Consider the following 72,089-nt stretch of genomic DNA (forward strand, 5'->3'; position numbering starts at 1 on the left):
CATACATTAAAAGAATTTCTGAATATCAAAATAATCCAACTAACCTTTATAATATTTCTCTTTATATAAACCTTCATTGAATTTCGATGATATTCTCCAAAGCGAATAAACCAAATTGTTTCAGCCTTTCTCAAAATTAGCAACCAACAATTGGATTGAGTTACCAGTCCCATAAAAAATATAAAGCTAGGTAAACAATAACATAATATAAAATATCTATTAAATGTCAACCAGAAAAATAAATATTTAAAATCACGCATCAACAATATACGCCTCTAATTATAAATATGCAATTAATAGACAACAAAATAATAAACACAAATGAGTAAGTAATTAAATGAACAGTTAGGTAATACAATTGAGAATATTAGATTCAACATATGCATTAACAAATAAATAAATAAATGCTACTAATCATAATAAACCTAAAGAAATGATGCTAAACTTCAACCTTTAGGAGCCTCGAGCACTCCTTCCTAAAGACCATACCAGACACACTAAACATGTCCAGATCACTTCTACCTGAAAGCACCAGATTGTGTGTTCTCATCATCCGAACAAGACGCGAGGACTCGCGAGCTGCCGTCCGCACACGGAACAGGTTAATCAGTAGTCTACTCCTAAACCTTTCGCGCGTTTTTTAAGATCGAACGACGTCGTCCACCCGCCCACACACGATACCTTCAAAAATCAAAAACACCTTTTCCACTACAGCCCTCCTAAGACTTAGATTCTCAACTCTAAATAACCTTAATAGGTCATAGTAGGGAATTAAGTACGTATAAAAATTAAAACACTTCAACTACAGGTTTAAAAAAATCTGTTCTGTACTCTTTATATGCGTCTTTATAAATGGCATAAGTTGGATTCTATATGATACACGCCGTCTCCAACCTCGACCTGACCAATGCCTTATACAGTGTAACAAACTATGTTTTAATTTGAAAATTTACCCCTTGCCTGATTATAAAACCCAACATTCGCCTAGCAAAGGAAATGCAATTTCCTACATGGTCACCGAATGACCAGCTACAATCGGTATAAACACCCAAATACTTGATTGATTCCACCTTAGAAATTAAGTTCCCGATAAAATAATAACTGTCTTAATTTATATTTGTTACGTGCTAAATAAAAATTACATGACATTTTAGAATACAAAATATTTCATTTTATTATTTCTCACCACTGGAAAAATCAAAATCTCGTTGCAACTCATTGGCATCTCATTGAGAATTTCAGGTCACCTGAGAATAAAATCGGTTTAGCTCATACGACCTAGTCACAAATATTATTTATGAGTATCGTAAGAAGACATGGTGCTTTTATTTGATTCTTGAGGCTCCCTAGACTGTACAGTAAAAGGTATTTGACACGCAAACTTTAAAAACATGTTTTGTTTTTTATTTATTAGATAGACTTATTATTATTAGACTTACACAATGTTATCAAACCATTATATACTCCATAGTAATGCGTTTTGTTTAATAAAATTAAACGATCGACCTTCTCAAAGGCCTTGGACACTTTAAAAAAGACAACATCCGTCTGAGTTATATGTTTTGCAGACGAGATAAGTGTATTTAAAGTTCGGCCCGGAATAAACTCATGTTGATTATGCGTAATGTGGTTTTAAAAATATTGAAATAATGGATTTAGAATAAAAATTTCAAAATCTTCCGCTGGATTAGAAAGTACAGCAAAAGGCCTGTGGGAGCCTACCAGTTTGGAGTACCTTAAGTGAAAAAAATCGTAGCTTTATTCATTAATTTTGGCTTTGCAACATTGATTAAATAGTAATTACAATGATTTAGATGTTTTAAATTCGTCACTGGCATGATCTGGAGTGAAATTTTAATATTAACATTTTAATTGCTATCTTCATTAAACTACTGACCAAGCACTCTATACTTAAAAGTTTATTGTTAACAGATATTCCAGCCGTTATATTTGTAACTTTAGTTAAAATTGTCAACAGCTGTAAGGTATTACTTATTCCAATTCCAAAATAATCAATTTAACTTCACTCATATTTCTCTTCATATAATCTTTCTTTCAATTAAAATCATTATATAAAAAAAAGAATTATTCGAATTATTTCAGCCTTTCTCAAGATTAGCAACACCTAATAGTGATTAATTTTTAATACATAATTAAGTCTCATGACATGATACACATAAAATTGGGCCTTTTATAAGGTCACATACATCTATTAATGATATATGTATCGAATGGTTTAAGTTACTCTACTATAATGCGTATTGATGATAGCAGATCATACAACGATCAATAGTCATAGTCCGATATGAATAAGAGAATTATCATGGTAAAAAAACCTATTCTATTATATGGTTGATTTGTCTTCTTTAATATTGCTTTCAAACAACATCCAATAAAAATCTTTGTAATTACAGGACTGTTTTAATTCTACAATGTACGTGACGAGTTTTTGGTCTCTCTGAAACAGCATCAGTTTTCTTATAAGGATCAATGTATACGAATTACTATGGTAGAAATCTTCAGGTGTTAATACCATTAACCATTTAGAAAACATTAAATCTTTTTCTTTATTTCTGGAATCACAGTCATATTGTATAAATTATAGCCTCGGTTAGCTAATTTAAGGAACATATTAAATACTTATTTTTTATTACGAATAATATAAAATATGTTTTGTTGAAATCCTAGAAAAAACATAAAAAAGATTAAACTGATATTTAATGTTTGTATATATATTTTTTTTAATTACTCAGAGTAAAAGTTTTTTAGCATTTAAGTATTAAAACGGTTTGTTACATACTAGTGCTATAGAATATCTAGTTTAGAAAAATTACAACAACGTCAATATAAATACGACAATAACTTGTGTTATGGGAGGTTTATGCGATATCCGTAAAACTATTACACTTATTCATATCTACGTAAAGTAACAACATTCAATTGATCACTGGCTTTTCGTAAAACCAATAAAAGTTTTATAGCTACATTATTTACGTTTAATATATCTTTGTAGGAACAACAAACTAAAATAGCGATGATCAAAAGGTTTATACAATTTCATTGATGTGCTTATCACACTAATGACGAGTTTTAATTTTACCGATCAACGCATCCAGGTCTCAAATAATTGATATGCATCTTATGCGAACTTGTTAATACCATGAGTACTGTAATCTATAATTCTAATACTCGTACACGGTAACCTAACTTTCCATAAAGATTACAACTAATTATTAATAACAAATTATTAACAAATAAAAAAAAATAGTGTGTATTGTAACAACTTATCAGTAGTTATTATGATTAAAATACTATTATTATTACAGTTATTATTATTACTAGCTATAATGCTTGTCACCATTGTTCATATCCCATATGTTTGTGCGTTATTGTTTTTGTCTATTATAGTACTATGTTTGCTGTTGCAATATTAAAAATAAAGATAAATATCAGAATTAAATGATTTTATATTCTAATTGGATAGATAATTAATCATTTGGAGAGAGAGAGAGAGAGAGAGAGAGAGAGAGAGAGATACTTTGATACTTTCTTTATTTACCCTGCCCCGGTTTGGACCAGAGGTCCACTCTTACACCGGGACAGGCTCAAATTTGTACAATTACATTGTTTTTTTACAGAGTTGTGGCACACAATTTTATACTAACACACATGAAACATTGACTATTATTTAAATCATAATAATCTTACTTAACTTTATCTACATTTTAATTGAATTGTTAATTATAATATATTATTTGACTAAAATTATTTTACTTTTTAATTTTTGGTCGATTTAGAAAACACTAGCTACAATTATTTTTACGGAAAAAGTTTACACAATTTATATTAATCTATTTAATTTATTTACTAAAACTTTATTTAAAAATGCGCAAATGTTTCTACTTTTTCTATTGCACACATAAAAACACATTTTTACTGTTTTAAATATAATAAACTATTACTTAATCAAATTAACAACAACAAACATAAGAGGAGTTACTCTAGACAATTAATATAAATCTATATGATTTTAATCAGTTTATCCTACAATGCTTAAATTTTCAACTTTAGACTACCTTTTAAAGCTAACAAATCGATTCTCAAATAAAACGTGTATTACAATAAAATCATACATCACAAGATAAGAATTAATTTTCCTGCTTACGGATGACGTACATTAACACATTACTCATATCTTTTTACTAACTTGTCCTTCAATAATTTTTTTAAAGTTTGTTCTGAGGGAACATTTTTTATATTATTGTCTAAAACACTCATTAGTCTAATAGATTTTACATGAAAAGAATTTGTATAAATCACCGTTCTGTGAATAGGAAAGAGCAAAGTTGTGCTTCCAAAACGAGTGTTTCTTTGATGAACATTATACATACTAACGTAACGCTCAAACAGATAATCCGGTATTTCATATTTCAATATCTTAAATAACATTGTTAACACAGAATATTCTAATCTTTCTCTAATTTTTAACCATCTTAAATTCAAATAATAAATAGTTACATGATCGTCAAGTTTTAGGTTATACATATATCTTATACACGCATTCTGTGCTACCTGTAATTTATTCATTAGTGAGTTATTTAAATCACAATATGCTGCTTGAGCGTAATCAAAAAATGGGAACACCAATGTCTGAATCATTAGTTTCTTTACATGTTCTGATGGTTTAAAACTAAGTCTTTTAAACTGGTATAAACATTGATAAACTTTCTTAACTATACTATCCACCTGCTCGGCCCAAGATAAAGTGTTTGACATATTAAGACCTAAATTTACAAAACTATTTTCATATTTCAGTACTGTTCCTTCAATCACGATCGGTAATACATTTTCATAATCTATATTTACTAAGGTTCGGGAGGTTCCCAATATCATAGACTTACATTTTAAAGCATTCAAATTTAACCCATGACTTTTACACCAGCTAGAAATATTACATAAATCGGAGTTCATTGCATCAACAGCTTCATTTACCTTATTTATATTACAACTTATGTACAGCTGCATATCATCAGCATAACACATAAATTTGCTAAACATAATAATTTCATATATTCTATTTATATAAAGTGAGAAAAGTAAGGCTGACAATGTTGATCCCTGGGGAACTCCTACAGGATTAATCTTCCAATTGGATAACATTCCACCACTAGTTTTTACTCGTTGATTTCTATTCAATAGATATGATCTGAACCATTGAACTACATTGTCACTAATATTATAAGACTCCAAAACTGCTAATAACAACTCATGATTTACACAGTCGTAAGCACGACTGAAATCTAGAAGTGTTAAGACTACTATTTCCCTTTTATTCATTGACAACCTTATATCGTCCGTAATCCTAATCAGAGCCGTCTGAGTACTATACATTGGTCTATATCCAGATTGGTATTTACATAAAATATTACACTCATTAACATATATAGATAATTGTTGATACACCAACTTATCCATTATTTTACCCAAAACACACAATATATTAATAGGTCTATAATCTTTAGTTTCTATAGGACTCTTAACTTTAGGTAACGGAAGAATTAATGCATTTTTCCATTGACTTGGATAGCTACTATATAACAAAGAAAAATTAAAAACGTGTAACAACACATCTCGTATTTCATGAAAAATCAATCTAATAAACTTTATATGTACATCGTCATTACCCACAGCGTTAGATGATATATCCATAATTGCTTTGTAAACAGCTTCAACAGTTATTTGCGTGAAGTTAAAATTATTTGCTTCCAAACATCTTTTATTTTTATAATATTCAATCAAATCCCTGTCTATTTCATTATTTATGCCACAGAAATAATCATTGAGACAATCCAACTGAACAACCGGATCACCTAGCTGTTTCGATTGTTTACCAGCTCCCTGATCTCTAATGAGTTTCCACATATCTCGAATTGATCTCTCCTCACTTAAATAATTTTTAAAATATTTATTCCTCTCGTCCCTAATAATTCTCTTAACTCTATTTCTCATTAACCTATATTCTTCCCATATTTCTCTATCTTTGGATCTAACGTAACATTTATACAACTTATCTCTATCTACAATTAATTTTTTGATATCTTCATTGACCCACGGACATACATTTCTTTTATTACTTACATTTCTTAGATGAATATATTTTTTATACAGACTTGAAAATGTCTCTGACAGAACTTTTACCTTATCATCAATAGTATTACAGGTATACAAATTATCCCATAATAACCCAACACACTCCTGTTTAAGTTCATCAACCTGGACATTCCTAAAATCTCTGACTACACTTATATTTTTATTTACATACAATTTAGTTTTTAAATTTATCTCTGTATAAATGAAATCATGATAAGAAAGCCCAGATATAGAAATCTGCCCATAATCGTTCACTCTACTCAAATCGTTTGTAAACATGATATCTAGCCAAGTTTCAGATTCTGGTCTGTGGTATGTTGGGTTTAATGGTAATATAGACATATTCAAATTTTTAACAGTATCCAATAAATACGTTTTTTCGAAAAACACACGATCAGTACTTAAATTTATGTTAAAGTCTCCTATTACTAAGACATATTTATACACTGGAACTAAATTGGCTAAAACATCGAAAAATTCTGAAATATACCCTAGTTTAGGAGGTCGATATACTGCACACAACAATAACTTCCAATTACAATGCGATAGTTCAATGATTAAGAATTCAGGTTTCATACAATACATTGCCTGTGAAGATGCTATCACCCTATAACTGAAACACTTCCTCAAATAGACGGCTAAACCCCCTCCCTCCTTCCCCTCCCTATCATGGCGTATCAATTCATAGTTATCCACAAGATATGGAGTAGAAGGTATAATAGGCTTTAAAAATGTTTCAGATAACACAATAACATCAAAAACATTTTCGTTAAACAGACTAAAGACAGTTTCTCTTCTGACCATCAAATTCTCTACATTGGTATGACCAATCTTTAAGCAATTTTTAGACTTTATAAATTTATCTTTCAATGAAACAAATGGTCCCTGATTATTTACACTAACGCTCATTAAAATTTATTTGTAATTGAGAATACATTAAAATATAGATCCCTTTGTAAAATCCTAAATAAAAAAACCCCAGAAAAATAAACACATTAAAACAAACACATTTGAAACTGTTAATACCAACTGAAAGATCCTCAAATAGATCAGATAACACTGTAAACAAACTATAGCAAATACACATTTTTATCGTGTAACAAATCAATACATTGTAGCGTAATAATTTTCACAACTTACTTAACACTTCCATTGAGTCAATCACCACAAAGCGATCTCCAGGATTCTTGCGCATGAAGATCCTTCCATTTCTGACCCAAAGATACGTGTACTGTTTCTCCCGCTTGACCTCTCGCGCTTTGTTGAGTAGCTTCCTGTTCGCCTGGGTGAGACTGTTGTTGACATAAATCGGATTTGACCGTCCCTCCATGAACCCGATGTCCCTGGTATTGAGATTTCTCTTATCTTTCCTCTTCTGTATAAATTGTTCAAGGTCGAAACAATTTATACGGACGAAACGGACCACGATGCCTCCCGGCCTCCCATCTGCACCCGCTGCCGTCCTGTAGCGGTAACAGTTATCTATCATATTTACTTGAAATTCAAATCCGATTGCAAGAGAGAGAGAGAGAGAGAGAGAGAGAGAGAGAGAGAGAGAGAGAGAGAGAGAGAGAGAGAGAGAGAGAGAGAGAGAGAGAGAGAGAGAGAGAGAGAGAGAGAGAGAGAGAGACTTTGATACTTTGATACTTTCTTTATTTATCCTGCCATGGTTTAGACCAATGGTCCACTCCACCACCATGACAGGCAACACATATTCATATGTAATACAATGTTTGAGCAGTAGCCTGATTTTACAAATTACATTTTTTTATATCTATTATCTTATTCTATTTTATTATGTGTTATAAAACTCTTTTTCTACAACTATATTCTTATTTAAATCATATATATATATATATATATATATATATATATATACATATATATATTTAATTTTATCACTTAAATATACCCTACTTACAGTTAAGTTCTATATTTTACTATTTACCTTATATGTTTATTCAATACAAACATAATTTTTTTTCTTTTTTTTGTATGGTCTCAATTCTAAATTCCTATACATATAGGAAAAATTAATCTTACACAAGAAAGAATAATTTACACAGTATTGATGTACTATGAACTTATAATTCATATCTTTCTAAAAGTTTCATTTTGTATTTTCTTAACAAAGCTGCATTGCTTTCCCTATCACTTTCCCGCAGTTCTCTTTCTAGTACATTCAATAATCTAATAGATGTCACTAAGAAGGACTTACTGTAGCTAACAGTTCTATGAATCGGAATTTGTAAAGTTATTCCTGAAAAACAAGTATTTCTAACATGTACATCAGTCATTCTTTTGTATCTTTCAAACAAATACACTGGTTGTTCATTTTTAATCTATTTACATCTGCATTTTTAAAATATCTAATAACTTTCATGACCCTATTAGTACTATTTTTAACTCTAAGACATAGCTCTGTGTATATTAAATCATGATAAGATATACCAGCTATAGATATTTGTCCGTACACATTTACTTTGTTCACGTCATTACAAATCAATAAGTCCAATAAGGTATCAGATGTAGGTAAATGGTATGTTGGTTGTAATGGTAGAATAGTAAAATTAAAATTCTCAACTAAATTAATAAATTGCGTTTTATCTGGAAAAACTCTGTCTGTACTTAAGTCTATATTAAAATCTCCTATAAGTAATACATCTGAATAAGTAAGCAATAAATCCCCAATTATGTCAAAACAGTCCGATATATAACCTGCTTTCGGTGGTCTGTAAAAGGCACACAACAATAACTTCCATCCCAAAGCTACTTCTAAAATAATAAATTCAGGTTCTTACAGTACAAGGATTGTGATGAAACTAATACTTTATAATTAAAACATTTCTTAATATATATTCCAATTCCTCCACCCTCCTTACCCTCTCAGTCATGTCTTATGAAGTTAAAACCATCAATACTAAAAGGACTAGAAGCCAAAATGGGTTTCAGGAATGTTTCCGTAACCACAACTATATCAAAAACATTATCCTCAAATAAACTAAAAAAGGACTTTTCTATTATTTCACAGAAGAAAACTCACAATTATCCAATAATTAGTGTATTTTTCACGAGGCCTTTCGACATCGAAGATGCCATCATCAGGTGTGAATCAACAATCAACAATTCCAATAAGAAGAGCTCCTCCTCCTTCATTAAAAAAGGACTCTTTGTGCGTTCTCAGGGTTTCTACGTTGACATGAGCTACTTTCAAAAAACCTTTATTCTTATTACTAAATTTAGATTTTAAACTATTAATCTTTTCTCTATTATGCAGTAATAATCCACAATCACTCGCAATATATTATTATATGGAAGAAAGACATCAATATTTTAGCACATAATATTGTCAAAAAAACACCATACTTACAACATGAAATTAAAACTAAGAAACAACTGATAAACTTATCATACCGAAGATAAACAAAACACAAAACTGAACTGTAAGACAAACACCATCATTTCAACTTTTCAAGGTCCTCTTCTCGCTTCACCTCAATTGCCGGATCTCCTTGATTTTTACGTAGGAAGATGCGTCCTCCGCTGACCCATACGAAAGTGTACTGTTTCTCACTGCGACACAGCCGCGCAGCTCGCAGCAACCTCCTCTTAGCCGGCGTCAGACTGTGGTTGATATAAATCACAGAAGAATTCCCCAGTAGAAAGCCAGTGTCCCTGGTGTTCAAGTTCCTCTTATCTCTTCTTTTTTGTATAAACATTTGAATATCAATATTTCGCACAAAGCGAACTACTATACTCCCTGGGTTTTCAGATGCTCCAAATCTCGTTCTTATTCGATAACATTTGTCAACCATATTTTGATCAAAGGGGAAACTGATAGCCATAGACACCTTTTCAACCATTTCCATCACATTTTCTTTCTCCACAAATGGTATACCCTGAATTTCAACGGTATTTTCCCTTAAAGCCTGTTCAAGAATGTCCATTTTAAAAGTCAAATCCGATACAATTTTCTTGAGATTTACATTTTCCTGTCTTATGAAGTCAATGTCCTTAGATAATTCAGTAATTGATTTAACCGCATCATCAATTTTTCGACCATTTTCAACAATCCAATCCGCATATTTTTCCATAGAATCCTTAAAATCAGCGTTTGTCTTTTTGACCTCGTTTCTGAATGAAACTATCTCATTCATTATTAAAGACAGTGATACGATATCACCAGATAAGGCCTGCCCCGCAGTTGAAAATAGCTTATCAGATATCGTTTCCTGCATTCCTGGGATATCCTGAGCACACGGCTGACATTGCCAGGTTGCTTTAACTTTACCATATTCTTCCCTTGATTTAAATTCAGTTATGCATTTCAAATGAAACGATAAAATTCATTACATTTAACACACACACATTTATACGCATTGTGTGAAAATCCTTTGTTACAAGTCTGGCAACTTAATTTCTTATTAGTCCATGTAGAGCTTGTGTCCGAATCAGTTTCTGAACCGCCTTTAACACTTTTGCTTTGAATCTTAGTACTTACAGATTTAACACCTACAGATCTAATAGGAGTATCGTCATCTTTCAACTGTTTTTTTAAATTGCACGAAACACATTTCCATCCAGAATTGGTATTCAATATATACTCATAGTCTTCGTCAGTAATTAGAAATTCCTTACCACTTTGTAAACAGCTTAGATGAAAAACAAGTGAACATTCAGTACACTTAAGTTTTTTTCTCGTCTTTGTCAATAACACTATTACACTGATAACACTTCATAATGACTGAATACAGTATAGAACAAGGCACAGAGCGAGAGAGAGAGAGAGAGAGAGAGAGAGAGAGAGAGACCAATTTTTTTATTTTACCTGCCCTGGTTTAGACCAAAGGTCCACTCTTCCACCGGGACAGGCACCAAAACATTACAACACAGAACATAGGTCGTGGTCTTACAAACTTTGACCTTACAAACATGATTTATACATTGTACAAGGAATACATTGTTAATTATAACGCAATACAAGTGTCCATGCTTTTACAATTGTGTGATTTTTCTACTGTAATTTTGGTGTGTTTAAAAGCTTTTTTTCCTCACTCTTAGAAGGATGAAAAATATATAATAAATTTCTTTGAAAAGTAGCTATTCAATTTTTACGAGTTATTATACAAATATGTACTAAGGATTCCATTAAAATTAGCTATTGAATATTACGAGTTATTATAAAAATATGTACTAAGGATTCAATTAAAAGTAGCTATTCAATATTACAAGTTATTATACAAATATGTACTAAGGATTCCATTAAAAGTAGCTATTCAATATTACAAGTTATTATAAAAATATGTACTAAGGATTCAATTAAAAGTAGCTATTCAATATTACAAGTTATTATACAAATATGTACTAAGGATTCCATTAAAATCTCACATAAACTTAGAAATACTTCAATTGGAGTAAAATTCATCAGTGCAATTTTTATAAAAAGCTTTCCTTTAATATATATTAAAGGTATTATACCTGGATACATTATACTATAAAAACACAAGAAATGCACCATCACTTTCTGTAACAAAAATCCTCAGTAAGAAGAACTTTTAACAAGATCGTTAAATATAAGGATCTGTAAGTACATTTCTACCTGTTAAAGTATATTTCAAGTTTAAATGACACTTTAGATAATTTACTTACCAAAATCTTCAGCTGCTAGCTAAAACAAAGGAGTTTTCGTTCTTTATTTCAATGAGTTACTCAAAATTAATATAAGTAAACCAATTTGTGCAACATTTCCTCTGCAGTGTTTTATTAGACCAAACTGCTCCCATAAATCTCAAATGAGCAGAAAACGTTTAAAAGATCTTTTTAATCGTGTGAAGGGTGGAATTTTTTATCTTAGTTTTTTTTCTTAATATCATTATATTTCTGACATCAAAATTGATAAAGATTACATACTGGAAAGCAGTTCATATAAACTAATAGCAATAGTTATTTTTGCCTAATTTAACAATTATTAAAAATTTTATTTTTACCTGTTGTTTTATTTAATACTGCTTTGTAGTATACATATTGTGTGATTTGTGTTATAAAAAGAACTTCTCTCTTATCGGTATGAATTTAAGAACGTTATTATCATCAGGCCACAGGGATGGACAGATTTCATAAATTTACATTGTGCTGGAAGTATATGTAACTGCCGTCTCCCGGGAAGTGGCCAGTGGCTCTGTGAAAATCGTGGAACAATCGTTGTATCCTGCACTTTACTTTCCCCCATCTTCCATTCGTTGCAAAATAGTATAAATATGTAACATCATTAATTGGAAGTTTGTTTAAGAAAAGATTTTTTCATGATATTTGCAATGGTTAGGTGATAGTTTAATCAGAACACTACGTTTCGAGATCGACTATCTGATCTTTTCCTCAGGTGGGTCATTAATCGAACACATAACTACAAACTAGATTAAAATAAGCAAATCATACTAAAGCGCTGGCATACGCATAAATCAGAATAAAAGCGACAATAAAAATAACATTTTGTGTTGTAACTCCGTAGATAAAAGCAAAGCAGTCAATATTAAAACCAATCTAAAGAATATATTTTATAACAGTCTGCACTGAACGACCACTGAAAATTGACTTCTACCTAAACAGATACCTACTAGCACTTGTCTCACTATGATTACTATGTGGTGTTATCAAGGTAGAAAGGTATAATATACAAGCAAAAACATCAGATGGTACGGTGAACTGACCATAATTATGTCTTGGCGGAATATAAAACAGCCTCATCATTCAGCCAACTTCAACACTTTATACCAATCTAAATCTCGCACTACTTGGTGTTATCAAAGTAAAAAGGACTAACGTACAAGCACTAACATCAGATTCTACGGTGAACTGACCATAATTATGTCTTGGCGGAATATAAAACAGCCTCATCATTCAGCCAACTTCAACACTTTATACCAATCTAAATCTCGCACTACTTGGTGTTATCAAAGTAAAAAGGACTAACGTACAAGCACTAACATCAGATTCTACGGTGAACTGACCATAATTATGTCTTGGCGGAATATAAAACAGTCTCATCATTCAGCCAACTTCAACACTTTATACCAATCTAAATCTCGCACTACTTGATGTTATCAAAGTAAAAAGGACTAACGTACAAGCACTAACATCAGATTCTACGGTGAACTGACCATAATTATGTCTTGGCGGAATATAAAACAGCCTCATCATTCAGCCAACTTCAACACTTTATACCAATCTAAATCTCGCACTACTTGGTGTTATCAAAGTAAAAAGGACTAACGTACAAGCACTAACATCAGATTCTACGGTGAACTGACCATAATTATGTCTTGGCGGAATATAAAACAGTCTCATCATTCAGCCAACTTCAACACTTTATACCAATCTAAATCTCGCACTACTTGGTGTTATCAAAGTAAAAAGGGCTAACGTACAAGCACTAACATCAGATTCTACGGTGAACTGACCATATGTCTTGGCGGAATATAAAACAGTCTCATCATTCAGCCAAATGCAACAGTTCATACCAATCTAAATGTCTCACTATGCGGTGATATCAAAGTAGAAAGGGCTAAAATAAGACCACTAATATCAGATTCTGCGGTTAACTGACCATATGTCTTGGCGGAATATAAAACAGCCTCACCATTCAGCTAAATCCAACAGTTTATACCATATCTACAGTACATGCCTCACTATGTGGTGTTATTGAATTTCAAGTGAAAAATAAAACACAAGCACATAAATAAGCTTCTTCTTTGAACTGACCATCCGTTTTGGCGGAATTTAAAACAGCCTCATCATTCAGCCTAATTTAACAGTTTTATACCAATCTAAATATCTCACTATGTGGTGTTATTGATAACAATTGAGGGATAAAACCAACGTATTATAGTTCGTTAAATAAAACACAATCACTGTGATTTATCCAACACAGTATGGATACATCAGCTGCTGCGTTGAGCTGACCATCGGTCTTGGAGGAATATAACACAACATCATTATTCAGCCAAATCCAATCGGTTATACCAAAACTACACGTCTCACTATGTGGTGTTATTAAAGTAGCAAGTGATGGATAAAACACAAGCACACACATTAGCTGCTGCGTTGAGCTGACCATCCGTCTTGGCGGAATATAAAACATACTCATCATTCAGCCAAATCCAACAGTTTATACCAATCTAAATATCTCACTATGCGATGTTATTGAAGTAGCAAGTGAGGGATAAAACATAAGCACATACATCAGCTGCTGCGTTAAACTGACCATCCTTCTTGGTAGATTATAATTATCATTACCATTCAGCCAAATTCAACAGGTTATACCAAATCTACATGTCTCACTATGTGGCAGTCGCGTAGTGAGGATTTTGGCGCCATGGAGCGACTCAGTCCCTGGCGCCCCTCCCCCAACTTTTTTACCTACATGATCAATCAGTGCCGACAGTTCACCTCACTACCGTAACAAACGTTTCTTGGCCATAATTTATCAGCAATGTAAGGCGTCTTTGACCAAACATCATGTTTTTTATAATAACTTACAGTCTACTATTCTGTATAAAGTTTTGTTACTTGTAAGAGACCTAGTTTACGTGTATAGCAATATGTATTTAAATCTCAATTCAATTCCATAGGGTTTGGAATGAAAGTACAAATTTCAATATATTTAATAAATATGTATTGAAAACCCTAGTTTAAATTTGAGTACATTATCTAAAACGTGAACATAGTAGTTAAGTAGTTACAAAACCAACTCGCATATTACTATCTTAACTAATCTTCTTTCGTGACTTCATGCTAGCAAACTGTGTTATTGTGTCGTCCAAGTTGATGTGCCTGGCTCTGCTGCGCTCTATAAATATGGTTGCTAAGGCACTCAGACGTTCTTGGGACATGGTGCTGCGAAGATAGTTCTTTATCAGTTTAAGTTTTGAAAATGATCTCTCTGCACTTGCAGTTGTAACAGGTAGTGTCAAAAAAATCAAAGAAGCATTCACAACATCTGGAAAGCTGGAACCAACTTGAGCACGCACTATTAAAGTATCTGCAAGATCCCTTATACTTTTGTGTTTTTCCACGTGACTTAAAAAAAAACAAGTTTTTAGCCTTACAAGCTGTGGACCTAAGTTAAGGGAGACGTCATATTGGTAGTTTAATATCAAAATTTTGCTTGATTCTAAGATTTCTTCATCACTTGCTCCAACTAAAAAAAAGAAGGCTTCAGACATTGGAAACTACTAGTAATGTGAGTAATAGCCTCAAAACGCTCTGTCAGCTGTGTTGTGATTATGTCAAGGCTACGGTTGAACACCTCAACCCGAAAAACGTTTCTCATTGTCTTTAATAGGGTCATCAACTTGCACTTCATCAAACATTATTGCCTTCTTTTTTGTTCTTGAGTCAGTGAAATGTGGTACAACTTTCCATTGCAAACATAGCTTAGTTGCATCTGCTTTAACTGTTTGCCACTCATTCCTAAGTTTGTTAATTTTTGTTTTGAGATTTAAGAGCATTTTGTTCCAAGTCTTCCAGCGTGTTCCAGCCGCCCACCTGTCACCCCCGCCCTGGAGCGGTTGCTCCACTCGCTCCTCTGTCGCTACGCCACTGCTATGTGGTGTTATTGATGTAGCAAGTGAACACTCCTCAGCAAAATTTAAAAGAGATTTTAAAATCGTAAACATTAAAATGCTCAACAGATTCCTCCTAAGAAAATTTTGGTAATTTGTGGATGCTTTGAAAACGTAGAGGAAGCGTTCACTGCATTCAATGACTGCTTTAATTACTACTTAAATATCACTTGACCATATAGAATGATAAAGGAGCGATCTCATGAAAAGATTGATACCTGGATTACTCAGGATATTCTCTACTTAAGAGAAAGGCTTAAATTTTACCATTCAATTGATTTAAAATCTAACTACGAAAATTGCAAACATTTTTGAGGAACATTTAAACAAAATTATCGCAAGGAAATAAAAGCCGCTAAAGCATGGGATGTAGAACAAAATTTGGAAAACACAGAAAACTTTTCAAAAAGTGCGTGAAATAATAAAAAGCGTTATATCACAAACAAACTACTCAAAACAGTAAAATTCGAAACTAAAAATTGACGGTAAATTAACAGACGACCCCTTTATAGTAACTATATTCAATGATTTTTTCTCGACTGTGGCTGTACCAAGCACATCTTTCAGTTGTGACAGCCCTATCGAAAATTTTGTAGTGAGACCGGTCTCTTCCATGGTTCTGTTTCCTGTGGGGGAGGTGGAGGTGGCAGTCGTCTTGAGAGACCTCAAGCCGAAGAAGTCCAGCGACATCAACAGAATGTGAGTGTGGCTGATCAAGCGTTGCTTCAAGCACATCTTGACACCACTTACTAAATTGATAAATCTGTCCTTCGCCCAAGGCGTTTTACCTTCAGCTTTGAAGATTGCAAGAGTGGTTCCGATATTTAAAAAGGATGATCCTTGTATCGCAATTAATTATCGTCCTGTTTCCATTCTTCCAGTCATGAGCAAAATTTTCGAAAACGTTTTCGTTAGAAGGCTTGATGGTTTTCTTGAACGGTTTGAAATTCTTAACCCTGACCTGTACGGATTCAGGAAAAACAAATTGACTATTGATCCTTTAACAAAACTCATTGACTGTGTGTTTGTGTTTTTGGTGGCTTAGAGAGGCGAGAACAAGTACTCAGCATATTTCTCGACCTTTCAAAGGCCATTGATTGAGTGCATCATGAGACACTGTTACATCAGTTGTGGACATATGGTGTTCGAGGTCAGCCGCATAAATGGCTTTCGTCATACCTCAGTGTCAGCGAGCAGTGTGTGCAGATTGCGAACACCCTGTCAGACAAGGTAAAACTGCAGTACGGTGTTCCCCAGGGTTCAATTTTGGAACTTTTTTCTCATTTACGTCAACAGATTGAATTCATCAATTCAGAATGGAGAGGTGATTCAATATGCGGACGATACGACTCTCTGCATCAGATCAAATACAAAACAAGATCTTGAGATCAAAGCCTTTATTGAACTAAACGTATGCATTGAGCACTTTTCAAATATAAATCTGAAAACTAACTATGCCAAAACTATCGTAATCAAATTTTGTCTCCGACAAGAAGAAGAATAAAGACCAATTGTGATATCGGATGAAGCTATCATAGATGATGCCGAATCCACTAAGTTTCTGGGGATGTACCTGGACCGGGGACTGACCTGGAGCGATCACATTTATTTGCTCAAATGTTGCCTCAGGCAATTATTTATGACGCAATCTAGCAAAATTATGCTCTTTGCATGTACTAAAACAGCCTACTTTGGTATAGTACTTCCACATTTGACCTACGGTTTGAGACTATGGGGCAGCTGTTCTAAATACACATTTGATTATCTGAGTATTTAGAACACAAAAGAAGGCTGTTAGAATAATTTCTAAATTAAAATCTAGAGAGTCGTGTAAAATTGCCTTCCCATGATTGGATTGAGTGAACTGCTCCATAGCTTGGATTTTTTACCTTACTCAGCCTCTATATTCTCGATGTCACCCTGTACTACCGATTCAAATGTGAACTCGGTGTGTGTGTTGTCGTGGTTGGTTCACGGACTTACACCAACCAGTAAGAGACCAGAGGCAGGAACAACTTCAGAACTGAACAGCATAGAACGGTTATATTCGAACACTTGCCATCGTAAGTGGGTGTAAAGATAATCAATAAGTTCCATGGAGATCTCAAACGAATTAATAAACCCTAAAAATTCAAATCTCGATTAAGACACTTTTTGTTGTCAAAAGCATTTTACTCCGTTAATGGGTTTACGATTTGCCGCTGGGATGAAAATTAGCACTTTATTATTATTCTATTTCTTCTTTTCTGATATCCAAACACATGCAAAATACAATATATTGTTAGGTTCACATATTATTATATGGAATTGACTGTGCCTATGATAACAAAAGATGGGGTTAGTTTAAAGATTCTTTAATCAATATTATGATAGATGACGCTTGCATTACAATTTTGTTAATTGTTTGACTGAAATAAAGAATTATTATTATTATTGTTAGAGGCAAATAATTATTGTGTGAACTCGTAGTTAAATTTCTACAATATTACTCCAGTCATTCAATATTTGGAATTATGACTTATTCTCGATTCGAATACAATAAATAAGAATAAATAATCTAGATTGCTTTGCATTATAAACCTTTTTACAGAAAGTAGTTTAGTTTGGTAGAAATAGTTGCATAACCACCCTGAGGCGGCTCCAGGAATTTGATATGTATATATATATATATATATATATACATATTATGTTAGTTTGCTTATTTAAACGCTTATGTGACAGATACGGCCAAATACCAAATAATTGAATCGGAAAAGTAAGCGCTCTAAACACACACACACACACACACACACACACACACACACACACACACACACACACACACACACACACACACACACACACACACACACACACACACACACACATATACATACAAATAATTTAATGGCCGGGAGTTCAGGGGTTGGAAAAATGTGTAAGGTTTGTAATCCAAATGGCGAGTTTAGGGCCTTCCTGAGGTAAAATTTAGATTTCTGATGTTTTTGAAAAATAGCTATAATTGTAAACATTTTTTAAAAACGAGGATTTGTTCATTAGTTTTATATTATTCATATTAGTATTTTCTACGTCGTATTCTCAATGTGGTAGTACTACTTGGATCAAAAGAAAAACATATCACTAAACAAGTATAAGTAAAAATAACAATTGTACTACCTAGGTAGGAAGAAAATACTTCCCTTGTCGCTTGATACACAGCTTTTAAAAAAAGTAACAACAGAAATGAATTCAGTTTTTGTTTTTATTTGACTCCCTTGTATTTGAAAACTCACCTTTTGTTACATTGGTGTGGTACATGTAAGTGTTTATTACCGGTTACTATCTTCTTCTTGAAAGAAAATATTTCCAGCGGTAAAACACGTGACGATTGAAAAGAATAAATAACTTCAAGGAGCCCAATCGTTTCATCGATGCGACGCTGCGAATATTTTTCACAACATCTACAAGGACCAAGGTCAGCCTGTATGCTTGGCAATGGATGTATTGGCATTGGTTTTTGGTTAGCTGTCGAATCAGAGCTTGTAGGCCAATAAATTCACCAGACATGAAACTGGCTCCATCAAATGATTGGTTAACATAGTTTTCAATGTTAAGTTGCAAATGTATTAAAAACTCTCTAATTTTGATAGCCAAGTACAGTGCATTTAGTTCTAGCACTTGAACAAACCTAATAAATCGTTCTTTTACTTTAGAATCGTGAATAGTATATATCCAATAGACACTAGTCTGCTCGCAGTGACCCTCATCACGAGCCTAATCAATTAATTATTATACTGTAATCATTGCTACCTACTTTTATTTCAGAAATAATTTGATCAGTAAATTACAGTAGCCTGCATAATATCATTTTGTATCATTTGTGATGTATATGTTGAATTTATGGCCAACTTTTAAAATTTTTGTCTGAGGTTACATTTCCAATGCAGAGAAGGCTTAGCCGTTCTTTGAAATTGCCTTTGTTTAGTTTGTTAAAATACCTTTGTTAAATATTTTAGTTGTATTATTACTTTCGAAATCAGCTTCTCTGTCTGACTCACTAGAGTCACTATTTTCTGTAAAATTTGTGTAATATTTTAGCTTAGTTCGCGGTGCCCACGCAATGCAATGTTTAAATTCTGCAAAATATAATTCTTCTAATAACTGACTGAAGGGCGTCTCTATTTTTTGTATTTCTTTGGCAAGTTCATAGTTAATTTTATAGTTACCACACCAGTATTTTTGGAAGATTTCCATCCATGGTGTTTAGATAAACATGCTTTGTGGACATTGGAACTTTAATGTCTTATCACCACACTTCCTAAATGTTTCAAATCATTGCAACCAGTTTTACCTAACACATCTTCAAATAATTGTCCCTGTTTAGGAAAATGTCTACAGACAAAGAAAAAAACCGAATCATTTTGCAATTGAATATTCTACCCAAGGTCATCTTTCGTACCACGACCTCTAAAATGATCTTTGTTTCCAACTAATGTTGCGGCGTGGAACTTTACTACTGGGCTGTTTGGGCCCATTGTCACAACTTAAACTTCAATCAAGAAAGGCTACATGACTATTTACCATTTGGGTTTTAGAGGTACAAGGCAGATCCAATTTTATTTTTTTACTCTTTTGTTGCTCAAATTTTTCAGAAATGCTACTGAGTTTAGGCCTGCCGTCGTCATATTATATGTCTGTTTGAACTGATTTATTATAGAGGATTTTTTCTTTTACGCAAATATTTGTCCATATTAATTGGGTGTGGTACATAAATAAATAAATTCTACAATTCTGACGTCCTAAAAGTGTCCACTATTCAATATTACTAGTTGTAAGTTCTCAGTGACTTTCATTTTATATTATTTGTAATTTACACTCTTTGTTGCAATAACACTTTTAAGTGTAGTTTATCCTTAGCCACAATGAAAACTTAGCAGTTCACAAGATGCTTATAACATAAAATAAATGGTTAACCTGCATAGATTATAACTTTTTTCTTGAGTTGCTCTGAATATAAACAAAACAAAACAAGTTTTTCGGGAATAATTATTGTTGATTACGTCATGTTCTTAAAAATCTGGTTGGACACGGGCCCATCTGACCCACCCGCTAAAGCCACCACTGTAACCACCCTAATATGTTCTCTTGTGAGAAATTGAGCCCAGTTATCGAAGAGCAGAATTATTCCTCACTCTTTCTAAATGTTCTAAAGAAACATTTTTCGGACGAAATGCATCATTCGATTTAGTTATTAAAAAGTATTTATAATATATATATATATATATATATATATATATATATATATATATATATATATATATATATATAGGAGAGTCCGCTGGTATCGGACATACGGTGGTATCGGACAGTTTGTGATTCTCATAATTGCCGCGTGAGTTCAGCACTTGTCAATAGTGTTGTGCATTCCTCTAGAGGAGGAACCAGTCTGCTCGCCATCTGGCTTGGTCTTGGATGGTTTCTGTTCGGTGTCTGTGAGTTATTTCATTTTAAGTGTAAGTGAGGTCAGTGGGCGCTGTATCGAGTTAACTTTACACATCTGTACCACTTACGAATGTAAGTATATCTTCTATCACATATATTAATTACAACTATTGTCTATTACTTATTCAAACTACAAGTAGCTTAAAGATCTATTTTAAGCAAGGTTAGGTATATCGTCGTTTTTTGTAACCATGCCATTCTGGTGGTATCGGACACACTATATTCCGGTGGTATCGGACACTAAAACGTTTTCTTGATAATGCCAATACATCTTATGTATCATTTCACAGGTGCAATGGGGAAGATACGGGGTAAGTGGACTGAAGAAAGCATGAAAGCTGCTGTGCAGAGCGTGTTAAAGGGAGAAAAATCAATTAGAGAGTCTAGTCAAAGATACTGTGTTCCCAAAAGTTCTTTGTCAGATAGACTCAAAAACTTAAAACGTGGACAGGAAGCCGTACTAAAACCTAATACAGATAATAAAGGTAATTTTCAGCGTACTTTTAATGAAGAACAAGAGCGTATGTTGTATGAACATTGTAAAAAATTAGATGCCCAGCTCATGCCACTTAACAGAACTGAATTTATGAAACTTGCGTATCAGTTTGCCGAAGTTTTAAAAGTCAAGCATCGTTTCAACAAATCTACAAAAATGGCAGGGAAAGCATTTTATTACGATTTTATGACTAAATATGAAGAGTTAAGCTTAAGAACAGCTCAATCTACAAGCTTACAACGTGCTGCAGGTTTTAACAAGGAACAAGTGTCAAGATTTTTTGACAAGCTAACTGAATTGATGACTAAATATACTTTCCCACCATCCAGAATATTTAACGCCGACGAAACTGGCATTTCTGTTGTACATACAAACAGGCTTAAAGTTATTTCGTCTAAAGGAAAAAAACAAGTAGGTAAATTGACAACTGCGGAAAGAGGTCGGAATGTCACAATATTACTGTGTATCAATGCAGCTGGCGATCAATTTATTCCCCCATTATTTGTATTGCCAAGACAAAGAATTGATGTTGAGCTTAAGAAGGATGCTCCACTAGGTAGTATTTTTGATGGACAACCAAATGGCTGGTTAACTAAGGATGGGTTCTTGAAATGGTTAACCTTATTTCAGGAACGAGTCAAATCAGATGAGAAAAGTCCTGTCCTGTTAATTGTAGATGGCCATGGTAGCCACAAAGATTTAGATGTCATTGTATTTGCTAAAGAACATCATATTCACATGATTAGCCTTCCTCCACACACATCACACAAACTGCAACCGTTAGACAGGGCCATCATGAAGCCTTTCAAAAATGCATATAACGAAGTATGTTCTTTGTGGATGAGAAGGTATCCTTTGATGAAAATAGCTCTCAAAGACATTGCTGGCTTAGTAAATGAAGCGTTCTTGAAAATATGCCGAATGGAACTGGCAAAATCAGGGTTTGCCTGTACAGGAATAAGTCCATTAAACCCTAACATATTTACCGATCTGGATTTTCAGGCTTCATTGTTCTCTCAGATGGATACGGATAGCCAACCAGAGAATGCTTCCGGACCAGAAACATCAAAATCCTTGTGCCAACCCGAACAGTCTAGTTTTCTAGATTTAAGTGTTCCTGGCACATCAGCCAAGTCACCCAATGTCTTGGAAGCTATCTCACCTCTCCCCAGCAGCTCAAATTCAAAGTTTAAGATTAGAAAAGGAAGAGCTGAAAAAAGTGAAATTCTTACCTCAACACCTTACAAGTCTCAAATTGAAACACGCCGAGCATTAGTCGAAGAAAAAAGATGCAAGCAGAAGAGAGGAAAAGGAAAAGGGAAGAAAAAATTATTTTAAACGATAAAAACAAAAAAGGAAAACGACTACTGATCGGAAGAAATATTGTAAAGAAAGGTAGAGTTCTTGAAGAAACGCCAAAAGTTGTGTCAACCAAGCGAACTTTAAATTTTGATGGGGTCTCTAGGAACGAAAACAGAAACAGTGACACAAACTGCATTATTTGTGGTGAAAATTTCAATGAAGACTGGATTCAGTGCAGTACTTGCAAAGGATGGGCTCACGAAAACTGCGCTGATCTTGAGGGAAGTGACCTATTTTACATATGTGACACATGTAAGAATAAGAAATGAACATTCATTATTCTGTTTACTCTTTTGTTAGCCAAAATTAGGCAGTCTAATTTCTGTAATTTTTCTTAATTTTCATACAAGATACAGATTATGTAATAAAATGTGTTTAAAAAATTATTTCATGTGTGCATTCTTAAAGAATCCTCGTCCGATACCACCAGACAACCAATGTCCGATACCACCAGACGCATTTTAAATCATAGGAAATACAAGATCTATGAAAATGAATTGCCAGTTTTATATTTATTGTCTTGGTAAAAATCCCGTTATGTGTTATTTAAGTAACAAGTAAAAGTTTTATAAAACATTAAAAAAAAAGTAGATAACATAAATATTAAGTTATTAATTTTTAAAAACGCTAAGGTGGCCGATACCAGCGGACTCTCCCCTATATATATATAGGTGGACGGGCAGATATTTCGAGCGCCTCATATGTATTTCGTTACCAAAGGTGAAGCGAAATAATTCCCAAAAAAAAAACGCTTATGACAACATTTCTACTATACAGAGTTTTACGTGACATTCAAAAACATTCAAAGTACAAACTATTTCTCTAAAAATATCTTCTACAGTACTTCCGTCTCCTTATAAGTTTGTGGTTTTATTTCAAATCTCAGGAGATGGAAAACCTTTGATTGCAGAATTGTTATTTCGTTTACTTATTTTTCTTCGTAAGTCTTGCCGTACAAATTACAATAAAGGGAATAATGAAACTAATTCTAAGTGGCTAGGGAATAGCAACTAGAAACTTACAAGACACATCTATCTTAAGGCATAAACGATATTACCTTTGGTATCGTTCATTTACACTGTATAAATTGTAGCTACTGGAAAATACATTTATCCAACCGTTTGTATTTACATTTAAGATAATTTTTACACGATTTATGTTTATTTCAGTACTGAAGCTGATTAGCTTAGACAATAAACAATAAGAATCTATAAAAACGTTCAACCATACTTTTAGTATTGGTGTTGAAAATTTCTTGTATATTTTATGTTATATTTCTACAAATGAATACAGAAATTGTCGATACTGAAAACTCTGTTGATGTTTCAATTACATATTTTTTGTTGATTGTTTCTCTCAAAATGGTTATAAAAATAATTTATAATAAATTTTTAAAACTATAAACACTAAAAAAGTTATGGAAATGAACAAAGTATAACTTGTCCAGGTAATTAAAGGAATTCCTAAAACGTGTGATATCTATGGCAAATGAGAGTTCCCAATGAAGGAAATTTATGTGATCCTAATCAATAAAAATAGGAACACGCAGAACTCTTGGAAGTTATCGCAATAACTACATAACATACGTGCAGAGGTTTTCTATATGATAGGCAAGACTTAAAATGCAAAAATCACTTCTTCTTCCAATGTTTCTTACTGGCAAACAAATGCTTCATAAACGGGTTGCATTTAATGTTGTAAACAATTTGACATTTTACATATAAAACTCTCTAATTTGTATAGCCAAGTTCTGTGCATTTACTTCGAGCACAGTTCGCAACGGTATTCTTGTATTATAACATTTTATTATACCTCGTGAAACAATTTTCTTATTAAAAAGACAAAATATCAAAACAGTACTCAAGTCGGCAGAAAATTTGTCACAGAATAGAAAGGAAATGTTTACACTATGTCAGGCTAAAGATAAGAAGTTCTGTAGTTTTATCTTAGTGTAGTACGTTATGGAAATATCAAGTCTACTCCAGTTAGTGAACATATTTGGCAGACGAAAAATACACAAAAATCGATTACAGTTCAACAGTGTTACAAAAGTAAAAAAACAATAAAAAGTATATAAACCTAAATCAATTACACAAATACTATACTTTTAACCAAGTTTAGTAGGAGGATCTTAGAAATAGAAGAGAAAGAAATAAAATATAACTATAAAATTTAAAAAGTGGCTTCCCCTAATAAAAAGGCACATTTATTGCTGTTGATTCATATTACTCGTAAATGAATCACAATAATATTCAACCTCCTTCATTCATTAATTGTAATAGTTACAGAGGAGATAAACTACGTATGGCAATGAAGGGTACTAAGATCCGAGAGTTATTTATATTAAAACGAATATTTTGACTAGTTTATAACACTTAAAAATAGAACATACAACTCAATCAAAAAAATGTGAGATACCTCGATTAGTGGTGCTTTAGGTTAGCTTTAACTTTTTTGTATTAACTGAAGAATAAGAAAACATTCACTCGCTTTTTCATAATTTAAATGGATTGATACATTGAGGCTGCTAAACTTTTAAAGAATCCAGAAAAAAGTATACTTGTCTTGCACGTAACTTTACCTGTTTACTTTTTATTAAATTCCTGAAAATTAAAATTTAATTATTTGCTATGTTGCAAGAGGATATTTATATTTTACGTATAATTTTGTTAATTCACTTTTTATTTCTGCTCGTTTTACATAGTATAGCCTACGTACTGGGCTTGAAGAAACTTTGATAAATATTGCTTTATTACAAAAAAGAGTTATTAATCTTATATAAAAACTAGCTAACCCGCCAAACATTTTTTTGCCATATAAACTCTTATTAGTTTGTGCAAATGCGGTGTATGAGTGGTAGAAGCACGGAGCGCTGTAAACTATGACGGAATATACATTTATATTTTCTCATTTAATATAATTATTCTGTACAGATAATTATCGTATATGATACATATGATAATATTACTAATTACAACACCAATCCCTTAACGTAATGGATTCTATAATATTTTTTGCTGGCCAATCCTTAGCTAATGCAAACAAACTGAATAGTTTGCCCACTCGAGAGCATGCCACATATGATTGCCCGTGTAAAAAGCAATACTTCTACACGGATGCTTTTCTAGAACCTACGGTGCAAACCTGTATGAAGAATTCTGGTTCGTATGAATTATATTTCGAACGCTAATGTTGAGTTCCCTTCTTCCCAAGATTAAGAAAAAATTTTTAACTCAATTATTTATGGCCATTGTAATTTACTTTGATATTAGTGTTCTATTCCATTGCTGATTTTGCCTCTCTTCTAATAAAACAAAATATGTACATACACAGTTATGATAATCCCACTTTTATAAAAGAAAAATACTTTAGGTTTAATTACAGTTTACAGTTACAGTAAATAACAGTTTCTAAATGCAAAGTAAATTTCAGATTACATTGTAGCTTATACATGCACTTCTAGCAGTTACCCGCTCTTTTGCACGCAATTTAGTAGGCATTGCATGCGTATGACCATTAATTTTTTGAGTGAATTTTATTTCTGACTCCAATGTTAAGTTTGCCTTGTTATTACGTCAAGAAAATGTGTTAAAAGTTTATATTTATAGCTACTCTAATTTATTTCGTTAGATAGTAACATCATCTTTTAGATCTAATACCTAATATTTGATTAAAATACACAGCTAAAAAGTACGTTAACAATGACACTACGCGTTTGTTTCCTTTTTAACAGAAAGAATTGTTAATATTTTAGAACATTTAGAGCTGGAATTAGTAAATTAGTGCAAAAGCACAGTGCAGCGAATCTTCATCTAGCACAGTTCTTGCCGACTACATCAAAGGGAGAATTCGGTGTGGAATTCTAAACACCTTATGTTTTGGAATATTTTGTAACATAGATAACTACCAAACTAATCGATGAAATCCAAAGCGACGTTAAAAGTATTTTCAATTACTATGAATGTAAACAAATTTAAAATAATAAACGATGTTTACACAGAACAGTTAATAACATTATAAATGCTCTTTCGCTTAATATTTCGGAACTTTAGAAGGATTATGTTCCTACTTTACAGACCAGTGGAACCTAGCCCGGGGTGATTTTAGAAATAAGAATATGCATATGTTCATCTCAGGCATCTTCAGAATATTATATTTCAGCACAGTCGTTTCAAGAGTTTATGGTAGAATAAAAACTCTATTTAATTTTACAGACACACAATAATTCAAGTAACGCGTAATCAATAATTAAAATGACATAATGATGGTAATTCTTGCTCATATTTAAAAATTAAATGAAAAAGATTTAAAAATTTTGTAGGCTAAGATTTTTTGCGAAAAAAAACAAAATAAAAAAAGAGGCAAGGTACATGTACATGTTCTTTTTTATAAAATATGCAGGGGCTTTGAAAATTGTGATTTTATAAGTTTAATTAGTGGACCACCCTGAACAGTTCAGGGTATGAAAAATAGATAGTAACCAATTCTGAGACGTACTGAATATGCATACACAATTGGCCAAAAATCGGTAAAGTGGTTTCGGAGGAGTAAGGTAACTAACATTGTGACACGAGAATTTTATATATAAGATATAAACTCAAAAGGAAAAACATATTTTTGGAAACATTATATAAATCCAAAATGACTGTAATTGTTGTTTTAAAAATCTAAATACAATACTTTGGTAGACTCGCAATGAGAGGTACTTTTGCTTCATACCTCATGAGAATATTATTGGAATGCCTGTTGAAACAAAACGTATATTATTCTTCTGTTAAGTTAGAAACTCACTCAGGACCTAATGCATAACAGTACAATAGTCCTGATGTCTACTTGTAAAAGCATACTGTTTAGTGAGAAAAAAATATTTTCTACATAAAATGTAAAATTAAATACAAATATAATTTAGGGGTGTTGATAGGCAGTTGAACACATATTGGGTAGGAACGTAATACAAACATATATTTATTTAGAAATGACTATATTTACAAATACTATGTGTAAAGTTTACGTAACTTAGCGTTTTACAAAAATAACATGGTTGAGAAATATATTTCCTTCCATTTGTTACTTAAAATTACAACACAATAAAAAGTTTGTATCACGATTACTTATCGCTTCAGTCAGTTATTCATTATCAAACGAAACCCTTATATAAAACAGTATTAAATAATTCTCTACAAATAATTATCTGTTGGAATACATTATTTAATTCTAAAAAATTAATTGTTCAAGTTAAATATATAGGTTGTTAGGAGGTCGATATTAGTATGAGACGTGCATAACGAAGTTTTAAATTATTGGTGTTTCTTTCCCAATGATGTTCAACCTCCTCTATATCATTCCTGTAAGGAATTATTTTATATTATATTCGCATGTGAAATTTTCCAATAAGTTTAATACATACCTAAAAAAAACATATTATTTAATTTTTATATTTATTTTGGCAACTGACATAAATTTCATTACAAATTTACAGTGAATCTTATTATTCTCTAAAATAGCTATAGTAGTGTGATTCTATTACTATATGATGTACAAAAAAAGATCTTTACATTTCTAATTCATACTCTTTAGAATAGCAATAAGTTATAAATTCTGAGGTCGAACTTAATGAGTTAAGTTATTTACCACCCTGTATGTTACAACATTTTTCATTTTTATTAGTTTGAAATGAAATGTGTTATTATAATGATTGGTGGTAATTTTGATAACGCAATTTAAGATAAAAACTATTACATATAGTAGAGAAAATTAAAGAAGCATTCATCGTGGAACAATTTAACATTTTAAAGGTGGATTTAAAACATGAGGAATAAAATGTCAGTGTAAATAAGTATTAAAACTAGTTAAAATACTAGATATACTAGTAATTCAGTAGATTCATGGGTTTACTGAATGTAAAAATAAAAACTGAAGTTTCTTTGTTTTTTTATAGTACAACGTTTGGTTAAAGTATAAATTCAGCTCAATGTTTTTATTTCATCTAAGTAGCACTCATAACGAATATTATGATCATATGTACGTTATCCCAGTATCTTTAGTTGTATGGCATGTATAAATGTATACGGCAATAGTTGAATTAAATCGAAATATGGTACGTTTTATGCAATAAAAATTGCAGAAAAACGTTCCTAATTCTTACATTGGAACGTAGCTATATGAATAATACGCTTTCTCATTTTAAATATTTTACTGATCGTGAATGTTTGCTCCTGTATGACAGTTATTTATTTCTTTTACTATACGACCTAGACAATTCTAAGAATTCCGAATATACTTATCATTTATCATTCGTTGCCAAAATTACTTACTTGCCAAACTGCAAAGGTACAAAATGTGTTTCAAAATTGACTACGCAACGGACTAGCTTGCCTATCAACAAGGTACAAAAATATGTCAGAGATTCTTCATGCTGAGATTATTGTCGGTCTGAAGAGGAGGAAGGCTAGCTAGACAATAAAAGCAGAACTAAGGAAGACCCCAGTGTCCAAGTGGCCATCACGTAACCACCACAGCCCCCATTGTTGTCTGCAACAAACAAATTCATGTCGTTAATATCATACATTTTATTTATACCAATTCAGCTCTTACATAAACAAATATGGTCTACATTTTTTGTTAGATACACAAGAACTTCTTTACACTGATAAATTATGTATATAGATATCTTCAAATATGGATAGAATATATTTATTTATTATATTTAATGGTTTATTTAAAATTACACTAGTTTCCAGTGTAAGGTAATAATTCATTTAAGTAAGAAGTACCTAGTTGAAAATTGCAATCAACAATCCCAACTCACAAACTGGACTGGATTTAAATCAGGGCAAAACAAAACCACACGTATTAAACACATTAACAGTCATTCTTGTAGTTCTGTTTAATAACTTTCTATGTCTCTTGTATTTCATAACATACGAGTGCTATAGAAAACAACTCGATAGCTTCTAAATTAAGGTAAGATATGATACATGAATTTCTTGGAGGCAAAGTTTGGATTAAAAATTCTCTCTTCGACCTAATGTTAATAAACTTAAAATATTAAAAATTTACTATAATCAAAATACTATTTGAAAATAACATATTTTAACAACACATCATAAAGATAAATATCTTATTTAAAACATAAATTATTTTTTAATTAAAATAATTTTGTCTAATTATCGAAGCAGCAAATATTTATTAACTAATAATCAATAATCTACAAATAATAGCAAATAATAATAGCAAATAATCTTACAATATTGATTATTTATAAGTTTAAAAATAAATATTCCAAAAAATGCAAACATTTAGCCCCAAATTAGGCCACCGATAACCCAGACCACATCACACCCATCGCTCACGCTAAACCTGAATATGTAAAATTTGTTGAAATATACCACTTCGAATTGCTCAGTATTTTGCACTATGTTGCTCGTGGTTTTAATAATTTTAGATTTATCCAAGCACAGCTTTTCTTAGAACGCTAAAGTATTTAAAGAGTATGACTATTACGAGTATGTCATAAATACCCTGAGTCAAACATACGTATTAAATGGTAGGTTACAGCCCGTTAATTGCTGTCTCTTAACTAGCAAACGTATCTGTTGTGTTACTTTCATACACAAAAGGGTTGTCTTGAGGAGAAATAGAGAAAACAGTTAGGTAAAATGTTAAAGTGGCTTTAAAACCATAGGGTGAATGTTAAACTGGCACAGACGTGCTACTACTAGTCTGAGGGTTGAATACGTAACGATAGTTAAGTCAGTGAGAGAGGCCATAACAGGGCTAATGTGTTCAGCAGACGTTCTGTGTTAGTGTTCCTGCCGACACGTTTGGCGGGAGATGTGATTTACAACGGTAGAGCACTGAGCAGAGGTGAGCTGGCTGGTAATTTTGAATTTTTTGGCAGCCCGCTGTGAATTCTATCTCCCTTGGTTTGTTTAATGACTTGGATGCTAACTTGTGGAAATACAGGAATTTGAATTATTACACTCACTTTCACATTATGTACTTACTTTAAAAGGATCTAGTTATCGCTTTGCTTTACTACTGTTATTAAACATTGTTTGTAATAAATTAAAGTAGGATAATACCTGAGCCTGCCTGAGTGGGAGTTTAAGCCTGCCTGAGTAATATTTATAATTCTATTTTACTAACACAAGATACTAATTTAAATTGTATGAATTTATTTGTATAATCTGTTTAAATAATCAATAATATCCTAACGGGTAGAGTTGCACTACTGACTAGACGTGGAATCAGGCAATGCTCCTCATTGGCCAAACCAGTTTTGACTTAAAATCGTCTGAGGACGTGATGGTCTGATCGGTCGGTATAGTATGTCCTGGACGTTCCCCGGGCCAGAGTGTGGTTGCAGTTATTCAAGATATAATCCACGGCCAATGGTTAATCTCTCACACTCGTCTCGCTCCTTCTCTCTCTAGCCCGGGTCGGTATCTCTCAACGAGTCGAGAGGTATCTAGGACCCCCCCTCCTTGGCCCCTGTTAGATTTTTTAAAATCCATTATTTTGTCACTGATTTTATTTTTATTCTAATTCTCTGCATCATTCACTGCCCAAGTAAATATAAAGTTGTCAAGTTCATCTCTTCAAAACTAAGTAATATAATAAATATATTACTATTGAATCCATAAAACATAAAACATTTTTGCAAAGGGTATGATTTTAGGAATTACTACACAGAAGCCAATTTATCAACTACGAACAATTAGAGAATGTTTCAGTAAATTAATTAATAACATAAATAAAATAATTCCGGTTGTATAATGAGTTTAGCATTGTTCAGTTAGTTTTACTAACAGTGTTACATAGGAATAAACTAACTCTTGCTGAACATAAGGACTTACTTTATTTACTAATTTGAAGTATCCTATTACCTAAGTGTTACAGGTTGCTGCTAGCAAAGTTACTATACATGAGAGCGTGCCACCCCTGCTTGCTTTGATCGGTAAAGAGCTGGCTTCCCCTTCTTACAAGGAGACAAAGCTGAGATTAATACTCAAAATCCCTCCTCATGGATCTCGACAGGAGACGGCTCCTACCCCAAACTTACCAATCCAGAATATTTTATGACTCCGGAAGTAGCGTAAGGGTATTTTTAAAGCTAATTACGTTAGCTTATTGTCCTAAGTGATACATGTATAGGCCTATAGCACCTACCAGCGGAAGATTCCCTTGTACCGAGAACTGACGCAAGCCTTGGTCTGTCCTCGTCTAGCCACACTTCCTGCACTGTCATATACACGTCATACAGTTGTGCCAGACACTGTAGTCGCAACTTGCCGCCTTGGAACTTGTTCACCTCAGTCTGCAGCCCTACGGTCGTCACGTTCACGTCTACAGTATGTAAGATGCTCTCATTCACCTAGAATTAGTGTCAGCTATGAGAAGAGTAACTGAACTAGTTTCATATCCCTCATAATATGTAGCATAAGGTATGTATTTGAGTAGCAAAATCTAAATAATGTATAGACCGAGGTTAATCGAAACCATTTCTGCAAAGGATTGCTGAAAAGTAAAAATGTTTATAATGATTACTCAGGACGTAACTATTAGATCTACTGTCTTGAACATTAAAATGTATTTTTTTAAACTGAGAACGTATTCGCTAATTTATGAGTTAGACCCTTTCTTTCAAAATTAAATCTTAAATATTGTTAATAATGTAACCTTAATATGCTAGTAAACCTAAGGACGCTTTTATTTTCTCAACATAATTAAAAAATCATGCTATAAAGGTATAAATTAATTTTATGACCATAATATCTACGGTTACCTAAACGTGCGTAGTATATAAATATTCAGAATTAAAAATAGTTTGAAAATAACGGATTGTTGATTTCTTATTTAATCCTTTCACTGCCTCCTCCATACATATTAGTGTGTTGTAAGAGTTCACCATACCGGACTTTAGTATGAAGAACGTAATACACTTGTAATCCAGATATATCACGTAACCCACTCATACCACTTATGTAACAAATATGTCTCTGTGTACCGTGTAATCTAGCAATATAAGGTCCTTTATAAAATGCGTGAAAACGAATATTTTAAACGTCGGATGAAACATATTTTCATTACTTTGAGTGTGAATGTTTTATAAGCCGTTAAATAATGAATATTCTTATTAATTTTTCAACCAAACTTATTCAATCTCTGCACAATTTATTCCTAACGCCGCCTCACTTTTCTGAAACTGCTACAGAATCGCCTTATACCGAACAACGCAGAAATGTTATACTAACAGTTTAGCACATTTTCGTGAAGAATGTGTTACCTTATGGCCATTTATAAGCCATGTGAGATTAAGAGGTAAAGCGGCCCACGGTGCTGTGCAGTTTGCCCTCAGGATGTCTCCCAGAGCGTAACTGTTCTTCTCCACGGCCACGGAAGGTGACCCTTCTGGTAACTCTGGAATATTTACAAGAACACAATTTAATTACTGTTCAGTTAACTGTGGCTTTATGCTTAGTGATTTTGACAGGATTACTAGAGATCTACGCACTATGGCGTATGACGCTGTCAACTTATAAAGTGAGAATCTAATAATACATAGGAATCAGAAATGTTTAGAATATCACATATTGATTTTATACAGACCTTCATAAACTTACAGTATTTTATTACATTTAATTTGATGTAATTCATGGATTATTATTATTTGCATGTATTTCGCTTGTCTTCTAATAGCCATATTCTATGGCACGTACTTTAATGGTAAAATGTATCAAAAAGGAGTAAATAAGCTCTCTATTACCTGCTGAGTAGATCATAGTATACATCGTAAAGGAAGTCTACTAAATTTCCGATTTTAGATAATATTTAATGGTTGTAATTATTTTAATTCAATTCATGTAGGTGAATATACGTGATTAAAACTACGAAACCATATAGATGAATGTACAGTTCTACTTGGATAATCTACAAATATTTTACTTAATACATTTAGAACTTGTTGTTTACAAATATTGTTTTTTTCATTATATGTATAGTATTTATATTTGTATCGTTGATAGAGGTTTCTTCAACAAGGCTTCGTAACAAAGCAATGCATCGTCTTGTTTCTCGAGATACTGTATATTACCATTAATGTACCCTAGTTCTGCGTCACGGCTCACTTAATTTTGCATCCCATATCTCTCTTTCATCACCTCACTTAGCTCCAAATCGACACTGGCCCTGTATGACTCAGATGCGTTCTATAAACAACCTCATCCCTTTGCTGCATGTTTATTGTTTTTTGGTTTATGGCGTTTTAGCAATCAAATCTAGGATAAGCCTATAAAATAGCAAAATTAATATACTGAACATGTGTTGTAATTCACTAGTAGTATTAAATGAAAATATTTCATGTTCCAATAATCTTTATTCACTCAGCAATACTGTTCACAGTTTTTTTCTTGGTGTTGAATTGGATCGGTAACAGATAGGTAATTGTATTGTGAATGTTTTAATTGTATTGATATATTATACTCGATAAGATTATTAAAGGAGCTATTGACATATAGATTTATTTTATGGCAAGTATATGTTTCTATGGTAACTGACCAAGTTAGCTGTCATTAAGAATGATAATATAACATTTTTGTCTAGGGATGGTTACCACTGATTATATTTATTTTAAAGTTTAGTATATGATAATACTCATTAAATTCCTATATAAAATGCAACGGGAAAAATGAATAAATGTTTTTTAAATGTTCATAGTACTTGTTTTATCAAACGTAAACATAACTAGCGTAACGAACCGGGGACAGAAATGGCCCTTTTAAAATATTTCTGGATAGCGTTGACTATAAACTGTTAAGCCCCTTCAATATAAAATTATCAAGTGGAATGTTTTTGTTACTGTGAAACATTTTTATCTTACAAATTACACGTTATAGATTGAAAATCAATATCTTGAAAACTAAGACATCTAAATAAATATTTGTTCTAGCATAGTTTCGTATAGACCATTTTAAAATAAGAGTAATCTACATTTTTGAAAGAGAGAGATTTATGGTACAGCTACTAAAAGAGTCGCTGTACAACATGACAAATGTTAGTTTTATAAACAAATTAGTTATATTATGTTGTAAAAAGGTTACAAGCTGTGAGAATTACTATTCATTAACATATCAATACAATTAACACATTCACAATAAAATTACCTATCTGTTATCGATCAAATTCAACACCAAGATACCATACCATTACCATAATTTTACATCATGATTCATAAACTATTTCCATTGTATTGAATATTTTAGTACAGCGATTGCATTTGTTTTGAGGTTCATTTAAACTAATTAGAATTACGATATACTATTAAATGGAGTTATTTTAAGGGAAATATCTATGTTTAGAAAATGAAAATCTCCATACTGAGCATGCATAAATGTAATAAACAGTTTGGTTTAGAAAGAAAAATACTTTCGCCATAATGGTATCCGTAAATACGACAGTATAAATTTATTTACAGTGTTGCAATACTTTAAAAGTATAAAAGTAACTGAAATGAAAAGGAAAATACATTACTACCCGGGCTGAAGGGATCTGGCCGTAATCCTACCCTGCTCAAGAGCACAGTCAGTGATTTCATTTTGACCATTTCATATCGTAATGTGACTTCGAGATTGAACTGAAAACCATATTATGAGAATATGTACCCGTAACTTAGAACTGCAGTTTCACTTGAGATTTTTTAAAATGAAAACTGTAAATATCGGAACTATTAATATTCATGACCATAACTGGATGGAAGTAGTTAAAGTTAGTAGTATAACATTTTAGTTCAGAAGCCGAGAACCATCATTCGTTGTTATAGGAAAAAATCTGGATTTTCTTGACATCTATAGAAAAATTGAAATTTGGAAAAACTATATCATCGGCCACTAGTTTTCGTAGAGGTCGAAACGGAGTATCAGAAGGTTAAACATATAACGCGAAAATTTTTCTCATATGCTATTTTCTTAGCGTTCAAACTTAAAAGTTAATCAAAAGATATGTTGATAAATGTTAAATAAGACTGACTCGGTTAGACCCTTAAAATGGTGACTAAGTTTTTCATCTAGTTATTTCGTGTAATTACAGTTTATGTGTTTTACGGTCGCTTTAAGTGTATAAAATCAAGACAAATATAATCCAAGAAATAAATTATTGTTTCATATTCCTAACCATTTTGATATCCACCAATTTCAATGCGCACCAAAATTAGCACACCTGGTGATTGCCTTATTTCTTAGGAAAATTCCTCTATAGGAATCAATAAAAATCATACCTGTCTATGTACATTTAAATTGGTTTTTGGCTTATTTAAATTACCATATAAATTGACACTAAGGGCGGTATGAGATTCTAAGTCTTATAAAACAATATTTACTTACATAATGTGTAGAATAAAACTACAATTTAGCTACCGTGTTCAACAAACTAAAATCACAATTAGGAGAATATTTGCTGTATTAAAATAATCCGTAGATCATCTTTGATTGGTGACATTAAAAGCAACACGCTCCCAGGGAAGGGAGTGAGATAGTAAAAGGCGGGACTAGCTTCAAAATGTTGTTCTACAGTAACATGTGTCAACCGTTATGTCACGATACTAGAACCAAGCAATTATTACTTTACCAGGCATTAAGGAAACTCTGTATATGAAATGTCAGATCTTATAAACTAAAGCATATGAAGCTTTGTCTGTCTTCAAACTGTAAAGAACGGCAGTTCAGTCCCCGTATTCATCTTCCCTCCGCAGACATTCTTTATTGTTACTGGACGTTTTCATACAACATAAATATTCTATTCAATACTGTAAGCTGTACTTAGCCCATTAGTTGTTTGCATTATCTACAATCATAGACGTCACCTATGTTCATTTTAACAACACAAGTAAAAAGTGAGTATGTTTTATTTTGTTATGATATGTCAATGTTTTAGTAAAAATTTTTAATGATTATAATGTATGGTCTTTATGTTTAAAAATAATACCTTAAAATAATTAACTAAGTGTATCATATTTTTAGCATCGAAAGAGTATCATTAGATTAACCGTTAAGTTAGGAAACAGTTTTATAAAATTATTTAAAAGCATAAAATGGGAAATTAAACAAGGATTAGGAAGGTGTAGTATGAGTTCGACAGTACTGATAAAAAGTGCAAAGGTCAAAGACAGGATGCGGGCCTGTGGTGTCTCTAACTCAGACCCAAGATCTGACGCTCTAGACATCTCGGACTGCTATCCAAAATTAATTACTTTTTATGTTGACATAAAAGTTTACATGATTTTAAACGAATTTCATTTCTTAGTTATGAAGTTTGGTGGAACAGGTTCACGTTTAACTGCATTGTGCTTTCTTTACAGCCAGCTATATAGTATATATTATAAATTAAATATTATAATTGCTTTCTTGGAGTTTCATATATCATATAAAAATCAAAATTTGTATATGAAAACATTTAAATAATATTTTATTTGCAATATTGAATTTTATTTGTAAATAATATATGAGTTGCAAAATTTTTAAATTTTCGTTAAATATGGATTAAAACAAATGGTGTGATTCGACATTATATTTTCTATAAGATTGTGTTGACGGAGAGACTTACCGACAACCTGGACTTGGGCGGAAACAACTTGGGTGTGGAAGTCGGGTGCATCAGTTGATACCTCGCAACGGTATCTGCCCGCAAGCTGTTTCTGAACGTCACGCAACGTTACGCGATCTGGCCCGGACTCACTGACCTGGCAACAAGTATGAATTACAGAATTTGAAAAGAATGTAATGCAGTGATTGTTAAACATTATAAAAAGTATAAAGAAACATTTCAGTTAGAAGTCTTACAATCCAACTACTTATATTGTCGTTGTCCCAATCATGGGGAAGGCTCATCACTTCCTCAGTATCTCAAATTGATGCAGAAATAAAAATGATTGCATTTAAAATTCTGTTGATAAATTATACATTCAAACGGATTTTGGATAATGGTTTAAAAAGACTGGAAATTATGTACCTGAAATTTTAAAATGAGGTTTACCTACAAATTTCAAGTATGAGAAGTTATTGTGATTATTTCATAAACACGTTTTAATTGGTTTCCTCACGGTCCTTGAAAATATTATTTCAATTTACCACCAAACGAACTACATCTTGGGAAGAAAAAGCACAGCGAATATATTTAGTTGTCTAAGATAATTTCGGAAATCCAATGGTGCTGGCTCCCCATTTTCAAAATATATTGCAAAGAAGTAATTCTTTTGCGCGATCTATAGTAAAATAATATGAAATGTTAATGTGTTTATCCAAATATAACTATTTTATATATTATATAAAAATCCATGCTAATGTGGTTTTTCATTAGACAAATTCATTTCCGAAGGTTTAAGATTGCAAAGTTCTTATACAGTTACAAATATTGACAGATTTTAAAATTATTGTATAAAACTATTGAGAAGATCTTGAATCACTAGAAACTTCAAAAAGAGTTTATGATATTTGACTTAAAAAGCGTCGTATAAAAACAATAGTACAGATTTAACATTATAATGTTTTTTATAAGGTACATTAAATTATGAAGTATAGCAGAATCGTATTTGGTAGTTAGGATTTTTTAAATGTTTGGAAATTTTGTGTTATTTATGACTCCTCTATCACATAATGAGATGTATCAAATACTATATGGAATGCATTTATGGATATTTTAATCGTGGCACACTTTAAAATTAAAATATTCAATGGGAATCCGGAAGCAATTTCTAAACGCGTATGGCCAAACAGATCCGATTCTAAATTTAATTTTATATCCATCCTTCAGGTAACTTAATTTGTTTGATATTAACCTTGGGATGGCTCTGACGAACATCGTCAAATGAAAAAGCTTCTTAACTCCATACGATGCAACGTAATATAAAAGTTGCGGGGTTCGATCGTGTAACTTTTTAACAGAGTACTGAAGACCTAAAATTATGAGTTTAAGTAAAATTTTTAATCCAGTAAAATAATTTTGGTCATCTTAGATTGAGGAGTCCTTGGTTTGTGAGGATTTTCAATCTTAGCTATTTAGGACAGAATTGTACTTACGAGTAAGACCCTCTGAGACAGCTATACAAAAATTAGAAAAAATGAAAAAAGGTTACTCTAGATGTTCAAGAAATGGAGGGGCAAAGTATTATCTCGCATGATAGGAAATTAGATAGCAGTTATTATTGGCTGTACCATCAGCCATCACGTTCAATTTATTCCTGTTACTTTTCTACCTTCATTTTCTTATTTTGGTGCTTGCAAATATATGATAGTTTTATGGTACCAAAACTTATATGGATAGGTTAACACGAAATTTTAGGTTAGTTTATCAGGTAGAAATGTTTTAAAAGGTACATTTTAATATTTTTGTTGTTTATTTGTGAAGTCTCTTACATATTTATACAGGGAAAATGCAAATATTGGCATACATATAAAATATAGTTACATATAAATATTTTACTATTTATAAATTTTGGCTTATATCATGTTGTAATTTAAAAGTCTTTCATAGTTTTCTTTGTGAGTTTAAAGTGATATCTGGAATTCAAAGTATAAAATCCTTTTGCTACTATTTCATAAACTATTAGTATGGAAATTTTATATTTCTAAATTAGTAGAAATAGATCAAAGTTTATATATGAAACCAATTCTTTTTCAAAGATGTTTAAAATAGAATTTAACATTATTTACGTATTTAGCTACTTAACATGTATTTATTTAAGGTTATTTAATTTTTTATTTAAAATATTAGGGCTGGATACAAGTGTTTCAATACCTTTGTCTAATGAGAAATTTTAATGGAATGTATTTCTGGTTTATAATTTGGTTTATTAAACCATTTTAATTTTAAAATAATTTGTAATAATAAATTAATAGGAAAGTTTGGGTCCACCATTTTAAAGGTAAACCCAATATAATACAAAAATGTCTCTTTTTATGAAGCTTTGAAACAATGAATCACGTGACACAAGTTCACGTTCGACACTTTGAGATTTTGAACCAGAAGCGTCTAGTTTTGGCACATTCTGTATTTAAAACTTAATATATTAAGAGGATAAATTTATTTATTTATTTAGGGTTGTTGAATTTAGGTTCCCAGTTATATATCTAATCATTACGCCACTATTCAGTTTTAGTATCTGAGCTGGTTTAACATGTGCATGGAAATAAGTTGGTAACGCTACACGTAATTTTATAAATGTACTGAAGTCTTATTAAATTTTCTAAAAAAGACTTGCAAATTGATCACTCAATTAGACATGTTGTCAATATAAATTCCAACACGTATATATTGCAACCGAATATATTTGGAAATATTTTCTACAGTTAAGATACCAATAAAACATTCCGCAGTTTTTCTGTATCTCTTGCACAGGAACAACATGTGATAAGCCTGAGTTGACACTTACTTACATCGACAAAGACACCGGGAAGTGCAAAAACTCGAGTGTGTGGGTGTTCCTTTGGCACATAGCGAAAGAACTCTTCCCGGCCTTTATACCACTTGACGGTGTAGAGAGGGTCGCCTTCCAGATCATAATGGCAGACCAGCGTGGCGGTACTGCCAGTGAGAACGGCGAGAGGGACCTTCAGTACCACCTCCTTTAGACCTCCGGCTCCTGAGGGACAGTACATTAGCAGTTAAAACAGTTGAAGATGTAGAGAGGGTCGCCTTCGAGATCATAATTGCAGACCAGGGTGGCGGTACTGCCAGTGGCATCGGCGAGAGGGACCTTCAGTACCACCTCCTTCAGACCTCCGGCTCCTGAGGGACAGTACATTAGCAGTTAAACCAGTTGAAGATGTAGAGAGGGTCGCCTTCGAGATCATAATAGTACACCAGGATGGCGGTACTGCCAGTGACAACGGCGAGAGGGACCTTCAGTACCACCTCCTTCAGACCTCCGGCTCCTGAGGGACAGTACATTAGCAGTTAAACCAGTTGAAGATGTAGAGAGGGTCGCCTTCGAGATCATAATAGTACACCAGGATGGCGGTACTGCCAGTGACAACGGCGAGAGGGACCTTCAGTACCACCTCCTTCAAACCTCCGGCTCCTGAGGGACAGTACATTAGCAGTTAAACCAGTTGAAGGTGTAGAGAGGGTCGCCTTCGAGATCTTAATGGTAAACCAGGGTGGCGGTACTGGCAGTGAGAACGGCGAGAGGGACCTGCAGTACCACCTCCTTCAAACCTCCGGCTCCTGAGGGACAGTACATTAGCAGTTAAACCAGTTGAAGGTGTAGAGAGGGTCGCCTTCGAGATCTTAATGGTAAACCAGGGTGGCGGTACTGGCAGTGAGAACGGCGAGAGGGACCTGCAGTACCACCTCCTTCAGACCTCCGGCTCCTGAGGGACAGTACATTAGCAGTTACAAATGTCCAAGTTAAAATAAAAAGATTGAAACAGTACTTTTGAATAGTAGAGAATATCGTTGATATTCCATATTTTGGTTTTTAACAATTGGAACTAGAACAATAATCCTTATATACTTAGAACATTGAGCAACAAGCTAGATGACCTACTGTGGTGCGAATATGCTGGTAGTGGATCAAAACCGACCCCATTAACTCACACGGAATGCTTGAGTACTAGAATATTTAAATTAATTTAATTAATATTTGATATATTTTTGAAGTCTCTTATTCTATTACCTAAAAGAGTAACTTGTAAAGCAACATCCTAATGATAACAGTAGGTGCTTGATGGTTGTGTAACTATAATTTATACAGGTACTCCAATTCAAAAATTAATAATTTATTATACGTTACGAAAAATACAGATTGGTTTTAGTTTGCAGCAAGAGAATGAAAAAGTTGTATTAATATAAATTTCTCAATTAAAACTTTGATATAATAATTATTTATTACGTCATATGTAGTTACATTATTTCATCTTCAATTTGAATATTGAATTGCGATATTTAAATAAAAGCTCTACAAAATGGCTATATAAAATGGTGTTAATTTGAAATGAAAATTTGCTCTATTTGACTTAAACGACTCGCTATTTGAAAAGTGTCTAAACAATACTCTACAGTTGTACTCGTATATACGAGATGATTAAATAAACGACGTAGAGTAGTAATCTCTTTTCATTTCTATGGCCGCACAACTATCTAAAATTAATATATAAGCACAGCATTGCTATTTAAATTTAACGTAAAAGGTGTCATATTAAACTATAATAACTGTATGAAGTATTTGCACACGCAACTTCTAATATTGTAGTCGTATTTAATTTCTAGTCTTCAATAATAACAGTATAACTTATATGAACAATATAATAATAACTCGCCTTCGGCTCGCTGGGGGCTACGCCCCCAGGCCCCCAAAGTAAATGCCTTAAATTCGGGGATAAGCGGAATTTGGTGATTGGTTAAATTCAGACATGACGTTTCCAAATTCCATGTATCCGTTCTCGAGAATCTACGAGTCGTAATGCTTCGCTAACGCTCAGCCAATTGATGTGTGGTGTATAATAATAATCAATAGATATCGTAGAACAGTTAGGTTGTGTGTTCGCGAAATTAGAAGACAAGAAGTATTTGATGGTAACTAAAGTCAGAGATTATGTTTGTATATCATAGTTTAATTTTTCGGATTTACCCAAACTTTTGACTTTGAGAGCGTTTTACGGTTTAACCGTTAGAGATACGACAAAAAGTGACTGGACCTTTCTTGTCGGAAATTTAATTTTGTGTTACGATTTTATTGTCAGATTTGAGGTACGACGTATGGTTTAGGTGGTATAACGCTTGGGATAAAAGTCTGAACAGGTCAGCTATTGTGAATTTTGTAGTGTAATATAATAACAAACATACCATAAGTCAGTATTTTTAAGTTGTTTCGGGGGTTACTATTTGGTCAGGAGTTTATCTAGTCATACCAGGAAATTCCTGGGAGGGGGGTTAATGTTATCGACGGTTAAAAGATTACGTGGTACCACAGGGCGTTATGAGGAAAGCTGTGTTATTACCTGAAGAGTACTCAATCTAAGTCAGTAATATTTAACAGATTAAGAAATTGATTAGGCGGTTCAGATCAGGAGGTTATCTGGTCATATAAGGAAATTCCAGAGGGGTTTAATGTTACCTTCGCTAACGCTCAGCCAATTCACGATGTGCTCCAGTAGACGTGTACTAGTCAGTCGTTTACGAAAGTAGGGTTGTTAATTTTAACCAAAGTTTTGATTTAAAGAGCATTTTGCGGCTTAGCCGTTAGATATACGACAACAAGTAAATTAACCTTTCTTGTAGAAAATTTAAAATTAAAGGAGGATTCTGCTATCTGATTTCATTTACGACCTCTGGTTTTGCAGTACGAGCTTGGGAGAAAAGACTGCACTGGCCAACTATGGTGAATTTTTTAGTGTAAACAAATTAAAAACTACCTATATCAGATTATTAGGTTGATCAGGGGGTCTAATTTAATCAGGAATTCATCTACCAGGAAATTCGTGGGAGGGGGTTTATGTCATTGGGGGTTATAAGAACGCGTGGTACTTTTCTGGGAAATGTGTGCCTGTGCTACAAAAATATGTGTACAGTAATTTTTATAAAAAAAGGTGATGATCAGAGGTTACAATTACTTAGGAAATTATCATTCCATACCAGAGTGTTGATAAGGAATCACTATTTCATTAAATTAATTAAAAAGCACTCTGTCCCTATCTACTATTGACGCTTAGCTAACTCTTAGCCAATTTCAAATCTGGGGTTGTATTCACTCGTTAACTTAGCAATGCAAATGCAATCGGAATCTGGAATGAATTACACAAATATTAGTCGCATATAATACTAATTAAGGCGATCTTCGGGCTTGCCAAAGGATATACGACAGAAAGCTATTAAATCTTTTTTGTACACATTGTCATTTTTATATTAGTGGAAACTTTCATATTTAATCTAAGACTGAAGGTTCGACCGCTATACACTCCAGAAACAAAATTATCACGTCAAAATTACATAATATTAGCATTTATTAGCCAAAAAATAAAGATAGAGTAAAAAGCTACTGAACCTTTTATGTAGATCGCTTCAATTTCCAATCAAAACAATTCTTAGATTGAAGCTATAACCAACGATTCGGTCACTATCGAGCCCGGAAGGTAAGTTTCTAAGTACAATTTTCAACATGATCACGTTTTACGGCTAAACCAATGAAGATAGAGTAAAAAGTAAAAGGTCACTAAATCTTTTTGTAGGTCGCGTTATTTTGTATTGAAATCACATTTTTAATTTTGTGCTAAACTTAAACTGCTGGCTGCAATGTAGCCCAGAATCACAATTTTAACGGAAAACTTAAAAAGTAATGCGTTTGAACGCGTTTTCCGGCCAAACCATTGAGGATAGGGTAAAATGTTACTAGACCTTTTTTGTAGATCGCGCTCTTTTCTAAATCCCATTTGGAATGTCTTTTGAGCTGCGACTAACGTTTTAGCTGCTATCAAGCACGAAAGGTAAATTTTTTTAAGAAAATTTCCATATATTTCCACTTAATCGCATTTTGCGGCTAAACTCAATCTCAACTGTTATAAATTGCACAATTTTTAGTCGTAAAAATCAAAAATCCAATAATTGCAAATTCAAAAAAAATATTTTGCCATTGAAAGCGTAAACAAGTTTTCGGAAAGATAAAGAACAAAAAGCTACTGAACCTTTTTTGTAGATCGTATCAATATCTATTTATAAACGTGTTGAGATTTATGCTAGTACAATCGGGTTAACCTCTATCGCCTCCAATAACAAAATATTTAAGTAAAAATTACAAAATATTAACATTTATTAGCCAAACCGATGGAGATAGGGCAAAAGGTCACTAGAACTTTTTTGTAGATCGCATTATTTTGTACTTACAGATTATAAAGTTGATCAGGGGGTTTAACTTAATCAGGAGTTCATCTACCGAGAAGGGGATTTACGATGTCGGGGATTATAAGTACGCGAGGTACTTTTGTGGGAAATGTGTGTCTGTGCTACGAGAATATGTGTACAGTAATTTTTATCAAAGTAAAAAGTTGATCAGAGGATTTAAATTACTTAGGAAATTATCTTTCCATACCAGAGTGTTGACAATGAATCACTATTTCATTAAATTAATTAAAAAAGTACTCTGTCCCTATCTATTATTGACGCTTCGCTAACGCTCAGCCAATTGACGATGTGGGGTTGTAGTCACTCGTTAACGTAGTGACACAAGTTAAATCCGGAACTAGAACGGATAGCACAAATTATAGTCAAATCATATTATTTACAACTGATATTGCTAATTGCGACCAAGATTTTCCATTAAGAGAGATTTTAGGGTTAACGTAAGGATATACGACAAAAAGCAAGCTGACCTTTTTTTAGATCTATAGATTATCTAGTTATTAAAAATGTAGGATTTAGGTTATGAGCAATGGTCTGGCTACTACCGCCTCCAGAAACAAAATTCTTACGTAAAAATTATAAAATATTTCCATTTAAACAGGTTTTTCGGGCAGACTATTTAGGATAGGGCAAAAAGTTATAAGATTGGTTTGTAGAAAACGTCATTTACTAAAACTTATCAAATGACGTATTTTAGCTACGACCAACCGTTTAGCCGCTATCAAGCCCAGAATGTAAATTTTTAGGCGAAACTTTTCAAATATTTTCACTTAATCGCGTTTTGCGGTCAAACTAATGGAGATAGAGTAAAAAATTACTAGAACTGTTTTGTAGATCACTTCTTTTGCTAAATCCAGCTTTTATTTTGTTTTGACCTCCGACCAATGATTTCACCGCTATCTACCCCAAAAACAAAATTTTCACTTAACAATTACACAACAATTGCACGTAATTACGTTTTTCGGCCAAACCAATGGAGATAGGGCAAAAAGTCACTGAACCTTTTCTGTAGATCGCGCAGTTTGCTAATTTGAAAGGTCAATCCGATTTGAGCTACGACCTAACATTCGGCCGCTATCGGGCTCGAAAAACTATTTAAGCGAAAAAATCTCTGGAATGTCAAACATTCCCGCGTTTTGTCGCTTAACCATGGAAGATAGAGCAAAAAGTTACTGGACCTTTTTTGTAGTTCACTTAATTCCTGACTAATGATTTTCCATAATATCCGAGCTAGCTATAATGGTTCGCCCGCTATCGGGCTTATAAAAAAGGCCTTCAAGGAAAAAAATGCGCGTTTTTTTGCGAATTTTTTTTAGGGGTTTAAAATTAAAATTCCCGGTTTTCAGACTTTTCCTGTTGGTTATACGGCAAAAGGTACCTGCGTGCAAAATTTCAAGTTTCTAGCACTTCTAGAAGTAGGTTAGAATTTGTATACATATATCAGTCAGTCAGTTTCACATGCGGCTGTATATATATTAATGTCCCTATTTACTATTGACGCATCGCTAACGCTCAGCCAATTGACGATGTGGAGTTGCAGTCACTCGTAACGTAGTAACACAAGTTAAATCCGTAACCAGAACGGATTGCACAAATTATAGTCGCATGTGAAGGAAACAGGATTTTCCGGACATTTGCCATCGTTCAGTGAAACAAGAAAACAGTAACACTACGTTTCGAGATCTGCAATCTGATCTCTTCTTCAGGTAAAGAACTAACCTAATACATAATTACAAACTAGGTTAAAATAAACAAATCTTACTAAAGCGTTGTGGCACGCCTAAGTCAGGAATCACAACCTACATGTTGTTTGTCTACTTCACTAACTCTAAAGACATACATTCCGGACTTCAACTACGGACCAGTCGTAGGTGGTTAGTAGACGAGTGAAGACGTATTGTGACCTGTATTCCGTAGTTTAGTTTTAATGATTAGTGTTTGATATAGTTTAGTATTAAGTGCATGTCTTTAGAGTGCATGTCTTCAGCTGAACTTGATAGTGGCGGTAGACTAGATGTAATATATACTGATTTTTCAAAAGCATTTGACAGGGTAAATCATGATATTTTGCTGCGCAAATTATTTCTCTTAGGATTTTCAGTTGATTTTTGTATATTTATGGCGTCATATTTACAAAACCGAACTCAGTTTGTGTCAATGCTAAACAAATCTTCTTGTGTTTATACAAGCTCCTCGATTGTTCCTCAGGGCTCAAATTTAGGACCTCTCTTGTTTTTAATATTCATTAATGATCTCCCCCGTTGCTTCTCTGACTGTAAATGTCTATTATTCGCTGATGATCTTAAATTATACAGGCCTATAAAAGATGATTTTGATTTTAACTTATTACAAAATTCTTTAGACCAGTTGTATGTTTGGTGTTCGACTAATAAGTTGGAATTGAATGTAAATAAGTGTTTTGCCATGTCATACTCACGGAGGAGGATTCCTGATTTTAACATTTACTTCATAAATAATAAAGCTTTAAAAAATGTTTCTAAAATTAAAGATTTAGGTGTAATTTTTAGTTCTTCATTCTGTTTTAATGATCATGTCGACATGCTGGTGTCGATTGCATACAAACTTCTGGGCTTTGTCAAGAGAAATTCAAGATATTTTCACAATACTGAGACAATTATGACTTTGTATAAAACTATGATAAGAAGTAAATTAGAGTATTGTTCTGTTATCTGGAATTCAATAAATGTGTTAGAGTGTAGCAATTTAGAGATAATACAAAACAAATTTCTTAAATTTTTATTTTACAAACAACATAATTATTTATGTCCTTACGACATGCCCACTTCTAATTTAAGGGAAATGTTTGAGATTAAAAAATTGTCCATAAGAAGGGAACTAGCCTCAATAAGTTTTTTATGTAAGTTACTTAATAATTCAGTTGATAGTTCGTATTTGTTAAGTCACATAAGTTTGCATGTACCACATCATATATTTAGAGAATTTAATTTATTTGCTTTACCTACATGTAGAACAGTTTCTCATTATAACTTTCCTTTGTACAAGACTCTACGGTTTCTTAATTTAAACCAATCAAACATAGATATTTTTAATGATAATTTGGAAAATATTTTAAAGATATGCAGCAACCTTTTATTTTGATTTAATTTATTGTTCATTGTAGAAGTGTATGTGTACAATGAAGCAAGTTGTTATTTTTTTAAATTGTATAGAGTTCATTTATTTATGTTGTGTAAAGAAATTTTAATATTAATTTGTGTAACTGCCAGCAGTTTAGTTTAGTTTAGTTTGTTATGTAAAGTTCATATTAAGAGTACATTAATTTTAGTTAGGATAGCTGTTTTGGGAATAATTGAAGGTTTTGTACTTTGTTTGTGCTATATCATGTCCTGTAGCTGTCATGTAAAATTGAAAATAAATAAATAAATAAAAATAAATAAATTTTTAAGCAAAGTATCATACTGTGGGCAAAGATATCATTAATATGTACACTTAAATAAAATATAACTGTTTTTTTTAAATTAAGAAGTTATTGGCGTATCGATAACAACTTGTATGTAACATATTTGCAATAAAAACAAGAACAAATCAATAATAGAAGCAGATTGCTAGTTCAAACTTTTTTGTTATACAAATAAAATTGAGATATAAAGTAATACTACACATTTGCTTGTAATTAATTGTTTTATTTTAATTGCCACCACCACTTTTTATTTATATTTTACAGGTATATCAAAACACTTAACTATAACTAACTTACTATACACACTTAGGCTTAAAAAAGTGTATCATAATAACAGAGCTTTGTAAATTATGTTCAGTTTTGTGTTCTTTTATTCTTGGCCCTGTACACACACACTTCTCAGGTGATCAGGACATTTATGGCACTTATTACACGTTTTCCTTGTTGACTTGTTCCTGGCTCTGCCGCAGATGTAACATCGACCATGCGTCCCTGCGGATACTGCTGGTTGAGGCTGATTTTGATGTGCTCCGTCCCCATAAAGTTTCAATAGCAATCTTCCTTTGATTCTAATTTCTCTTGGGATCATTTCCTGGCTGATGCGGTGTTCAATCTGTGGTTTCATAAGTTCGAATGCCATAGCTTTTACAAATTCCATCCGACTAACATAGTCCTGGTTTTGGTTATCTTTGTAAATGCAAAGAACATTTACTCCCCCTACATTGAGAACATGGAAAAATAGGGTTAAGGGCCACCTTCGGGAGTTTATTGCAGTGTCATACTGGCGACACATTTTATCAAGAACGTCTACACCATACTTGGTGTTATTATAAGTAGTAATGATAACTGACTTCCTGTCGTCCCCTGTGGCTGGGTCAATGGCAGCATTGTCGTGCAATGTTGAAATAGCCAACACGGCGTTCTTCTTTTTAGGTACATACGAAACCAATGTACAATTCTTTTGGAATCCAAAGATACTACTTTTAAATTCCCTAGCAGCATCTGGTAAAAAGTTTGGAGGAACTTCACGTTTGTTTTTCCGTAAAGTTCCAACCATTGTAAGTATCTTTTCTTCGCGCAGCTTCATAGCAAGTGATACAGAGGTAAACCAATTACAAAGTGTAACATTCCTGTTTGTTCCTGAAATTGGCTCTACTAACCTCAAAACTAAGTCTTGTGTGGAGTTAACTAATGTTGAAAGGGCCATTTGGTTGCTTACGCACATACACCTCCAGGTTTAGAGCATAATAGTTAGTTAGATACAAGGGCAAAGATTTTCAGCCCGTATTTAGCAATTACAATTACCTCTAAACGCCACCAGCTGCTCGTCAATAGTCAGATAATCAGTGGGTTTGTAGGATGACTTGCAATTTGAAACAAACATTTCAAATATTTCCCGGAATGCAGCCAAATTGTCCAAGGACTTCCTTTGTTCTCTGCTATGCACATTGTCGAATCTGAGGCAACGTAATAATAATCCAAACCGGCTACTGCTCATAGTGAGATATACTGCTTCTACACCAGTCCCCATGGAGTTATCACACATGTCGTATATGTTTCTTCTTCCGGCTTTCATAATACCAGCAATATATAATATCCCAATCACAGCTCTTATTTTTTCGATAATCTGTGAGCCTTGCATCTCTCGGCCTTTCAAATTTTGGTATTACTTTTTTAATGTAGATATTTGTTAATCAACAATTTTTGTTATCATTTCATCAGTAATCATACATTGAAGTGCCATTACAGGAGTTTGTGCGTTTTTAGCGTTACCTTGAGGTCCTGGTCGATGAAAAGTGGGTATTATGTTGTGTCTTGGAGTGCGAGATCTTGTGCGTGAAACTTGTGGGTCCAAATAACATTTTGTTTCACGATCGTTACCCAAATAAAATTCAGGATTTACGAATGGGCCTTGTAGACCTGCTACTAGAGCGATACCTGGTATATCTGGTTCTTCTTCCATCCCCACATCCGGAACCTCAACACCACCAGCTGGTGAAGTGTCTGGAGGGTTGCCTTCTTCATCAATTTCATCAGACGTATTCTCGTCGAAATATTCCACGTCGTCCTCTTCTGATTCATCTGGATCTTGGACACCAAGAACACTTTCACTGTCATCCTCAGTTTCTCGCAACCAACGTTGCAACTGCTCACGATCACGATCAGCCATTGTTAAATACTTTGTTTATTAGTCAAATAACATAGTAGTATTGCAAATATTAATTGTTTAGGATTAAAAAAAGAACCATTACACAGATCACCATTTGGTAAATTTGGAACGTATTTAGTCGCGCGGAGTACAATTGTACTCCAACACTGCAAAGCTTGACAAAACAATATGTGAACAATAGACGCGCACCCCGAGACAGTTGCCTTCGCACTGGTGTAAGGGTAAAGTGGTGGGGGGAAGGTATGTGACCACTGAAGGTCATCAGTGTTACTAACACTTGGGAAAATGCAAAACAAAACGCTTGGAGTACAACCTGTACTCCGCGTGACTGATGGAGTGTTTTAATGAGTACTTTAAGTAGATTTGCTATCATAAGAAATATTACCAACAATAAATAATGGTGAATTGTGGTTGACCTTACTGCCTCACTTAGTGTTATATATTACAATTTTAGACATGGGTAACGGTGTCTAATATATAGCCACAAATCAAACATTCAAGTCAGAACAAACACTGGAACGTGGAAGACGTGACTGCTTCAGATTCTTTACAAGGGAATTGAATTTATGACTGTTTATTCAGAACAGATTTTGTCCTATTGTGAGCCCATCTTAATGTTTGCTTATGGTTATTGTCATTTCTACTTTGTGGTCCAAACCCTTCACTCTCGCTTGTGACAAGGTTTAGCATTGCATACTCTCATAGTTAAAGCCGGTCAAATATTTTATTTGAAAGGCGTCATCCGATATAAAGATTATTATAAGTATTAGTTTTACCCATATAGAATGTCAAAATAATTAAAAGTTTTGTAACTTTCCAAATATCCAATATAAAAACATTTTGTTATTTTTAATTCGTGTCATGTGTTATAGTTTTTAACGAATCGTTAGAATGATGGCGGACAAGAATATTTCACTGTGCTGGTGAGTCTTGTCGTCAACGTTATGGAACGTTTGGAAAGATAAAGGTTTTAAATTTTAAGCGTTGATAATTTATGTTTATTCGAATAACTATGAGCAAATACTTCAATTGATAAATTGAAATTTATGTAAATAACTCAATTGACATAAATGTATTACAATATTTTTCAAATTTATCTCATATTACGGATAATGTTGATATCACATGACAACAGAAACACCTTCGTGTAGGAAAGGCACTTGTAGAGATACACTTTTAGTAAAATTTGAAGAGAATTGCAGACACTAAAGAAACTTTATTATCATTTATTGGTGTGTATTTTTGAACAATATGAATACTGAGCTACACACTATTGCACATGAGAATACGCGTTTTCAATACAAGGGGTCAATAATTGGGTATAGATGTCACGTAAAGGATTGAAGGGTTTCGCCCTTTGCAAGAAATCTTAAGGCGTGGGGTCCAATTTGGCAAGCTGTCGTTCATCCCTTCCCTTGCCGTTATTTGCCGTTCTCAAAGGTGAATTTGGCAAAATATATTCTACCTATCAGTGAATACGTAGAATCAGACTTGTATAAACACACTATTTCTACGTTAGTTTTGTTTAAATAATACTAGGTAAAATGTAAAAAATAAAATTTAAATTTTGTTAGTTCTTACCATTATCATTTATTTGTGTAATCCACATATCTGATTAGTATCATTACATGGTGCAAACAAAATATGAGTTATTGATTGAACTGATTGCATTTACTAGTATAATAATCCATTTTAGTATTCCCTGACTCGTACATTATCATACTATTAACCACATCAAATTACTATGAATATTGACTCTGCATGTTTTTACAATTGATTAAGATTAATAACTTATTCTACCTGTAATGATTATTATCTTGAATAAAAGGAAGTATACATCCTGCGAAATTATGAAACACAATACAAGACAAGCCAACAAGAAGTATTAAGATGATGGGAAGGATAATGGTTTTTATTTGAGAATTAAATGGTGTAATTAACCTCTCACCTGGAAGGCTTGCTTATAATAAAGCATTGCATTGATGCTGAGAGGGCTAATGGCAGATGGGTACTTGAAAGATAAGCCCGAGTAATAAACCTATCGTCGAGAGGCTTGAATATTATAGTACTATAAAAGTTCAATACGCAATATTGAATATAGCTTTCTCTATGATATTTTTAGCAATGTATAATCTATCACATACAGAGTGTCACGAAAAAGCTTATATTCATCCAGCACCGAATTTTATGGATGAAAATATGTCGGGAGTTTAGATTGAATGTTTTTGAACATAAGCTTAAATAGTTTAGATTGAATGTTTTTTTTTCAATTTCAAGGAGGCAGCGGTAATCCTCCATTTTGTATTTTTTAAAGTATTATTACAACTAAGATACTTTAATGATACCTAGAGATTTTACTATTTCTAATATTTATAATTTCTAAATGTTTTCAATTTGAATTAATACAAAAATTACATACATGTATATCACACACATTAAAATCAATCTGGTAACACTAAATTCTATGTGGTTAAAGTTTAAAAAATTGTCAATAAACTCATCCGAATTGAAATTTGGTTTATTTTATTTGAAAATGTCTTAAATAATACAAATGGGACTGGTACATCTGTCACCTTGCCACAGGGATTGTTATCATTTTCAGTACTGTCCTATTTATCAGCCTGTAAACTATAACAGTTCATATTTGTGAAGTATGACGCAACTATTACAAAATATTTGGATAATCCTAAACTTTATATATTTGCTACACTAACGAGCATTCACACATTATTTAATATCTTTGTAGCAATAAACCTTAGTTTTCACATTTCGTTATGAACTCCTTTCTTAATAATATTATAGGAATATTAAAACATTTTTGTATGAAAAGGTTATCCGGCATATTTGATGAAAGATATTAGGTAAATTACCTATAACGTAAAGAAATCGCTACTATCTCCAAAAATATTTCATTCGCAATCAACACTTTTTGTAAAATATAGTATTACTCAAACTTGAACTTGGTCATAATAGTGGTAGAGGCGGCTATAAAATTTCTCCTAAAGTGCGTTAAAACCCAGTAAAAATTACATTACTCTAAAAGAAAAATTACTTTTAATAAATGCATTTGCTAAAAAAGTTTAAAAATCTTTGATAACAAAACAACTATCCAACACATATTTTGTATGTCTACATTACTTTTAGTTAAGTAAATTAAAATATATGCTTGTAAAAAATCGTCGTTCGATATTAGGACATTCAATCAAAGCTCAGCATGGGAACAAAATATCTTATGCCTCGTTTTGGATAAAAAAGTTGTGTAGGAGTAATTAAAAATGTAAAATTAGTATACTTTTTGAATTCTCAGAAATATACTCCGTTTGTGAGACTAAAGTATTTTAATGTTACTAGGCAGAAAGGTAAAAGGCATTACAAGAACTGCAACTTTACCATGCTTCACATTATTAATGATCTTGCCACTCCCATCCCCTAGCAGGCACTCTAGGGCTTGCTCTAACAAGGTCGTTGCTCCCATTTAGCCCTTCAGCCCTAATGCCTCCTCGTGCTAAGTGCGCACAGCCCCTTCTTTAGGCGGCTGTAACCAATATTTTACTGTACTCGATATCTTGCTTTACCGATAGATTTAAAGCTTTCGCCGAAGGTACTCGCTACAATTTATAAAACGAATTTCTGATCTAATAACTGTTTGGAAGACAACATCAAACAAAATAATCAAAATAATATGTTCTCTCGAACTAACGTTTAATAAATATATAATATTATTATACGTTTTCAAAGAACATCTTGCAATAATTTAAAAACTACTGCAAATGTCTCAAAACACTACTGTTTAAAATGTTTTTGTTTATACATATTTTTTTTATAAAATATGGTTGGAAGCACGTTGACTACAAGACATTGTAATGTTTGTTTTGATTATTTTATGGTATTTGCGTGGTTGGGTATACTAATATGGATCTGATTATTATATATTTTGTATTTAATTTTGCGTATATTTGTGTTATTTCTTTAATGATTTATATGGTTCCAATCGTATTTTTTGTCATAATATATGTTGTAATTATAGTACTGTTTATGCAAGAAAGAGTAATACAGACATAAGTCCGATATTTTTTGAAATGTCTATAAGGTGGAATCTGATATTAAAAATTTTGTTTCTATATTGCTAGCCTTTATAAATAGTTGAGGAAGACTAGTATTTTCCGTGCATGTACATTGTTTTGAGTTAGGTTAGTAAGCCGTTTCATTATTTCAATATTTATCTTCCAAATGAGCTTAAAATATATTTTTATGAATATAAACATTGATAAAACCTTGAAATCCGTGTAAAAATATGCTATGTGAGTAGTATAAAGAAAGTTTAAGCTGCGTAATAATATACAAAATTAGATACGAATATATTTTTATGCATACAAATATATTTTTACAAAAAAACACTGTATTACTTTGTTGACTCATTTAATAAAAACGTTGAGGTATTTCATAATTTGTTACAGGGACAATAACCAAATACACGGACACTTAGATCATATACAAAAGTTACTTCTTGTAGCAGTGATAGCCAAAGAAATTTAAATAATTGTAATTTGAATGATTTAGTTAACCTAGTAACCTAAGTTTCAGGGAGCAAATTAAACAGTATAAAAATTACAGATTTCTGGGTAAATTCACGAGTAATAATATGTGTATATATCATGCAGATCATCCAGGAGTCGTAAAACCAGATTTAATATATTTCTTGTTTATGAAATAAATTAATAAGAAGTTGTAATAATACAGAGATTTAAGCAGTGTATTTGGAATGTACTAATCTTTTTATTCGAATATAAAATTAAGTAAATCCTTTTAGGGAGATTGGTAGTTTTTATAAGGACAACCGATTTTTAATTTCCAAATAAATAGGCTTCTAAAGAAGAAACTGATATGTTTATTTATACTTTAATGGTACCAATTTTTCCACCTTATTGCGTAATGTAAAAAGACTCTGAGTTAGAGTACAAAGCTATTAGTGTTTTCAATATAAAGAATGAAATATGACAACGTATATTTTATTCTTGGGAAACATTTGCTTCCGAACTATACTAACGTTTGCAGTAAGAACTAATTAATAATCTAATTTAAAAATTAATAATAAACCTACATTTCTGTTGTGGTTGAAGTTCATACTCGTATAAAAATCTTTCGCGCTACAAATATATTGTTCCACTTCGATTTCTTGGATTGAAAATTTTTTGCCAGAATTCTCACAATAATTTTTTGTTGCTTTGGGACAAGCGCAGTGTTTTGTTTCAACAAGTTTGAAATAGTCTTATGCAATGTTATTTCAACGAATTTTAAAAATTAAGCACTAACATAAATGTATTGTCTGATTCATTATACTTATTAGTGGTGGAGTCCGTTTATTAGTAAGTATTATACGTATAAGTAAGTATTATATTGGAGAATATTTTCGACAAGATTCATCATCAGCAGATAATACCTAGTAATTAATCAATAATTTAGAACACTTCGTAATTTTTTTAAAATTTGTGCTGATTATTAAAAATATCTAGCTTACAATGTTTTTATAGACCAAGAATAATTAATGTTCAGAATTATTTAGTGCTGTCTCCTCGTAAAATGACCAAATACTTATCCTATACTTGTTTATTGGTTTATAATTGATCTACTAACCTAGCAATAATTTGAACACATAAACTACTCATTACTAGGATTAGGCAAGAATAAAAAAGAAATATTGTTATGTTTACATAACTTTAGCCATAATTATAACATTATTGAAATATCAATACGAATTTGAAATGCAGTAGGAACAATAATCATATCTTAATTTGTATCTATTATGATGAAATGTAGCAATAAGAAATACATAAAATCAGATTAACAAATTCCAACTAAATAGATTTATGCAGCTTGACAGTTCCAGGCCAATGATGCAGACATTATGCAAGTACGTGTTCCTGGTAACGTCTTTTTATATGATAAAATGTATCAAATAAAACGGAGTTGGTTTTAAGGATGAGATTTCAACCGATTACAATAAATTGTCTTAAGTATGCATTAAATCTAAAAATAATAATGATGATGCTTCATAAGGCTGTGGGAGGTTCAGTAATATCATCATTCAGTAACGAGGGGTTGATAACGGGTATGGAATAAAATCTCAATAGCACATACGAGTACCCTATTTTTACATCTGGAAATGATATTTCTGATATCGGAGTGATATTTCTTAATTAGATAAATACTTCTGTAGACATTACTTTTAAATTATTTTTAGTTAATAATTAAAATTATCTTTTAAATAATTAGTTAACCAGGTCAAATGCCTTACAATTGGAATCATATTAGAGAAGATTTGTTTAAAGTCAGGGAATGGTGTGAAAACAACAGAATGGTCTTGAATGCCTCTAAGACTAAGTTTATAAATTTTGACTTAAAAGGATACCAATTCAATAATGTGTATTTCAATAATGTATATATAATTTTATTTGATTGAAAAATAAATCGCAATATGGTTAAACGTTTATAATTCTATTCCGTTGGGGTAATTATTCATCTCATCAATAAGGTATAGGCGCTGATTTAGCAGCCCCCAGATTCAAGGGGGTGCTAAATCAGCACATCAACACGGTCAAGGCGCTGAATTAGGACCCCCGTATTGGAAGGGGGTGCTTATTCAGGGCCTGGACACGGCCACTGTGCTGATTTAGCACCCCCTTTCGTGACATCAAAATGACGTCAGTAGAGGGGGTGCTAGTATGCCTTACATTTTATTTAGCCTAAATTATTCAATTATTTACGGTTTGTCGCTTAAAGGTTTCATCTGAAGGGAATAGAATTTTAAAACAGTTCGACAAATAATTATAATTCTTTCTGAATAAGGAAGCGCTTTTGTGATTTTTCTTAAAGTTTTTTATCAATAAAATGACTTATTCATAATGTGATGGAAGTTTAGTAAGCATTGGAAATAAACTCGATTCACCTGCGTTCACGTAATTTGTATTAGAAATACAAGAAGCATATTTTTGAACATAAGATTAAATAGTTTAGATTAAATAAGCATACAAAGTAGACTAAACAGAACTATCTGTAAGGTATATCTTGCTAAGAACGGAATAAGTACATATTTCGTTATAATATAAAATAATATGTATTGTAATAATAAAAGGAAATAACATTTCAAACTAACTCTCTGGGAAAATAAACAATAACAATTAGTGATTCTACTACTCATAAATCTATTTATGTAAAGTAATTCAAGGCAATATCTGATTTATATATCATAGTATTTTAGGATAAAAAAGCATAGACACTGAAAAATAATGCTTCATGATTATATTCAATTTAAAATAAGAATATCAAGAAAGGTAAAGTTGCTTATCGAATAATAATAACATTTAAAATTATACTATCCTTTAAAAAGCTGTTGAGATTTTGTATACAAATATATTATAAAATCTCCTACTTTTATAATTACAATAAAATTTATTTGATATTATATAAAATATACACTTCTTCATTACCTAACAAGATATATCTGAAAATCTAAAAAAGGAGGTTTATGAGGTTATAATTTTTACAAGTTTTTAACCTATGGACAAACTTTTGTAACAGTTAGACGTGTCATAACGCGCTTAGTTTTATTAAATATACAGGGTGATTCATAAAAGGTGTGCAATATTTCAGGACTTGATACAGATCATCAAAACAAGGAAAAAACTCCATTGCACATGGGTCCGGAAACGTACCGTTTACTGTCTGTCTGTCTGTCTGTGTTTTTCTTGTAAACCATCATAAATAAGAAACTACAAGAGATAACAAGTTGAAATTTGGTACACTTACTTTAGTTATCTTTTTATAAAATGGAACAAAATAAACCTAATTTTGCTCATTTTGTTAGAAAATGGTGGACAGATAAATTCTTTAAATAATCATAACTTTAAGGGATTTTATTTAAAATAAAACTTTTAAATGCAAAATATGTGCGCCGTTGTCTTCAGAAAACAATGATACCATGTATGTTTCAATATTAAAATTATTAACAAAACTGTGATTTTTTGTTTAAACCTATTACAAGTTACACAATTCAGCATTGAAATAAAAATGTTTAATTTTGCAACCTTAATATTGCTGAAATATTGCACACCTTTTATGAATCACCCTGTATACCTAAACATTCTCTAATCTATTTGTATTGTCGGTTCATCTAACCTATGGTATAAGGGTGAGATAGACCAGTTTAAACAAATAAATTTAACATATGTAAGCTAATATTTAATGGTTAAAAGTTTATATTTTATCGAGTATTAATAAATTAATTGATAAAGAAATTATAAGCTAGTAAATAAATTTATGTAACTGTAACCAAAAATGTTACTGGTTTAATAAAAGAAGCGTATATACTGGACTCCTGGACTTACCCTATACCGTGAATGGTGAAATTTAATATAAATACGTGTAAATGAAAAGAGCCACTAATGTGATCTTGGAAATGATCAATCTTACAGCAAACCTTTATATAAAATAATAAATGACAACCTTTTCTTTTTTGAGAAATTATAAATATGTATTTGAAACTAGTGAAAACTGCCGCCATTTTGCAATAGAGTGTTCAACGTTGTTTCTTCTAATTAAATAATCTGTATTTTATTATTATTATGGAAAAAGAAATGATAAGGCTTTGTTATACAAAGCCCTTTCTTTATAATGTTCTTTATAATGTTATAATGATATACCTTTTGGAACTTAACATTGAAAAAATACAATTTTAAATAGAAATCCATTTAAAAACTTTAATACGTTATATAACAGTTTAAATTTGGCACCTTTCCTTTTTTAAACACTTATAAATGTGAATAAAGAATTTTATTATTTCTTAACACAACCGTTTACAAGCTTGAAAGTTTACTAGGTTAGCAGCTTTAATTGGACTAAGCGTAATTTCTTTTTCAGATATCATGCTTACAATCAAACAGACATGCGTCAATGAGACATTTCCAGAAACTCAAGCATTGCTAAGCTCATCCAAGTATGGGTAAAAAGGGTTGTGTACTAGAGTATTTAATATAAACCCGAGCAACCTCGATGTTATTGGAATCGACGTTGCAGCCAGGCACGTGCTGGGAAGCCACTTATGACAAAGTTCACATGACAACCATATTGTGATAACCTAGTTTATCTTCCATTTCAGTATGTTTTGTCTACATTCTTGTAATCCACAAATATTCCATTTTCAAATTGAAATAAATATATTCCACAAAGCTTGTTTCAGTCCGATTATCTGTATTTTTTTAAATTATTTATTTAGGTTGCAAAAAAATACTCGTACACACTCCACTTCGGGTCAGCTTTTCGTTTGGAAATAGTCTGGGAGAATATATTAAACAGTGTTACGATAAGAAACGCATTGACCCCCATCATCTGATTTAAATTGACAAGTCTTACTAATATGCTGTCTCATTGTTCCAACATATGACTCAAATAGTTCACTTAATGCCAAATATAGCAAGCCTAAGTGCAATGTGAGAATCAAACAAAGCAACCAACAAGTCCTTTCAAGTCCTTTGTATATCGTATAACAATTTCAATCTAAAGTTTGAATATTGCTGTTATACAATGCTCTGTATGTATTTTTATAAATTTTACACGTTTTTGATTCAATTAAGAATATTTACAACATTAGTTTCCTGAATTTAGTTCTAATTCGTTCATTTTATATAATAATAATTAGTTAAGTGAATTCCTTTGAACAGTTATTTAGATTGATTCCTCAACTCTGCCTGCTTTAATGTTGCAACACCAAATAAATTTCAAGAATACGATTGAATAACGTGTACAGAATCAATTAGATATTACCTGAATATTTTATAACTAAATATTTTAATGGATATATTAGGGTGAAACAGATTTAGACCTAGACCTTTTTGATTAGATTTACAATTGGCACCAACCCGTGGCTCCGAACACAATGCTTTACACGTGTTCATACATATCTGGTTTGAATAAATTATATTTCCTACGACAATTTTGACTTTTGTTTGTTGCCACGGTGAAGAAAATAAGTAAAAAGTGTATATTTATGGCTATTTTTAATTTACTACGGTCTTAGTGAGTGTGCCATAGTTTATTTTACATTGTTTTCCTGATGAATGAAATATGTATAAACAAAAAGGTCTTAGAAACCTACTTCTGTAAAAAGACAACTAATAAGGGGTTTATAACAGTCTTTAGATTTATATTAAATGTTAAATATAAAACTTTGGTTCTATTACAGTACTGCCCATGCACTGCATACTTAATATTTGCTAAAATAAACTATATTTTTGGCATTAACATTTTCTTATCTGAGCAAAACAGTGATTGAGTAATAGGTTTAAATACGAAGTTGGCTACTATCACGCCGCTTACTCTATGTTTTCAAGGCCATGAATGTAAACAAATTCGAAATAGTTCACATGGTGTTCATAAATCAACGTCTATACAGAGTCTAGACATTAAATATAATCTTTCAATCTATACAAGTAAATACAAGTTTTTTTATATATTTTTACCTAATCCATTCTTTGAAATATTACAGATTTTAATAGTTATTTAGCTATCGGGTTAGAGATGAACCCATCAAACCAGAGATCTTTATAATTGGCACAGCCATTTAACTGTTATAAACTAACTCGACTTTTTTTATGTATATATAAGATAATAGGATTTCAAACATTTTCTATAGTAATATGTTAAAAAAGGTATAGCACTACGTTTTTTGCATTGTGAAAGCACTCAGTTTCTTTTTAAAATAGAAGGTAAATACTTTCTAAGAAAAACAAATCAATAGTTATCATAGTTAGTTAGTGTGGTGGTTATGATAGAAGGGTATCCAAAGGGTGAAACATGAAGAAATTTTTCCTTAATATTTTTCTTATCTAGAAGCAGAAAATACCAACCATCAGATGTGTACATAAATATTAGATCAGTGTCCGCCAATCATACACTCCTCATTTCGTAATATAACAGAGATATTATTCATGTTTCTTATGACCGATATGACTGTCAGTTTAAGCATTAAGCTACTAAAAATATAATATTATCCTTTCATATTTGTAATCTTTTCATATATTCCTATTTCAAACTCTTCAAAAACTAGTGCTTTTGACGACACATTTCTTTCACAAGAAACATTTATCTATCGATTACAAGAAAAACCAGGTTGTTTACTTGTACAGTGCAAATTAGCATTGATTTAAAGTATTTCTTATATTTATTTTAAATTAAATTAGCACTAAAATAATGTTAGTAGAGTAACTGTGATATTATTTATTAATCGCATTTAAAACAAAAATGAATGTGCTTTTATAAGTTTTGTCCTTTATACTTTTGTAATTCATTGATGACATAAATGAAATCTAGACATTTTATCAAAATAAATAGTCAAATGAAAACCACCTCCTGGACTACCGCATCCGCCCATGCAACCTATATCTCTACTAATGCAATTTTGTTACAGGAGTAATCATAAATAAATTAGGTTAATGTACGATAATTTTCCATAACAATTAAACACTGTGAATTATAAACAGCTAAAATGGTTAAGGTAAAATACCATTCGAGTCTGAGGATGAAATATTTTAAATAAACATTTTCAATGAAAAGTAAACAACTTTTATATTTTTTTTCTATTCTAGGCTCAAATTTTAGTTGTCTTTAAGTAATGTCTGTCCATCTCAAGAAGAAATCAAACAGAAAGCTGTTTATTCCTCTAAAAAGTTCTTACTTTTTTAACACGTTACTTTAAATTTGCTTAAATCAATTAAATTTCAATATTCATTATAGTTATGTTCATGGTGTTCATAACCTGGCTGAACGTTAGCGACTACAGGCTCTTTGTCTCTCTGCCGGTTTTCACTTGAGGTTCTATAAAACTACGAGATCGATGATGGTACATGCATGCGACTCCTTTTTTATCTATTCATTTGTTTAGAACGAATACATTTTTAAACAAACTGACTGCAATCACAAGAAATTTTAACATATGGCATAAGAACGCGTTTATTCTATTTCTACGGAATATATCTCCGAAAAAATTCTATCTGTATACTTAAACGTGGATAAAACTTAATTATTTTAGAAAGACAATCACATCTATATTATTTGTAAATGACGAAAAATTATAATTATTGATATACAATTTGCAACGTATTTATTGATGCATAATTTACGTTACTAAATATTGTGAACACGCTCAAAATGCAGATATGTTTTGATAGTTTTATAACAGAAATTATAATTATTTATATACAATTTGACATGTATTTATTTAATACATAATTTACGTTACTAAATATCGTGAACACGCTCAAAATGCAGATATGTTTTGATAGTTTTCTAACAGAAATTATAATTATTTCTATACAATTTGACACGTATTTATTGATGCATAATTTACGTTACTAAATATCGTGAACACGCTTGATATGGAGATATGTTTTGATAGTTTTCTAACAGAAATTATAATTATTTATATACAATTTGACATGTATTTATTGATGCATAATTTACGTTACTAAATATCGTGAACACGCTCACAGATGCAGATATGTTTTGATAGTTTTCTAACAGAAATTATAATTATTTATATACAATTTGACACGTATTTATTGATGCATAATTTACGTTACTAAATATCGTGAACACGCTCACAATGCAGATATGTTTTGATAGTTTTCTAACAGAAATTATAATTATTTGTATACAATTTGACACGTATTTATTGATGCATAATTTACGTTACTAAATATCGTGAACACGCTCACAATGCAGATATGTTTTGATAGTTTTATAAGAGAAATTATAATTATTTGTATACAATTTGACATGTATTTATTGATGCATAATTTACGTTACTAAATATCGTGAACACGCTTGATATGCAGATATGTTTTGATAGTTTTCTAACAGAAATTATAATTATTTATATACAATTTGACATGTATTTATAGATGCATAATTTACGTTACTAAATATCGTGAACACGCTCAAGCTGCAGATATGTTTTGATAGTTTTCTAACAGAAATTATAATTATTTATATACAATTTGACATGTATTTATAGATGTATAATTTACGTTACTAAATATCGTGAACACGCTCAAGATGCAGATAAGTTTTGATAGTTTTCTAACAGAAATTATAATTATTGATATACAATTTGACATGTATTTATTGATGCATAATTTACGTTACTAAATATCGTGAACACGCTCACAGATGCAGATATGTTTTGATAGTTTTATAACAGAAATTATAATTATTTATATACAATTTGACATGTATTTATTGATGCATAATTTACGTTACTAAATATCGTGAACACGCTCAAGATGCAGATATGTTTTGATAGTTTTCTAACAGAAATTATAATTATTTGTATACAATTTGACATGTATTTATTGATGCATAATTTACGTTACTAAATATCGTGAACACGCTCAAGCTGGAGATATGTTTTGATAGTTTTCTAACAGAAATTATAATTATTTATATACAATTTGACATGTATTTATAGATGCATAATTTACGTTACTAAATATCGTGAACACGCTCAAGATGCAGATATGTTTTGATAGTTTTTCTAACAGAAATTATAATTATTTATATACAATTTGACATGTATTTATTGATGCATAATTTACGTTACTAAATATCGTGAACACGCTCAAGATACAGATATGTTTTGATAGTTTTCTAACAGAAATTATAATTATTTATATACAATTTGACATGTATTTATTGATGCATAATTTACGTTACTAAATATCGTGAACACGCTCAAGATGCAGATATGTTTTGATAGTTTTCTAACAGAAATTATAATTATTTGTATACAATTTGACATGTATTTATTGATGCATAATTTACGTTACTAAATATCGTGAACACGCTTGAGATGCAGATATGTTTTGATAGTTTTCTAACAGAAATTATAATTATTTATATACAATTTGACATGTATTTATAGATGCATAATTTACGTTACTAAATATCGTGAACACGCTCAAGATGCAGATATGTTTTGATAGTTTTATAAGAGAAATTATAATTATTTATATACAATTTGACATGTATTTATAGATGCATAATTTACGTTACTAAATATCGTGAACACGCTCAAGATGCAGATATGTTTTGATAGTTTTCTAACAGAAATTATAATTATTTATATACAATTTGACATGTATTTATAGATGCGTAATTTACGTTACTAAATATCGTGAACACGCTCAAGATGCAGATATGTTTTGATAGTTTTATAAGAGAAATTATAATTAGTTGTGTACAATTTGACATGTATTTATTGATGCATAATTTACGTTACTAAATATCGTGAACACGCTCAAGATGCAGATATGTTTTGATAGTTTTATAAGAGAAATTATAATTAGTTATATACAATTTGACATGTATTTATTGATGCGTAATTTACGTTACTAAATATCGTGAACACGCTCAAGATGCAGATATGTTTTGATAGTTTTATAAGAGAAATTATAATTAGTTGTGTACAATTTGACATGTATTTATTGATGCATAATTTACGTTACTAAATATCGTGAACACGCTCAAGATGCAGATATGTTTTGATAGTTTTATAAGAGAAATTATAATTATTTATATACAATTTGACATGTATTTATAGATGCATAATTTACGTTACTAAATATCGTGAACACGCTCAAGATGCAGATATGTTTTGATAGTTTTCTAACAGAAATTATAATTATTTATATACAATTTGACATGTATTTATAGATGCGTAATTTACGTTACTAAATATCGTGAACACGCTCAAGATGCAGATATGTTTTGATAGTTTTATAAGAGAAATTATAATTAGTTGTGTACAATTTGACATGTATTTATTGATGCATAATTTACGTTACTAAATATCGTGAACACGCTCAAGATGCAGATATGTTTTGATAGTTTTATAAGAGAAATTATAATTAGTTGTGTACAATTTGACATGTATTTATTGATGCATAATTTACGTTACTAAATATCGTGAACACGCTTAAGATGCAGATAAGTTTGTATAGTTTTCTAACAGAAATTATAATTATTTATATACAATTTGACATGTATTTATAGATGCGTAATTTACGTTACTAAATATCGTGAACACGCTCAAGATGCAGATATGTTTTGATAGTTTTCTAACAGAAATTATAATTATTTATATACAATTTGACATGTATTTATAGATGCATAATTTACGTTACTAAATATCGTGAACACGCTCAAGATGCAGATAAGTTTTTATAGTTTTCTAACAGAAATTATAATTATTTATATACAATTTGACATGTATTTATAGATGCATAATTTTACGTTACTAAATATCGTGAACACGCTCAAGATGCAGATATGTTTTGATAGTTTTCTAACAGAAATTATAATTATTTATATACAATTTGACATGTATTTATAGAGGTATAATTTACGTTACTAAATATCGTGAACACGCTCAAGATGCAGATAAGTTTTTATAGTTTTTCTAACAGAAATTATAATTATTTATATACAATTTGACATGTATTTATAGATGCATAATTTACGTTACTAAATATCGTGAACACGCTCAAGATGCAGATATGTTTTGATAGTTTTCTTACCGAAATTATAATTATTTATATACAATTTGACATGTATTTATAGATGCGTAATTTACGGTACTAAATATCGTGAACACGCTCAAGATGCAGATATGTTTTGATAGTTTTCTAACAGAAATTATAATTAGTTGTGTACAATTTGACATGTATTTATAGATGCATAATTTACGTTACTAAATATCGTGAACACGCTCAAGATGCAGATATGTTTTGATAGTTTTCTAACAGAAATTATAATTATTTATATACAATTTGACATGTATTTATATAGGTATAATTTACGTTACTAAATATCGTGAACACGCTCAAGATGCAGATAAGTTTTTATAGTTTTCTAACAGAAATTATAATTATTTATATACAATTTGACATGTATTTATAGATGCATAATTTACGTTACTAAATATCGTGAACACGCTCAAGATGCAGATATGTTTTGATAGTTTTCTTACAGAAATTATAATTATTTATATACAATTTGACATGTATTTATAGATGCGTAATTTACGTTACTAAATATCGTGAACACGCTCAAGATGCAGATATGTTTTGATAGTTTTCTAACAGAAATTATAATTAGTTGTGTACAATTTGACATGTATTTATTGATGCATAATTTACGTTACTAAATATCGTGAACACGCTCAAGATGCAGATAAGTTTTTATAGTTTTCTAATATAAATTATAATTATTTGTGTACAATTTGACATGTATTTATTGATGCATAATTTACGTTACTAAATATCGTGAACACGCTCAAGATGCAGATATGTTTTGATAGTTTTATAAGAGAAATTATAATTAGTTGTGTACAATTTGACATGTATTTATTGATGCATAATTTACGTTACTAAATATCGTGAACACGCTTAAGATGCAGATAAGTTTTTATAGTTTTCTAATAGAAATTATAATTATTTGTGTACAATTTGACATGTATTTATTGATGCATAATTTACGTTACTAAATATCGTGAACACGCTTAAGATGCAGATATGTTTTGATAGTTTTCTAACAGAAATTATAATTAGTTGTGTACAATTTGACATGTATTTATTGATGCATAATTTACGTTACTAAATATCGTGAACACGCTCAAGATGCAGATATGTTTTGATAGTTTTTATAAGAGAAATTATAATTATTTGTGTACAATTTGACATGTATTTATTGATGCATAATTTACGTTACTAAATATCGTGAACACGCTCAAGATGCAGATAAGTTTTTATAGTTTTCAAATAGAAATTGTTCCGTTTGCAAAAAGACCAATGTTATCCTGTACTCTTATGATAGTTGACCGGAGTGTACTTGTTACATGGAAGGTTCGTGGCGATTAAAATGTCCACTCATGACGTCCAAGCGTCAGACAAAACCTCCCTTTGACTCACGCACTGCCTGTCCCACAGCGAGATACTTCCACGTCGCGCGTCGGTCTTAATGAGCGTTAATTTCTCGTTCCTGCATACTTTCATTTAAAGTGTTATGTAGGGACGAGACTTCATTACAGCTTCCATCAACAAAAACTGAATTAAACTACATTTTTAAAACAGCATCGTCCCTTAAGTTAATTTATTTGATCACCTGAATATAGAGAACCATATTAATAACATCACTACTAATAAAGCTGCATTTATAGAATTCGATTCTCAGAAAAATCCTGAGTAAGCCTCAGAAGGATATTATGTATGATATAATGTCGAGGAATAATAAATGGTTCTGTATATATTTCATACAATACTAATTGGTTTACAGATTTTAAGGAGTAATAATAAAATACGAACATTCTCTGCAGCATTCAATAATATATTAGATTTAATAATTCCAGTAAAATTTAAGAAACATTTTACGACAGATCATTGCATTGTTTACTAAGTCCGTGATGGTAATTTTATCAAAATCTTATGATGTAATATAATATCGTCCTATATTAATTTTGATGTTGAAGTAGACATGTTTATGGTACTTAATATTTCAGTATTCATTGTTAAGAAGGCCAAAAGTCAAACATAATTGCCACAGGCTCTCATTTGAGATCTAACGTGCGATGAATAGTTTTTGGTTCGAATCAGTTATATTTCACGCGTAACTGTAGAGATTGCATTATTTCCACATTTAAAAAATATACAAATACGTAGTATTAAAAGCCTACTTCGGTAAACACTATATACTGCCGATCTTTGTAATCTTTCTTTGGTCTAAGTTATTCCTGGTGTCCTTGTAGCGTTCGCATTGTTACTCGATGAAGAAAATATATAAATACATTGGTCTGAAAAGTCTACTTCAGCCACAATGAGACTACTTCAAGTTACTGTAATCTACTTCCGGTGGTGAAATATAGTTTGAATTTCTGCCTCGATCAGGAAAGAATATAATAAGTTGATTTGAAAAAAGTGTGATTTACCTCCTGCTTTTTACATTCACAAATATTAGCGTATGCCTTATTGGCCCGATCAACGAAAATAAGAAAATTAGTCTGAAAAGTATACTTCAGTGAAAATGTGATTATGTTTAGCCATTGGGATACCTCAGGTGTCGTGGTAACGTTTCCATTGATGCTCCGCTTAAGAAAATAGGTAAAACGTTAGTTTAAAAAGTGTTTTAAAAAGTACTTTGGTTTAAGGTACATCCGGTGCCAGTAATCTGTTTAGAATAATACACATTCGTTTTAAAACCTTTCTAGGACAGCGCAGAGTCCCAAAAGAAAAATTGGCTGTAGTTTGTCTAGGGGTTTGCTGTAGTTTGCAATACTACATCAGTCCTTATTTGGTTGTTCTGCATAAAAGATTTATTTTTCTTTTGAGAGTATGAGGTAAATATATGTAAAATTCCATCTTAGTACGACATTGACAATTAATAAATATATATTTAATTCTTGTAACGATTGAAACCCTATTTCAGAATTTGTGAGTGATTTATTTCTATGAAAATGTTTTATTTTTTCTATGTAAGTCAGGAGACATGTTTGGTTCAATTTCATGTTCCTAGAACATTGGGATGTTAGAGGAAAAAAATTTGTTTATAGTTATTGCAACCCGATTTATAAGCCCCTATAATTGCTTGATCTTCATGATAATGATTTTTTTATCGCGAGGCAAAAATGTGCCAGATTCCAACTTTCTGGGATATCGGGAAGTCAGAGAATTAGTGATGAGTGAGTACGTTATGGTTTTCCTTTTATAAAGATTGTCCCAGAACTCTCTTAAATAAAAGAGATAGTTTTTAAAAAACCTAATACAAACAATATCCACTGAGATTATATGACAGCCCTGTTTTGAATCACATAATCAGCTATTTTAATATTAGCTTCTCTAATCAGCTGAGTATAACATTACATTGTTGAACTGTTGTCAGAATATCCTTAACGTTGCAGTATTTAGGTTTATTCATATTAAACCATGAGAAAATAAAAATGTTTATAATCTATAGAAATAATCATTTTCTATCAATAAGGCTGCTAGTAAATCAGGTTCAAGATGCGCAATCAAACTACCTGTAGGATATTAGTTTTTGTAATTTAAAAATTATTTTCTACTATGTTTTAATACAATAACTTTTTGTAAATTCATTTGAAATCCTGTTTCCAATACATCTAATTGTCTCTCATGGGAGACAAAAATGCATCCATCGCACTAGTGCTTCAGGGCAAGAAGAAGGAAAGTGGCCTTGCTGATCAAGTATACCATCCTTTGACCCCTGGTATGTTTACTCTATACATGAAACTGTAGTATATAAATTTTACTTTAATATTTTTTTATATAAAATACTTGTTCAAGACTGTAAAACCTAATCAATATATAACTCGGAAAAAAATCTAAATACCTTGGAAGAGAGCTGATAATTATGGTTTTTAATGACAGTATAGTTACTGTTTTCTCATTTGCCATTATAACACTACTATTACAAAATTGTTTCTTTAAAAATTTGACATTCGACATTATTTATAATAGCGTGTTGATGTTTCTACTATACGATATTTAGCTGGGTTCGTCTCGGCAAGAGTTTCTATATTCATATTTCTCACCAAGTGATATATGCCTTTGATGTTCTTCTTTCAATATTAAGATTATCAGTTGACTATAAAAGCTTGTAACTGCTCATAGAGCTAAAGTATTGATAAAGGCGACAGGATGAATAAAGGTCATTTCAATTTCCCGAAGTTTTCAGAATCTTATTGAAGGAATTATTCTTTAAAAAATAAATACATAAATAAAAACAAAAAAATATGACCTTTTCACAGTTAAGTTTTAATTTAGGTTTTGGTAGCGTGAATGACTATGTTAATGTTTTCCATTGTGCTTTCTTAAAGACTAATAAATTGTATATTGCATGTTTCATATATAAAAGTACAAATAATGAAAAGGGGTTTCAATTTTCAAATTGATTGGTTATAGGCTTAAAGTAAGAGTAAACATATATTCAAGAAAGTTACATACTAAACAAATTTGGAATCTGCAGTGCGCATGTATGTATCTTAGCACAATGTATTTTACTATTACCAACCGGATACTTTTATACATTGTATATTTGTGAATCTATTAACTTGTTTGTTCGTAAGATTATATTTGTATTTGAAATATAAGATAAACAATATAGAAATCTGAGTAGTTGCGCTTCTATGAGAACTTACAGTGACTACAACCGATGTGAAAAATTATCATCACATAGACACGATTACAGTAATTGCCACACGGTTCACATCAGAAGGGAGACTGCAGAAGCTATAATTGGCTCTATCCAGCTGAATCAGCCGATATTTAATGCCAAGCACCAGGATCTGCTCCACGGTCACGTTCCTTCCCCCCACGCTTAGACCTTGTAGATGTAGAAGGAATGCGTGGAAAAATGTAAAAAATATTATAGAACTTGGTATATCTGGTTATTATTCTATGCCCGTTTGTGTAATACTCTTGATAGAATCGTCGTAGTGACTAGAAACTTGTTACAAGGAACCTTCTTGGTCCATGTAAGATCAAAGGGCATTCCGTCCACCTGTACAATCTCTCTTAATAGAAAATTCCAAGATGTATTTAGCTTGTATTGTCTGCGTTACTTTTTCCAATAAAGGGCTTAATTGATTTTGAAGTGAAACAATTAAACAGCAGTTCGTCCATCCGTCCATCCGTCTTGTCCGTATGTGCCATAGCTGTTGATAGAACATCGTAGAGACTTGAAACTTGGTTCAAGAAAGAACTTTTATCAATTTTGGAGACAGAAGTTTAAAGGTTAGCCCATCCGTCTGTTAGGTGTTGTGGGATTTCCCGATATTGCGTTGTATCGGTTTATTTTGTATCTGACTCTTTATGTCACACATTTGTTAAACTAACTAAAATGAGATGGAAGACCAAAAACCTGTGACACATTGCATAGTATAATACTGACTAATTAGCTTACAAAAATATCGCCTCTTCCACGACTCGAATCGATATTGTATTTTACCATAACCCAGCATATCATTTTTCTATGATTAATGTTTTTCGTATCTGACCATTTATATCACAAATACGTATTTTTCAGTAGTTTTAAATATAATTATAATCATCTTTGAGAGTGTAAAGCAATGGTACATTTTCTTGTGCTAATAGCATCATTATCAATAGGCAATACATCCAACATTATAGCATTTGAAACACTATAGTTTTATAGAATAGACATGCCTACTAAAGAAGTATTCGGGTTGGTTACTCGTTTCATTTTGTGCTGCAGCAAACCCGGTGAACGTGACAATCATACATCACGTATTAAGTTGCGTGCTTTTTACCACATTTTTCAGCTCTGGATATTAATTTATACGTGATAATACTGGATTGGAATTGGCCTACTCCGTTTATTTCCTTAAACTAAAGCTTACTCAGA

At 31.7% G+C, this 72,089-nt stretch overlaps 2 protein-coding genes across 2 annotated transcripts; both read right to left on the reverse strand.

The window, feature by feature from the left end:
* Nucleotides 1–9,608: 9,608 nt before the first annotated feature.
* Nucleotides 9,609–10,097, reverse strand: LOC124363337. Its single transcript, XM_046818586.1, has one exon. It carries the CDS (start codon nt 10,095–10,097, stop codon nt 9,609–9,611), a length of 489 nt encoding a protein of 162 aa, XP_046674542.1.
* Nucleotides 10,098–29,557: 19,460 nt separating this feature from the next.
* Nucleotides 29,558–40,757, reverse strand: LOC124363338. Its single transcript, XM_046818587.1, has 5 exons — nt 40,536–40,757; nt 37,708–37,843; nt 33,398–33,531; nt 32,281–32,485; nt 29,558–29,640 (listed from the first exon to the last, which is right to left on the reverse strand). Exons 1-5 carry the CDS (start codon nt 40,755–40,757, stop codon nt 29,558–29,560), a joined length of 780 nt encoding a protein of 259 aa, XP_046674543.1.
* Nucleotides 40,758–72,089: the final 31,332 nt, after the last annotated feature.

The sequence above is a fragment of the Homalodisca vitripennis genome, chromosome 5, assembly GCF_021130785.1.
Source record: "Homalodisca vitripennis isolate AUS2020 chromosome 5, UT_GWSS_2.1, whole genome shotgun sequence".
Taxonomy (NCBI): Eukaryota; Metazoa; Arthropoda; class Insecta; order Hemiptera; family Cicadellidae; genus Homalodisca; species Homalodisca vitripennis.

What these genes read in the sequence shown, in the direction of transcription:
- LOC124363337 (XM_046818586.1), bottom strand. Translation starts at nt 10,097, where the DNA reads ATGGACATTCTTGAACAGGCTTTAAGGGAAAATACCGTTGAAATTCAG.
- LOC124363338 (XM_046818587.1), bottom strand. Translation starts at nt 40,757, where the DNA reads ATGTACTGTCCCTCAGGAGCCGGAGGTCTAAAGGAGGTGGTACTGAAG. An exon ending in TTCCCGGTGTCTTTGTCGAT is followed by an intron (nt 37,844 to 40,535) that starts GTAAGTAAGTGT and finishes ACTTGTTGCCAG; the next exon opens with GTCAGTGAGTCCGGGCCAGA. An exon ending in TACAAGGGAATCTTCCGCTG is followed by an intron (nt 29,641 to 32,280) that starts GTAGGTGCTATA and finishes TGTTTGTTGCAG; the next exon opens with ACAACAATGGGGGCTGTGGT.